This window comes from Ostrinia nubilalis, chromosome 12 (genome assembly GCF_963855985.1).
Source record: "Ostrinia nubilalis chromosome 12, ilOstNubi1.1, whole genome shotgun sequence".
NCBI classification, from domain to species: domain Eukaryota; kingdom Metazoa; phylum Arthropoda; class Insecta; order Lepidoptera; family Crambidae; genus Ostrinia; species Ostrinia nubilalis.
In genome coordinates, this window is record NC_087099.1 from 13,567,152 (window position 1) to 13,619,944 (window position 52,793).

The window sequence follows — 52,793 nt, forward strand, 5'->3', positions numbered from 1 at the left end:
TTTGGGGTCTGCTATTAACTGTTTACTAACTTGTGTTTGTGAAATAAATAGACTGCAGCAACGAACACTGTCGTATATTCTATTTTTTACATTGCAGTTTCGATAGTGTTCGATGCGGTAGTTTAATATACTTTTCATTTTCATTTTTACTGAACAAATGGCAAAATTATCCGGAATATGGTTAAAACTGAACAAATGGCAAAATTATCCGGAATATGGTTAAAACCGAAATTCATACGGGCAAAGTCACGGGCAAAAGCTATAATTGTTGTAGGTAGTATTTGCAATGGCTGTGGAGCTGTGTGGCCTCGAACGAAATAGGTTCCGGTTCAATTCCTGGTTAGATAACGCTGATTTAATTTTGATTCTAAAGTGACTAGTAGTTGGCGAGTACTCGTAGCAGACGCTTTATAATTCAGTGTCAGACATTTCTAAAAATTTTAGTACATACTACACCACCATTCATTTTAAACCGATTTTGCACTGCGTTATTGCTGCAAGAACTTTTTTAACTATTCGCTATGCCGGCACTCCTGTAGTTCATTTCAGCAAGCATATTTTGCACGTTTCTTTTTAAAAAGTAGAACTACTAAGTAGTTAATATAAGGCCTACTACATATTATAAGGCCTCCGAGACTCGTTGTTTATACCTCCAAGTAAGTCCGTAGTTGAAAAAGAATATACCTGCACAAACAAAACACAAGGAAAAGTTACGTCTATCAATAGGCTAAATCTAAAAAAAATCTATTAGGATGATGATTACGAAAATTTAATGTGACCGGGAATCGAGCCCGTGCTTGTTTGTGCTTGATTCGGTTCTTACGTAAGAGTAGGCGCACACCGTTGATTTTTAGTTGGCCGATTTTAATTTGTATGAAGAATCGGCCAAATCGAATCGGCATAGTGTGCGCACTCCCATACATGCCCATACTGATCAACTGCCCGACTAAACTATCGGCCGACGAAAAATCAACGGTGTGCGCCTACTCTAAATCTTATGTAAATTTAGGTGCCATAAAACTTACCCATGAGTATATCGACAATTGATACGCTCTTACTAATCTACCGGCCTTGGGGGTCAAAGTACAGTCGCGGTGCGGTCATGGTCATGGTCAACTTAGGGGTTCCCCGTATGTTCCAAATTAATGGTTAATGAAATACCCAAAAAACTTGTTGCTAGAGTTGTTGTTAGTAGGCAGGGCAGTTGTTATAATGACTAAATTATTGAATAGCGACTACAGATAAAATCGAGTGGTTTACTTAAAGGCCTCTTGGAATAGGTCAAACGGGTTTGTGACATCATGAACTATATTTTTTTAAGAATATTAGTAATTTGTAAAAACAGTTGTATGTGTCCGTTGTCATAGACAGAGAACAAGCATTGCTTGTTTTGGGAATAGATGGTGCCATAGAATAGTTTAAAAATATCAAAGGATATTTAAACATCATTGGACTAAAAATATAGGTAACATTAAAAATAATTTCATTGTTTAAGACCTTAAACCAAAAACAAAAAATTACATCCATGCGTACTTGGGCCGATAAGAAACGTTATCAACCAAGCGCGTGGCGCGTGAAGATAACAGTGTGATAACAGCCACGTAACTACGTCATAGATAACGGCTTACTTTGTCCTATCAAAGTCCGCAGGCTATTTCGAAGACGTGCAGCGCTGCAAGCGCAGCGTTGTGCTTACTACTTACTTCGTTCGTTTCAGCCAAATGACGTCCACCGCTGGACAAAGGCATCCTCCAAGGCTTTCCACAATGCACGGTCCTGCGTCGCCGGCATCCAGGCTCTTCCCGCGACCTTTACCAGATCGTCGGTCCACCTAGTAGGAGGTCTGACCACGCTACGTCTACTTAGGTACTTCAGCAAAGTCAGTCAAAAATCCTTTATTTGCATGGACTATTAAAGTGCTTACAAAGCGTCAAATATTAATAAAAAAAACTTTAAGGCTGAGTTGCACCATCTAACTTTAACGGTAACTATAACGATAACCGGTGTTTTTTGTATGGAGTTTGACAGATTTTTAACGTTTGTCAAAGTTAAAATAAGATGGTGCAACCCAGCCTTAAAGTTTTGCTCTTATGGAGCCTTCACATGTCTCAATGTTTTTGCGTTTAAGTCTGATCGCCATTGCCATCGTGCACGCCCGGCTGCCCGCGTTGGTTTGGCCGAATCTTAGTCTCACATGGAAAGTGATGATCAGGCAGAAGGTGGAAGCGAGTGAGACCAGCGTGGGGAGTACTAGGTCAAATCCTCGAGCTCAGCGTGGGGACTCAGTGGGGAGTCTAGACCAAATACTCCATTTGCCTCTGGTTAATTGGGGGAGACCTATGTTCATCAGTGGCTGAAATTATGAAGTTAGGGAGGGTCGTCTTCTTGCAGTGGACACTAAATGGCCCGATGCTGGTGATAATAAGCAGGTTACCTCCAGTTAATGTCGATGGTTGATCGATCCTACAAACAAATCTAATAACGAATCTAATCTACACCAATTGATTAAACTTAAGTTCCGTATAACATAACAATGCTCTACAATCAATTCAATCTCTATCAATGTCATAGATTCTGACCTTTTATTGGTTGAATGTTTTGAGTTTGACACCTAATATTAGCCTAGTATTACCCCGACGGATTAGCAAGCTGAAGTGGCAATGGGCAGGGCACATAGTACGCAGAACTGACGGCCGATGGGGCAGCAAGGTTCTGGAATGGAGGCCGCGTACCGGAAAACGCAGCGTGGGACGTCCACCTACAAGGTGGACGCAGGCCGCTACCAATCGATCAACGTGGAAAGCATTGGGGGAGGCCTATGTTCAGCAGTGGACGTCCTATGGCTGAATGATTAGCCTAAATAGTACTTACATCAGAATAGCACATGTACACAGACAGAAACTAGTGAAGGAACACGAAATGTTCTTAATTGATTTATCGTTTTGATTGATTGCTCGTTCATAGTTTAGTATATTTACATTACTCTATTATCATTTTCGTGAGTTCCTAGAGATATGATATTATGGATAAGATTGTTTATTATTTTAAATACAAATTATCTCTATTACTAAGCATTTTCAGGTAATAAGTATTTGCTAATATCAAAACGCTAATCCTCAACAACATTAAACCCATTTTCATGGGGGGCACCACCTGATTGGATAAACACTATAATCTACTTATGCATAGTTAGACCGCACATAACTACGATTATACATAAAAGGTTTTCGCTTAAACCATCATAAGCAACATCTACATCCGTCAGCTTTTGAACTATGATGTTGTCCAATGACAGTCAAACTTTCCTCTTCATTGGTTGAGTTTTTATTGGCGGTCAAGCTGTAGATCCTGGCTACACAGCAATCGCAGGCGATGCAGCAGTGGAAACAAGAGGTAGGTCATCCCCACCCGAGTATTTAGTCTAAATCCTACTTGATCAATCAGTATGTACCTAGTACCTACCTAATTTATGCAGCGTTTTGACGCATATTTAATTATTTACTAAAAAAAAATAGAAAGAAAAAGGTTATCAAAATCTAGTACGATACTGGTACGATAAGTTCACCGCTCTATAGGCGCTGACCTATGAAAAAACCGACTAACAAATTTTAAGATTAAACTGTTTTTATACAACAATAAAAACAAAGTTATATGTATCTGTTTAAAAACAATAAAATGTGCTTTGAACGATAACAACACCTCACCTCATTGTATTATCTGCTGTTTAGTATTACATTGCCCCGATAATTATTTTATGAAATAAGTATTATTAACTTATTAACCTACTACGAGTATACTTTTGTGACTAAAAGAAGTACCTACTAGTAATTCTGTAGGTACTTAAAGTGACGCGCGAAATAAAGTTTGCACGCAACTAACTACGTGAGAAAAACATTTTTCACCCGACTGCGCCAGAAGGACGGTTTAGTTTATAAACTTCTTTGCAGAAACTTACTTTTACAGCGTTTACATAATATATTATTATGGCTATTTCTCCCCCTCTCCATCGACTTTCCCTACCAAACGTTTTCATCAACAGTATCAACACGTTGATGACCAACAGATGTCACTTACCTACTTAGTGCTGAAAGAAACCCTATGTTTAGAGTTTAACTAACTTAGGACACCATAATGGCGCCACCGGTCGCACCTCCAATAATATGTAATACCAATTTAAAAAGGGTACCTACCTCACCTGGTTTGTTGGCTCATAACGTAGTAGGAAGGCGCTGGATGCAGGCCGCTACCAATCGGCCAATTTGGAAAACATTAGGGGAGGCTTATGTTCAGCAGTGGACATCCTGTGGCTGAAATTATGATGATGATGATGAACAGAAAATGTAGCTATATGGAAACTCAAAACACTGCCGTTAATGAGATAGGGCCTTTAGGGATGTTCGGTTTCCATGTGTTGTTGGTTCGATTTCCATGGTTACGGGACAACTGATGGACGCTTATGAATTCTTTAGTGCTCTAGTTAATTAAGTGCAAGAAAGGGTAATTAACGTCTGTAAAACAGGCACTTACAAGTTCCCTTTTCAATTAGTACAACTGAGCTAAGTAAAGGCTATTGAATAAGATACTTACTTACATTTCCTTTTTTTTTTTTTTTTTTTCATTTATTATCATTTTACAAAGGAAGTTCTTAAACATATTACAATTAAATGCATTGGCATAAACCACTGAGGTTTGTTTGCCATGCTTGATGCGGTCAGTCTATTAAATTAGTAATCAAACAGTTGCGTTCTACAAAGAAACAAAGAAAAAACATAATAAAAGTTACAATTTTCATAGATAGGCATCCCTGTCAAGCCGATTTACCAAGAGGTTACTATATAATTTGTTCGTATAAGTCGTACCCATACTAGGCAAATGCATTTCCGCTATGAAATATGTTCCAGAAAAAACGACCTTAGCTTGGACTTAATGTTATTTTCATTTAAATTATCTTTTAAAATAGCGGGTAGTTCGTTAATAAGTCGCGGAACCAAGTACCTACTGCGTCGTTCGCTCACCATACACATTCCGAGCTTGTGTTGTCTGTAAAACTTAAAATGTAGTAGTGTAATTATTATGCCATTACATGCACTTGTTAACGTGATTTAAAATCAATCAATACCTAGATCGATCGATATCATCATATTGTGTTGTGTTGTGATATTGATTTTAATAATATTATAAATTTTCATTAGACATTCTTAACGATCCTACCTTATCTACCTATCTAGGTATTTCATATTTAAATTTTCAAGCTAATTGATTAAATCTAGTTACGATTGTAACGTTGATAAATAAATACATTTGGTATTTTTCTAATCTTTAAGGACCACTAACGCCATCTCTTATGATCTATCAAAAAGTAAAAATCTATCAATTTATATTTTAACAAAAGGATCACAATAAATGTTATTTAATATATTTATTAGTAAAGTAATAATATTAATTAAATCCATGCGAGTAGATTTCAGTATTACTTTTAAAGGAATTTTATATAGACCTACCTACGTTAATAATTTTATTATTATTTATACGTATTGCTAAACAGTACACAGTAGTAAACACGCATCTGCACGATTTTCGTTTTCTTTATAATGCCACTAAACAGTTCAATTACAGTTACAGAACTATGCAATGCAAACATTTTAGGACTACTAGCGCCATCTCTTATTGCCCAGTCGTCAACTCCGCTAAGCATCGATTCAACCAGCCTATCAAACGGCCATAACCTAAGCTGCATAGTGATAAAAGTTTTTAATTGGGTATTTGGGTACTAACAGAAATAATTGCTTTCTATTAATTACAAGTTAAATGGCTACAAACAATTTTTTTTTTTAAAAGCTGTATATTCATCGATGCCTTTGCTACGTAGCTCGTTCAACGCAACGCAAAAAATAATGCCATACGTCATCATGACAGCTACGTTGCGTCACTGTCTTCAGAAATATTTATTTTCCCTTGCATTTATTTTTAGTTGAAACTAAAATGTATAATAGCGCATGTAAATAATAAATTAATTTCCAAACTATATGATTCTCTTACCAACTCGTGCATCCAAGTAATTGTAGACCATTCCAAAATTGTTATAGGTTGTTCCAACAAAACAATCAGAATTCATTTTCTGTTGTTTTTGTTGCGGATACAATAAGTTATTGTGGTCAGTGATTAATTTTATTAAGTGCATTTCAGGTGATGATTTTGTTCAGTGTGTGCCGACGAAAAAGGGTCATCAGATCCTGTACAAAGGATACACTTATGTTTTCAAGAGTAGGTTGCAATGTGGCGCGGAGCAGTGGTGCTGCTCGTTCCGCCAAAAAACAGGTTGTATATCCGTCATTAATATGCAGACTTTCGGTGTGGAGGTCGTGAGGGACTTCCACAACCACAAGAAACCTATGTTCAGTGATTAGGCCGTTAAATTTGTGTAAACAAACAATAATCTAATTGTTTCCAGCGTAAAGTTAAAACAGTCGTTCTAAATGTGGTAAATCGTGCTTCATTTGTGTGAATCAATATTAAAAGGATTTAAGTCTGTAATGTAGGAAAGACTTCAGCTTCAGAGTTGTTACATAAAAACACCAAAATAAAATTACAATCAGTATTACCCCAGTATTAAAATATATCCTATTTAATTCTTTCTCTTGTTTACACAGCTTTAAAAAGTATTTATTGCAGTTTATGTACAAAATAAAGTTTTTTACTGATATGGTGTATTATTTTATTATTAAGTTTCATGTGATATTAAAATTGTTGACTAAAATGTGTTTTATTTATCTCCTGTATTTATAATTTGGTTATATAGTGTAAGTAGTTAGTGTCTGTATCAAATTAGTAAGTAGATATAATTGTTCTCAAGTATTTACAACTTAGTTTGTGACAGCTAATATAAGTTAGCTGAAATATTAACCAATGCTATGTTCTTTGCGACAGAAACAGAGTTACCGGATTGGGTGTCTATTTATTTCTTGAAGAATGGAGATAACGAATATCGTTGCAACATATGCGAGACGGTTCTGCATACCGATGAAAAGTCAATGCAGTTATTGGAACATATCAAGGCTAATCACAAGGAAGTTCATGATCTTCATAAAGAAAACCCTGAAGCCACCGTAGGGTTTCGCATCGAGTTCCTTCATCTGAATGTATTGAAAGATGACGGTGACCCAAAAACGGAGCCTGTAATAATCGGTGAAATGTGTGAAGCAACCTCGGAGGAAATAGCTAAGCCCATAACAAAGTTTGATGAAACAATGGACTCTCATTTGGTTGTTATGCCAGCGGCTAAGAAAAAGACTCAGCGACGTGAAAGTGGTATGTACAGATATATTATTTGAACCTTTTTTTAAGTTCTTAACTTGTATGACTTATCAAAATTTGCAATAGGCCCATATCAGCAGTCAGTATTCTTGTAAATATAATGTTATTATCATGCCTCTAAAATAATAATCATAAACTTTCATAACTAAATGACCAATATTTTGAATAATATTTCTGTTGTAAAAAATACACTAAATCACAGCAGATAATCACCTAAAAATGTACTATTAATGTCTCATAGTGCAGTTGTAATTTGTAGCAAGCAAACTTTGTGGGTTCAATTCCCACCTAAAGAAATCCAGTGCTCAACTTAGAATATATTATTATTATGATTTGTATTTCTTATATTTTATCTCAGTTATGAATATTTCAGAACTGCACATACACATAAATAAATCATATTATCCTAATCGCATGTCTTCATAATATATTTCAGAAACCAGAAGGAAGAGTTGGGTGTGGAAATACTTCATTCGTATAAGCAACATCATTTACCGATGCAAAATCTGCGAAGCCGTACTCTCTATAAAGGGATGCAACACTAACAACATGAATCGCCACGTACGGACAAAACATCCGACCGTTTTCCAAATGGAAATGGATGAGAAAAAGGACAAACAATCGGACATTGAAACTTCTGTGGAACTTGAAACACAGAATATCGAAGATTTGAACTTGGAAAGGGATTATGCGATAACTCAAGGTAAGAATTTTGATTTGATTTGATTTTTCATTGTATAATTTTTGAAAGTAATATAGTAAGACACGGGTCTTAACGCGACGTTTATTAATGAGTTACAGCTGCAGCATAGCAGCCGAAACGTCAAGCCGTGAGTACATAATGTAACTCATTAATAAACGTCGCGTTAAGACCCGTGTCTTACTATTTTAGTTGAAATGGAATGCGAAAGTATAAAATCTTGTAATTTTTGAAACTCTTAAAACAATAACAGTATGGAAAACAAGATAATTCAAAACATACAAATTTTAATAGGCAACTCCTATTACCTTAAGGCTAGATAATTTAAGAGCATCGTCGTGGTCGTGGGTTCGATTCCCACCTGAGGCAATTCCATTTTTTCAAGTTATTTATAACATAATACTCGTTACAACTCTGCGTCTGCCGAAGACCAGCTTCGTGCCATGCCCTTTCGAAAATGTCACGATAAACAGGCACCCTGTTGGCACAGTACTAAATATATTTTTTTTGTCATGTACTTACCTAAATGTTTTGTGTCATTAAACTATTTTTATCTATCTATGTATTACAATAGCATATTGTATTTTATACTTTGGGTTCTTAGTACCAATTTATCCTTTATTAATCCACAGACGATACCCCGCAAACCCCCACGAAAACCGGTTTCAACCGGCGCAGTTGGATATGGATGTACTTCACCCGACTGACCAACACCCTAGCGCAGTGCAAACTGTGCAACAGGAACATTTGCCACGGGGGCAACGCTACAGGCAATATGAATAGGCACCTCAAGATGATACACAATAAAACTGGACGTAAGTGTTTTTATACTATAAAACAAGTACATATTGCGAATCGAAAGTAGTTAAAGTTCAAGCATAGAATCTTTCTTCTGATTTATAAGTACTAGCTTTCCGCCCGCGTGGAATATTATTTATTTAATCGCGCGCGTCCCTGTTTCAGAAACCGGGATAAAAACTATCCTAAGTCCTTTCCTGGGACTCAAAGTATCTCTATGCTATGGTTTAGGCGTGAAAGCGAGACAGACTGAGTTACTTTCACATTTATAATATTAGTACAGAAGTATAGATTATTGATATGTCACCAATCAAAAGGTTTTAACGGCTCACTTTTACGATGCCATGGGGCCCGCATTCGTGTAACTATTCTAACTTGTTGACTGCCGTATGCAAGAGAACGCCGAGCGTATGCGAGAGAATGCACACGTTCCCGCACTATGCGAACTATCAGCTATTTCGTTTCGTAAAATTAAATCCATACCTCTTCTAAACTAAGATAGTGTTCATCCAATTCTAAAATTATTCGATAGTATGTCCATCTGGACATACATATCTAAGTAGTTTGACTTCTTATTTAAAACTATGTACCTACTTATCTACCTTTTTTGGTTGGACTAAAGCTAGTCTTTGTGTACTCAAGTCTCAAATGCACCCACTACCAAAAAACGGTGCACCAACTCAATTCAATTTTACAGATGACCACAACTGGGTGTGGAAGGTGTTTGACAACACCGATATGGAGTCGTATGCGTGCAAGATATGTCAGTACCGCTGCGTCAGACACGATGACGTAGACCGAAGCATCTCAACCATTCTCAACCACCTGAAGTTGGCGCACGGAGTGGTCTCGGGTGAGCAAATAATCACCAGTGTGGAGTGTGAGGATTAGTATTAAATTTTGATTAGAATAAAGTATTGAAAATAATTAATATGAACCACTTAAGAAATATTTCAGGTTTTAAAAAGCATTCAATAGATGGCGCTAGTGTGACTTTTATCAATAAATAAATTGTTTGGTACTGATATTAAATCTAAGATTTTAATAATTTACGCTTGCATTTTGAAATGATACTTGATTATTTACACTCATTTCAGGATCCGACTTAAAACTACCATTTAACTAACCGTTCGAATCTCATTTTTGTGTTTATTGCATTGGTTTTTGATTGTGAGTTTTCAGAACTGCTGATTTTTTAAGCTGTAGATACAAATAAAACGCGACTGTCAAAATTACAATATGAACATTGTGCATCTTTATTTAGCAAGTATTTCGCCCCTATTCACAACATTACTATGAGGTCTCACAGTGCGCGTGGTCGCACAGGGTGACACACGAACCAATCAGACCTCTATTCAACGCTGTGCGTTCGATTTACTGCTTCAATTAAGCAAGCATCGTTTGTGAATACGGGCGTTCGATTCTTTAATCCTGAAACTAGCGCCATCTAGCTATAGTCCGGCTTTTTTACATCTTCATTAAAAAAGGCAAATTTCTACCATCGTGATTTCCAAGCTGATTTTTAGGGAACTAAAGATTTTGACCAATTGTAAATATGATTTTACGTTTATAGAAGTTATTTGAGTCGAAGCTCTGAAAATGTTTGTCAATATCAAGGCGGTTGGGTGATTTTTAAACAGCATCTTGAACTATACAAAAGTCGGATTCGTAATTCGCATCAATGTGAAAACGTACCGACAATGAAGAACCTTGCCAAGTATGTGTTCACATTGATGCGTCTTGGCCAATTTCCCGCAGTGTACTTCCAGCATTTGGGTGAAAATCAAGTTATCTACGGAGTAGTCGTAGTAGAAACTGCGCACATTATCGGGACAACGCAGCAAGGGATTTTTAGGTAACAAACAATAATGTACTACGTAGTTTTGACGCTACAGTTGAACTGGCAATGTAGGCCTTCTGCTTCAGTATTCCTACCTAAGCATGCCGTGGCCTCTCAAAACCATTAAAATTGCAATTTCAACCGTAGCGCTAAAACTGGAACATTATTATTCGTCACTTAAAAATCTATTGCTGTCCCGTCCCGGTAATGTGTACAGTCCCTTTACTTGACTTGCGCTAGAGAAATACTTTTCTTATTTTGATTTGATCCTTATGTGATTCAGTGAATTGCTAAATTATTAATTGGATTTTTGACTCCCGTGTGTCACGAGGGGTTTATATATGTGACTTTTCGTCATACAGTTTTTGTATTTTTGCGTAATTCAATTGCGCGGTATTTAAATATAATATTTGTTGTTACTTTTACTTTTATCTTTACTAGGTTATAGGAAACCATTGGTGATTAATAATTTAATACGGATTATGTCACAGTTATGGCGTTTCGAAAACGGTTAGAGACTGGCTTTATTTTTCATATAGATGGTGCTGTCACGTTATAATATGGTACAGGAAAAGGGCTCTTTCAAATAGACTTTATGAGATGTTAGTTGAACGTTTGCAAGACCGCACACTAAGGCTGGGTTGCACCATCATAATTTCACTTTAACAAACGTCAAAATCGTTATAGTTACCGTTAGGTAAAGTTAGGTGGTACAACAACGCAGCTTAACTGTTGGGAATATTTTTTATTCCAACGCAGTTCTCGTTTTCATCCAATTTTCCGTGTGTCGTCCTGCAAACATACGGCTCAGAACGTCTTATTTAGAGGAGTCTAAAGATTTAATTATTCAACAATTATTTTCTGTTATCATACAAAAGGACTTCTGCCTAGCTCGCTCCTACTTTTCTTTTCAATTATTTCTTGAAATATTTAAGGCTTAAGTTTCTTTCGCTATTTCTCAACACCAACCGATATTGTCCTGAAGTTGTGGTGCAAGATATTATTTGTGATGTTGATGATGAATAAGATTTTTAATTCCGTTTTTTTACAATTATAATTTGAGAAAAAAACGCCTAACCGTTCTCGAATACGTCCATTCTGTGTATTCAAATATGTGTATTAGTCTGTCGGAGTTTCATTTAACATATTAATATATTCTATAAACTGGAGTTTTATTACTTACTTTTATTTGATTTTCGTGTTATTAAAGTTAAACTAGGCTAATTTTTAAATCAAGTAAAGAAGCACCTTTATTCTTTTTATTGCATAATAAATAAGGTATTATTGTAAATACATTTTAAGTTAGTGGAATAAAGATGGGTAATTAAAAGTTTGTTTTACTTTTCACCTGAATTTAGTTATTTTTTTTTAGAAATTAATTTGTAGTTTAACATAGATTGATATTTTAACAATTCAGTTCGTGACTTTTCGATAGATGGCGATAGCTTTAGCAGCACTATTACAAAGGCCACAAATTTTCTAAGTAGGTACTGGAGACAAATTCGTAAGTTACGATAATCTTTGCAATTTGTAAGTATATTTATTATATCAGCATAATACTCATCACATCACTATTTACGTACTTGTATTAGGATGGGAAATATGAAGACGCAGATTGCAAAGCCTCAGACAAATTGTACCTATGTGTAGCTTAGATGGCGCCACTCCCGTTTGTAGAAAACAGTGGTAAAATTACCAATATCACAAAATTCGTTTAGAACATACTAAACTAATAGGTAAAGGGCAATGCATTTACAATAAATTTTGAAAGTTATAATTAAAGTAGATAGAAGCCATTATACCTTTGCGTGGGTTTAGGGTTTCAAACTGCGTTAACCCTTTACACACGAGAATAAAAAAGTGTCAATATTTTAATAAAACTTTACTTAGGGGTTATTTTAGAGTTAAAATAAGATTAGAAAAATACTCTAAAAAATTTTGCATTTTCAGTTTTCCTGAAAGTATGCCCTCACGATAGTGAGGCTTCGGTATAATTTGTAAGTCTCACGATAGTGAGTGTTATACTATTTAGTTAATTTATTTAATAAAAACTACTAATTTATAAGCACATAAGTATTCATTTGGTAAGAGACCCCTATAAGTTAAGAGTAAGCTATAATTTAACAAGCAATTAAACCTCTTTTAGCAAATTGTCTTACAAAAAACTAATTAATTAAAAAATATCCACCTTTTGACAAACTTGCAAAGTAAAAACCTTTATTAGTTTGGTTGGTACCAATATGAGGTCCGAGATGATTATTAAGAGATTGTAAAATAGAACAAAATTACTTTATAATTAATAATAAAGAAATAAATGTCATTTTTATGGCTTAAGATGATATGACTGGAAACAGCTTTTTTGCGAGAAAGGCACAGGTAAACATTTCACTTAGCACATTTAATTTTTGACCAGCTGGAACATCCTTCCAACATGTAACACCTCGGTGCTTTTTAGCCAGGTAATCGTTCTCATCTGTCTTATCATTTGCCTTCTGACCTTAAAAGTCTATATTATATTGTTTATGGATGTCGAGTCGTTTAGTAAATTTTCGACACGATGCTCTTTATTAGAATATCTGTTTAAAGCCTCAGCTATGCTGAAACGAAAATCTAGTAATGCTAAAATGTCTTTTTTTGAATAACCATTAGCTGTGCAATCAATTTTCTAAAGTCGCCGCGAATTAACAACCTCCAGCTCCAAAATTTAAACTAGAACTTTCAAACCCTATTATCTTGTAATAAAGGTTTGGTGGCATTCCATTTGTTAGTCCAGAATATCTACACCACTCATATCGTTCAACGATTGAATAATAAGATGGACCTCTTTGCAGGTATATTGATCCTTTATTTATCATGGGTTGCACCTTCCAAAGCGGTTGTCTTGTTCTGTTTCTGCTAGTTGGTCATGGTAAAATACATAAAGGGAATGTCGTGTGTGTACAAATCGGTTATGAACTATTTTGTTAGCAATAAGCCCCTATTTTTTATACTAGTGTGTCAGTACATATGCAAACATGGGTCCGGAAGGCATCTCATGAAAATATCTGCACCGAACACTATAGCAATTTCGGTTCTAATAGTTTTTAATTCTTTATCGATTTAACGCATGTAGTGCAAGTTTGTACACCTAGCCATCTCTTTGTAAAATGTGTCATCAAAATAATCAATTGAGATACTCAGTTGGAGTACGAATTCAATTTGTTTGAATTTTCTTCCAAATTGACCCTGTAATTTGTAGCGGACGTGGCTTTTGTTTCAGCTTTTGCTTGCCACATAGTATTTTTAAAATGTCTGACCAGCCTTGCTGATTCATGTTCAGGGTCTACTTTGTCTCCTGAGCTTTCATATTTGGTATTCTACTCTTCAAAGTCCGTAAAAACCCGAAATTGTGTTTCCTGGTCTTTTTAGTCATAAAAATCTTTAATTTCATAGTCGGTTGCGTTTCCAAATAATGCTACGACATATCCTTCATATTTAGGATGCACTAAAATAGAAAAACAACTAAACACTAATCCATAATATCAAATAACAAATAAAATAGTTTTCAATCAACTACTGGAGGTTTGACCGACCAGCTACGATCGTGTGACTTAATTTTGTGGTAGTAATTATTATTAATTTATGCAATGAAATAACAATAAAAGTATTCCATTCGGATAATCACTGTTTTCGTAATAAAATAAAACTATAACACTTATCCGAAAACAACAATAACCACATAAAATCTATATTTACATTGGCCGCCTCTCGTTCCAAAAAATGCAGTCAACTTTAAGTCCGAGTAAACGAGCACTGACAGGTCCCAACACTAAATGAGCGGCACTGTGTGCGAGTAAATATCTCTCACGAGCGATCGCTGCCGATTGCGGCCGCAAAAACAAGTTTACATGGGCATGAGATTTTTTCAAAGTTACTCTCACGTACGTGTATCGTCGTGTGTAAAGGGTTAAGCGGACGCCCGCGCGGTTTCAAGCCTAAAAAATATTAGTAAAACTAAATCACATTATCTTATCAATTTTAGCAGTTGTAATCCTTCAACTACTTCAGAATTTGGATAGTCATTATTTGACTCACCAGTTGGCGCCACTAGCGAGTACAAAATCGACGATACTGAAGTTTACGCATTCTCCTATGTGAAAAGGTTGGTATTGCAATAAAGATGACGCGTTTTCATTATTTCTGGTAAGAAAATTCAATTGAAAATTAACCTGTCAGTTAGTGACCAGTGGAGACAGTTTTCTACGAATTGCTACTATGACTAATAAAAACTATTTTGCATTTGTGTTATGTCTATTATTATTTCATTTACTATTATTATATTATTAATAAATACCTACCATTGTCTGTTACAGTAAAAGTACGTTCATCTGATATACAATTTGTGAATACAAGGAGAGGAGGAAAAGCTTTACTACTGGAAGGCCGCCGATATCACAAGAAGAAGGTTTATACCAATGGAGACGCTTATTACAAATGTTTTACGATACCCAACTGCCCTGGAAGTTTAACTTTGGATGCGCATAATCAAATAAAAAAGGTAAAAAGTCATAGCGACAACTGTAAAGAGGATTTTAGTCAAAATAATATGCTATTAAAAATTCATGGTCTGAGACAAGGTGGGGTCTGTTAATAAATTTTCGCTAAAGGTTCGGCCAAACTAACGCGTGCAGCCTCATGTCGTGTATGAATTTGTAGCGATGAGTTCGCATCAACGCCTCCTGTCATTGGTCGCGGCGATCTATGCACGTGCAGTGGTCGCCATCGCCGCGACGCGAGCACGCGTTGGTTTGGCCGAAGCTGTACCTGTTAAAAATGCGAGGTGCAGACCAAGAGCTAAGTTAGTTTATTTTGTCTCGCATAGCTGACGCAGATTCGCATAGTATAGTTTGCAAGAACTGTGTCAGCTGTGCGAGCTAAGCTAAACTTAGCCTAAGGCCCGGTTTCCACGAAGTAGAAGAGAAGCGGAGCGAAGAAATGTTTTGAATAACCAATTAGATTTGATTATGTCAACTTCATTAAATCTGAATGACATCTGATTGGCTGTTGAAAACATTTCTCCGCTCCGCTAGGCATTGTTGGAAACCGGGCCTTGGTCTTAATCTGCCATCGGCATAAGTTTTACATAATGAATAGGCATACATTGGCTGTATCTAAGTATGATACCTATTAATAGCAATAGGGATGATGACTGGGTAATGAAATCGAAATTCTATTTAGTCCGTCAGACAGATGATAAAAAAATTTTGGACACATATTTTTTAATTTTTTTCATAATCGAATAATTACAGAATTATATTGAGTTGAAATGTCGCGTGACGTCACTTTTGAGTAAAAAATCTACTCAAGCGTGATGTAACGCGCCATTTCAACTCGATGTAACACTGTTATTATTTAATTGTGAAAATAAATAAAAAATATAAGTCTAATATTTTCTAATTATCTGTCTGATGGACAAATAATTGAAATTTTGTCATCTAGCCTATTGTGAACCGCATGCCTCTGATTGTTATTTATTGTATGTATAATGTAAGGGATGAGCAAATAAAACAATTTTTGTAACAATATGACTAGTTTTATTTTTTTACAAACATCGAGTTACACATAAACTTCATTACTCTATTTTCTACTCATAATTTGGCTGTCACCTATCACTACAGTTTGATATATCTTTGCACCTATATTTATACATTAAAACACAACCAGATACTTAATTTATACATATGAGTATAATTTATGTATACAGAGTGCAAGGAGGTGTACAGTACAGTACCATTATTAAATATGTGCTAAGTAAAAATAAATACATAAATTGTGATGCACCAGAATAAAATAAAATTCACCAATTTAAAAAAATCGGGAAAGATTATTTAAAATATTAAAATTTCAGTGATCTCGCAGAATTATGTGGTTTCATTATTTATTAACTTTGCAGATACACTCTGTATAATTAAATTATGCCGAATCGAAACTTTATACATATCTACGTAAATCTCTGGCAGTAGCTTTATTTATTACAATATGTATTAATTTCTAATAATATGTTTTGAGTTTTAATGAATATGAAATAATTTAGTAATATCAAATCCTGTGCAATAAACTTCAATTAATTCTGTAGTTTAACTGTATATATAATTATTATATCTAGACCATCAAGGTTTTTTTTAAATTACAATAGAACATCTATTGATTACATTTATGAAATAATGGTAAAATAATTATATCCGGAATAATAATACAATTATCACTTATTACTAATGTTTACATATAGCTGTCACACATTACAGAGGTAGATATTTACAATACTACATATAAAATATGTTTTCAAGTCTCACTACAACTAGGTAAATAAAAGTATTCATTAAAACAATGATTTATTTAAAATATTGGCTTTCAATATCATTATTTCAGTGAATTTTCGAAATTACTTATAGATAAACACCCTGTATTTGATCCTAATTTTGAACGAGTCTGAGTCAGTCTGAATGATTGTTGTTTATTTTTAAGCTAAAGCAGATGAAATAAAATTAAACATTTTGGACATTTAATAACTTCACACCGGATTTTTTTTCCTACTAATTATATTAGTAAGTTGTACGTGTATATTTATATAAACGGGATTGACAGACTTTTTATTATTAATTATATAGTATTAATTATACGTGAACTTTGACCCAGACTCTTTATACGAGTATAACTTATTTGTGAACTCATTTCAATATATGTTGAACTTAATTTACTTTACCTAAATGGTGGCAAGGAAACTTTTGGCAACAGGTACTTGGCTAACCATTTTACGGTCGACATAGTAATATACATTCACTTTCAATCGTCCTTGTTACATATATTTTTAAAAATATACAATACTTATCAATTTGTTGGCATGAGGTATATCTTACTAACTCTAAAACAAAATGAGTAATGAATAATTCATTTTTTGTGCTACATTTAGGACGGTAACTAGATATTCAAAATATGTTTGTGAAAATATTGGATATATTCGTGTAATTCAATATTCATCTTTTGAGCTTACATTTGTATATTGATACAGAACTTATGAATAAAATATTTACAATAATATTTGCGTTTATAATAATTCTTATACTTATTCCGCCATATTCGACAGACAGGATCTACCTTTGTAACTACATGACAATATTATTATATTTTGTACTTTTTTCGTTATCATACATTTAAATAAGAGACCAAGATGCTCTTCATAATAGGATTTATATTATAAATACATAATCGTAATAAAAACCAATCCAAACGGTATTAATACCCTTAACCAATCACAATTTGTAAGTTAAATTTAGGAAAGAACGATAGAAATATTTGAAGACATGAAAAAACGCATATAAAATTTTAATTGATAGGAGGTTTCGGGCCGCAGTTGTGCGTGCTCTGAATGTAGACTATTCTTCCCCTGAAGGTGTGCAGGGCTGCCTTGCACCAGGGACCCCTGGAGCACCTCCATCTAATTTTTCCGTTCCTGGCACAGCCGTTGAACCTGAACCGGTACCCGCCGACGTTGATGCCCATCTTGCCTTGCTTACTGAGGCAGTAGGAAGCAAAGCAGTCCAGTCCAGTGCCTATGAGGCCCACTGTAACAAAACGAAGCGTCAGATCTGAACTGTAAATATATTTTTCTTGTGACATGCATCATACTATTAGCGACATGCACTTTTCGTACTACTGCTAGGTATACTTACGTACCTACCAAGTTTCTCTGCTCACATAGTGTTGATTAGGAACTGATCCTCTCCGAAGATGTTGGATAAGGCATGTGTCTGTTCTTGAAGGCTTGATCCAGACAACAGAATCAGGACCAGTGGCGAAGCGCAGCATAATCAATTGATTGCGAGGCGACAATAGCCCATCGGTGACAGTGTGAAACTGCCGATTCGAGAGCCGGTAGTTCGCTGGACTATTGTGGTGAATTCACTCCTAACAAGCATATTGCAAGTTTAGCTAGAGGGGTTAACGGAATCATTAGTAATTTATGCAATACAAAATGTCTAATTTTCTTTATTAGAAAAATGCCGAATGTTCAGATGCACAGTAAGTAACTAAAGTCAACCTAAATGTTACTGATATAGCCGATATACAAGACCTATACAATTCAAAGTGTGAGAACCGAGAAGGTAGGCCCTTTACAGATCATTCTATTAAGATTACTCACCCTACTTACATTCCCTATATCTTTATAGTTTACTCAAGTTTTCCTCTCAGCTTATATTAACCCTCAATTCTTTTTCAGTGAAGTTTGCGTATTCCAACCGGGGTCACCTGGTTGTGCACGTGGGCGGTCACAAGTTCACCAAGCACGAGGGCTACAAGAACAAGGTGAGGTGGACCTGCTGCAAGAGGATCAGACACGGCTGCAAAGCTAACATCAGCACTCTGAACTCCGTCGTTGTCAGAGCACAGCTCACGCACAACCATTCGTAGTGTATGGTAAATGGTAACTCGTAGATGAGGAACGAGCTTACGCGCAATCATTCGTACCGAATGGTAATTCGAAGATGAGGAACGTGAATATTGTTTCAAAATTTCATGGTCTTCAACAAATCGTTTGTCTATCTAACTATAACTATTGGTAATTGTTAGATGTATAATGTGGCTTATTTGTAGCAATAATAGTTCGTTCGTCTATCTATCGTTTATAGTAAAATCTATGTATAATGTGCTTGTGCATAATAATATACCTACATTTTGTACAGAATAAAGATGTATCTAGGTACATACTTTTGAAGGTAACCTTCATTAATTTAGTCATAAAGGTGTTGTTGATTGCTATGCCAATGAATAATAATATACCGAATATGTATATTTATAAAATCTCACTCGATTTAATGAATTTGATCACAAACAGAAGTATACTGTACACAGCACTAGTAAAATTTAAGAATATTTTACAAATTTTACAAGAAATTACAATAATTTTGTATACAACTTAAGTAAGACGTTAATTTATTACATTTTGAAAAAGTGTGCCTTGAAACAGTTGATATGAAGTTTTAATACATGGAAAGTGGAACAGTTATTATTAAGTATTAGGTATATATCAGTATAATTACGTTGCTTGTTGTTATTTTTATAGCACCTACATTATCATTCCATGATATAAAATTAGAACTATGTAGGTTAAATTGTGCCTCCGAGTAACTTTAAGTGCCTTTGTAAAAACCTAATGATGTCGACTAGAAGAGTTTTTTGAAGTAGCTTTAACTATAATTATTACTGTTCTCAAAGTACTTTTAGCCATACATTGTTTACACAATATAAAAAATATAATAATTATAGCAATAAATGATTATTCATTTGTAAATAAATCTTATTATATTGTGAATATGAATAAAGATGTTAAGATTTCATTGTTTTCTTATTTAAAAAAAAAACGCAAAGAAAATATTTATAGTTATAAACAATAAACGATCGATGAGTATTTACGTATTTATTTATTAATTATGTATTGAACATCACATATCTTAAATTGAAGAAGAAATCTTTGTCATGTTTCTGTTTTATTATATTCCATTCTACAAAACTATTGATTAATGTCGTGATAGTTAGGATGCACATGCACATTACTGGCATCCAGGATTTTTCCGTCTATAGTTTTCAGGAAGGCCGTACATTTGGTACTTTTTCTACGGACGCAATACCACAGCTGCACTTTTGTTTGCCGATGCGCGTTGTGGGGGCTATAGAGGAACCCACCATACATCAATTTTGGGTACTTGGCTGAGGTGTCTATCACTGAAATAATACCTTTAGGTATAAACTTGAAGGTTTTTTTTACCGAATCATTTTTACCTATGAAAACAACTTTCACTATGGGATCAACTCTGAAATCATAAAAAAAAACAGCTAAAATTTCAATACAGTTTGACCAAAATGTATGAAACAGCTTTTTTTGTGATTTCAAAGTTGGTCCTATATTGAAACTTGTTTATGTTCATGGGTAAAAATATCGATTCGGTAAAAAGGATTTTCCCTACCAAAGGTAAAAAATACTACTTTACATTTAAATCAACTATTATATTAGTAGCATTATCATCAGCTTAATTACTCGTATGTTACATAAATAAGTATCTAAATCTAGTTCTAATATACTAAAATATTGAATTGATACTAAAATTACTACATATTATGCTCAATTAAAATTTAAATAGAAGATCTATTCTAATTTAACCCACAAAGCCCACAATCACCTCAGATGTTTTTTAATAATGTTCTTTACTGACTAGAACCAACCATATGAAAAAAGATTCTTTAAATTCCCTTGAGTCTAGAAATAATTAAATTAAAACATTGTAAAATTCATTTTAGTGTAGTTGCTCTACGCACATAGCAGCTGGTTTTCCTAATAAACAATGCCGAAGAATACACCAAGTTGAATATAATATGAATCTAGTGATTTTAAAGTTAATTTTTTTTTGCAAGTTGACGCCCTGAGACTATATTATTCTGTGCTATTAAGTACCTACGTTAATTTATATGACAATATTTTTATATACGTTAATTTATTTGACAATATTTTTCTTAGCTCGAGGGGTTAACGGGACAATTACCCCCTTACTAATAAAACTTACACGCTCGTTGAACAGTGTTTTAAAGTGACGTTTTGTATGGAAATTTCATTTTAAAACAGTGTTCAACAACTGTGTAACTTTTTGTTATAAAGTAAGGGGGTTAGTATTTTGGGCAATACAAATTAGTCTCCTGCCGTGCTTCGATGCGCGCCGTGATATAAAATCTTATCCATGATTTTAGATGCGTATGAGCTTATCGCGTAAAATCGATACGCGACAAAGGTTTATGGCGGCACGCATCTGACTATTATAGGTACGTCGATTCATCATCATCATTTCAGCCACAGGATGTCCACTGCTGAACATAGCCTCCCCCAATGATTTCCACATCGTCCGGTTGGTAGCGGCCTGCATCCAGCGCCTTCCTGCAACCTTTATGAGGTCGTCGGTCCACCTTGACGTCGACTGGTAGTTTTCATCCGTTTCAGTGGTTATGGTTGTTGTTGAGTTTGACGATGTTCTGCATGCCATCCGTGATGGCGATGGCCAGACACCTGCTGTAGGACCTGAAGCAACGCCAGCGGGTGCGGCCGTTGTTGACGTAGTGCCTGTTGAACCGCTGGTTGCCGACCATCAGCACCTGTCGCCCTTTCAGCTCCTCGAACGCGACCACGGGCAGTTCCCCTGGATTTCCTGGAAATAGGCATAGTACAATGGAATACCTGTACTCTTCTATTAGTTTTTGAGTGCACATTTAGATGATACTTCTTGGATAATGTGTTCCGGAGGATTCAGTTGTTATCTAGGGGAGATAGGAGTTGTAACAGAGGAGAGTTGTGACTATAAGGTAATGAAAAAAGTCACAACTCTCCTCGGTCTCCTTTAAGGTTGACTTTATCCAAGATATTGGGAATAGAAGTACGAGTAAATAGTTTTGTTCAAGAAACAACGTGTGCAGTACTGCGCCTCAGCTTATTGAGCCGACTCAAATTGCATAGAAACTAAACACGTATACTGTCATAACCCTTTCATATTTACTTACTAGTATTGTGCATAGTAAATGGAGTTTATGTTGGTAAAATAAAAAATAATGAGCCTGAGATTTTTGAAATCTCGACCACTGGTCAAGTAAGGCGAATCCTCTTTACTACTGAATAGTATCTACGATAGCAATAATGACAGCGATTTAGTCACTAGTTTTCATCAGAATGTAACTGGATTCGAGGCCTCGTCTTTGATGCTCGAATAATAAAAGTTAGTATTTTTTTTAAACTAGATAGCGATGGCTTGCGTAAGCCCGCGGTACCAAAGTATGTACGTTTTGTAATTTGACTTGTTTTATTCCCTGACTGCACTTCAGATCAGCATACCATCGTATTGTAAGGTCTAGCTACCTATGTTAATTTCATATTATGTTATTATTGTTTTTAATGAAAATTATTGAAAATGAGGATAAATTCACTGCAATAAACATAATAATTTATTTATTGTTTTACATTCAAGAGACGTCTCTAAAACATAAACAATTGTTAAAAATATAATAAGTAAAAACGGACGTCTTATAAAATTACATATTATACTTACTTATTAATGTATCAAACACAAAATAAACTACAGAAAACACGGCTTATCAGTAAAAATAAAATAAGTACCAAAAGAAAATATCATTCCTACTCGCACTTAAACACGAATGATGAATGAATACACAACACCTACCTAGGTATTCAAATGTTTTATGATAATGGCTTAAAACTAAAACACTTAGGCTGAGTTGCACCACCTAACTTTGACTGTAACTCTAACGATAACCGGTGCTTTTTGTAAGGAGTTTGACAGATTTTTGACGTTTGTCAAAGTTAAAGTAATATGGTGCAACCCAGCCTTACAAATTATTGTAATGCAAGTAGGTAAATATTTTCTTTAAATTATCAATTCACATGACTATTTACAAGAAATTCGTATATAAGTTTACACTTTATCATACGTAGGGTAATTAGTACTACAAAGCCACTACCAAATACATACTGGCAATATTTTGCTACTTAACATAATAATATTATTAATATTACTCGTCATGCAATTGCAAACGGTATTTACAATTAAATAAATCTGTAAAAGCGCTATAATAAAAATGTTAAAATGTAACTTGAATCCAAAAATTCACAGAAACGTCACTGATATCTTTAAAATTAATCAATAACAAAAATAGTGTTATTGTTTAGTTCTATAATTATTGTTTTATACAGAGAGGCAGCTAGAGTCAAAAATATCTTGCCAGTTTTAATTCTATTATTACTAAAATTCACGGTCGCTTAATTTGAAAGTTACTATTTATATGTGGTTGTGCCTATCGTTGAGTTTGACGATATGCATGCCATCAGTAATGGCGATGGCGCGACATCTATTGAAGGACTTACAGCATCTCCATCGGATGCGTCCCCTGCTGTTCACGTAGTGCCTCATGAAGCGCTTGTCACCAACCATGAGAACTCTCCGCCCGTTCTCATCCTGGAAAGCCACTGTCTTGAGGTCCAGTCCTGGAAGGGAGGGATCGATTAGTATACCGCACCTGATTCATCCAGATAAAGGTGTATTGCCTCTTCCAATATTAGGGTTTGTAGATATGGGTAGAGCCGTCCAAAAATTCAGCTAGTATTAACAAGTGTCGTTTTTGTATGAGGCAACATTCATGTTTGAAGAAAAATGCGCAACATAATGCCTTTTCCCTGTAGATATGAAGGTTCCTATCACACATAGTGATCAAGTTCTAACACTAGACTACAGAAATAGTTCTGTTGGACAGTGTGATTATTTTCAGAATTCGGATCTACAGTTTCTCTTACTGATGACGAAATGCTGCTTTCCTGCTCCCAAAAAGCATTTAGATTGATGCGTGCACAAAATTATACAATAGGTCTAAGAAATTTCATAATTTATTAACACAAATTATTTTTCTAACGTATACTATAATGTCTTATCGCTAGTAAGGCAAATATATATATATATAATTTGTAAAATATACACCACACATGAATTAACTCTCATAAAATGATTTGGTTTATTCTTTGACCAATATGAACAACATTTACATTATATCATCGGCATCTTCTGGAGGGTGGGAATGCACCCCAGATAACTTGACTAGTTCATTCCCAACGGTGCCAACGGTCGCTTTGCACCCCCACTGTCTTCGGACACATCTCCACGACACTCTCTCGCCGTGCAAGTAATCTCTACGATATTTAAAACCATCGCAAACCAGAATCAATGCACCTCTTTTGCTCTTGTGCAATGTGAAGTCGATGCTTATTACTTGCGCTGAAACAAAAAAAATTCCCCAAACCAGAACATAAATAAAAACTGAAATTACAGCTACAATAAATAAGGTGATGTCAATATTCTCAAAGTTCAAACAGCAGTTCATTAATTGAATATTTTTATTAGATTAAGTAATCACAAAAAAGAAGATAATTATAAATAATTTCCATCATTGTTAATCAAATCAAAAATCAAATCAAAAAAATATTTATTCAGTTTAGACCACAAGTGGCACTTATGAACGTCAATAGAAAATAATAAAAAAAGAAAAACCGACTCCAAAAAACCCACACCAAAACGCTAACGCCAACGTTAGCACAGTAGATGTTAGTTTCTCTTTAGATCAAGTAATAATAACAAATAAAGAAGACAATTATAAACAATTTTAATCATTGTTAGCTTTCTCTTCTGAAGTCTTTTCAAGATCTTGAACCTCTTGTAATTGTTTTAATGATTTCTCTGACAATGGGTCAACTGATTGTTCACTATCCCGTTCAAAATTATCTTTATCATTATTAGAGTAAGTTAGATCCGCAGTATCTTTATTTCCATTGATGGTATTGTTAGTTGGTGTTTCGTCAACCATTGCATCGGATTTTATGGGCGATTTATCATGTGCTTCATGTTCTGAGCTTACAAAACCCGTGTTGCTAAGAAGAGGATCTACAGTAGTGTCTATACTTTGATCGTTTTGAGTTTCTAGAATAGTGGGTACTGATGTAAAATGAAAATCTTGTATATCAGTATCCTGGCTTTGATTATTTTTCTCACGTTCATTTTCTTCACCGTCTGATAGTATTTCAATGGGTGCTTCATCCCTTACAACTTCAATGACGTCGTCATCAGAAAAATTGTCGTTAGCTTGTGTGTGAACTTCGCTTATTATTAAGTTCATAGTAGTGTTTTCTTCTGCTGTAATAAGTTTACCGGTTGAGTCACAAACATCATTATTAAGTCCATTAATTAAGGATAAAATGTAAGCCTGTGCAATAACTTAAGACATATTGTACACATATCTTAAATCCATCTTAACTTTATTCTCTTTAAGCATACATTTGTAAAAAACAACAATAAGAAACGATTTAATTGCTCACACAAAGCAAAATGTAAAATATTAAAAAAGAAAAATAACAGAATCATAGTAAACAATGAAGCGCTACTTTTGAATATTGTAATAAACATAATGCTGCATTTTCTCTTGAGAAAAACGTACTTTAAAACAAATATTATGGAAAACATTCATTAGAAAAAAAATCTCATTCACATACACACACTAAATACAAGTTACTTATTTTTAGAAGATAATAACAATTCTTAACAATGTTGAAATAATATAATTACGTAAAGGAAAACATAGTACAAAAAACACAAAACCAAACCACAAACTACAATACTTATTGTAAATTAAAAATTAATCACATAAAATCACTGTATGTATGTAATTAATGTTGCTCTTATCTTTTAACAAAATGCATGTAATATCTGTGCGGAAAACGACATTTCAACAACAAAAATCGAATTCATTCACACTGCTTAGTACTAATGTAGAGAGAATTATTTGATATAAATATAACAGCCATCGTAAAATGCAACTTTTTTATTACTTACGCAGAAAAGATTATTGTCTTAAGAACATTACTCTACCTACACCTTTGTGGAAAACTAACAGTAGATAAAAAACGTGCTTACATAAAGAATTAATAAAATAATTTTTAATAAATAAGAAACATCGAAAAATACAATATTTTTTTCAAAAATTCTTACTCATAAGATAATTCACAACCTGATTTCAAGATCAATAAAGAATGTAATGTGTAATGTAATTGTAACACCCGTATTCACAAACGATGCTTGCTTAAGTGAAGCAGCAAATCGAACGCACAGCGTTGAATAGAGCTCTGTGATTGATTCGTATGTCACCCTGTACGCACACTGTGAGACCTCATAGTAATGTTTGTGAATACGGGCGTTAGCCTATTTATTATAGAGCGTGGTTATGTTTATTAAGAACATTGACTATCTGCTGATTTATAGTCAGGACCATGACGGGGCAACAGCTGGTCACCCTCTTAACACATCTCCAGATCCTACGGTAGCCCTTATTTCGATCTCCGATGTACTTATGGCCGTTCAAAAAGAGGATTATGTCTCCCCATGGCGTCTCACGAAATAAAGGTCCTGGAATGCAACTTGTAACACAGTTAACACGAAATTCCAATTTGAATCTTTTATTCATTATTAAATGACATTTAAAACTATAAAATCTATACACATTATTATTATTATAAAATCTCTCTGTAAAATAAAGGGGCGATTTGTAAATTGACGATTTGAACCTTAGTCGAATAATGACAGGGTAAAAAAGAATGATAAAAGCGTCACACCTCGTAATAATTCTCGTGAGAAATTCACGCGCTATTCAAGTTGTAACGAATCTATTTTCAACGAATGAAACTTACTATAGTGAAGAGAATCTCATAAAGATTTTAAAATAAGATTATTTTTATTATCAAATAAAAAACGGAATTATTATTTTAAGTAATTGAAATTTTTATTTGTTTTTACTTTAATAACATTTGGGCAATCAACTTCGTACATTACATGTAACATTAAATATTAAGTAGGTACGTAATTTATCAGTTTTCAGTTCCTGCTACTTATACTTTTTACGAGGCTTCAAGTAAGAGTTTACAATATCTCTATATTGGCGGACAGTGGCTGCTCTATCACGATATTTTTCTAAGCCCGGCCATTGATTATATAAGGCAAACATATGGGTAATAGTCTTTTCAAGTAATATGTTTTTTGAAGTTTGGCGGCAGAATTTAACATGAGCGCACACCGACTTAATAGTTTCATTGCTAATTTTCCTTTTTTTGGTATGTCGCCCCCTCATGTCTTTTTGTATGATTCCATTTTCATCGCACTTTTTCCACGCGGTTGTAACGGTTTTAGAAGCAACGTCAAGAGTACGTACAAACATTAAACTGCATACATTTACTGGAGTCTCACTAAGACCATCCGAGCTGGTTTTTGGTAAATAATATTTGTAAGTAAAAGATCTGTTACGTAAGGGCTCCCGTCGCAAAATTCTATTTTTAAGCAGTTTTTTTGAGTGGTTAACAATAAACAACCATTGTTTTTCCCTATCTCCCAATTCCCAAAACTTATTGAATATCTCAATTCTTTCATCTTCAGTAAATTTAGTTTCACATTTAAGTTTAGTGCAGTAGCAAGGGTCGCCCATTTTTTTCGCTGCAATAAGACGTCCCTTTCTTGAAATATGTTGTTTGCCATGATTGACAAGTACTTTTCTTTTATTATCCATCCAATTTTCATAATTTATTAGACGTTTATGCTTCTTGTCCTTAACCAAAGGAGAGGAGGAGAATTGATCAGACATCGAATCTGTCGACGAAGAAGCATCGGAGTCGCCAAATTGTTCGGAGCCATCACGTGATAATGAATAATTGAAATCTGTGAAACAAACACATAGCGTTAACCTAGTATTACAATATAATATTTTTGTAACTTATCTGAACTTCCAACAATTTCTCGTATTTCTACAATCCGTGAGTCCATACTCTGAAAAATAACACAGTAAACTAAAACAGCACGATTTAAATAAAAGTGTAAAAATAATTTAGGTAAATAAAATAAAAAAAGGAAATTAACTTTTTATTGTTTCCTTTAAGAACAATAAAATTGGGCAATGGCTAATTGTTACTCAAAAGATTGCAAAAAATAAAAAGGCTGGGTTGCACCATCTTACTTTAACTTTAAAATGTAAAAAATCTGTCAAACTCCATACAAAAAGCATCGGTTATCGTCATAGTTACCGTTAAAATTAAGTGGCGCAACTCAGCCTAGGCTTCAGTTTTGTGAGTCACTCGCTACTTATAATATGCTTCTTACAAGTACCTACGTTAATTAAAGTGAGAGGTTACAATATCTCTGTATTGGCTGACAGTAGCAGCTCTGTCATTATGTTATTTTAATGCTTCAACCACACCAACGCGTGCAGATCGCCATCGCCGGCTCGATCATAGGGAAATGACAGGTCGCGTGAATTGTCATAGGTCGCGCGACCTGTCATTGGCCTTAGGTCGCGCCGGCGATGGCGATCTGTGGGTCTAGACAAAGTGAAAATTATAATCGCAAACCAGTCGAAAAGTGGTCGAAAAGCCCCTTTTTTGTATGGAGTTTTGACGGATTCGATTTTCGATTCGATCAAAAAGTGCGTTTTGTCTAGGGGGCCTGCACACGTTGGTGTGGTTGAAGCTTTAGTCCGGCCATTGATTACCTGTAGGTTTATAAGTCAAACATGGGTGACACTAATTTCCCGTAATATGTATTTTGACATCATGTAAGTAGCATGAGCGCACACCGACCTATTAACTGCTACTTTTCCGATTTCTGGCATATCGCCCCGACATGTCTTTTTGTATAATTCCATTTTTTTCATCGTACTTTTGCCATGCTTTTACAACGGTTGTGTAACTAATGTCAAGAGTACGTGAAAACATTACTAGGCATACGGTTATTTGACTCTGACTAAGACCATCAGAATTAGTTTTTGGTAAATAATATTTGTAAGTAAACTGTCTCCGAGATTTACGAATGGATTCTTCCCTTCGCAATATTCTGTTTTTAAGCATTTTTTTTGAGTGATTAACAAGAAATAACCATCGCTTCTCCCTAGATCCCAATCCCCAAAAATTGTTGAATATCTCAATTCTTTCATCTTCTGTAAATTTAGTTTCACATTTAAGTTTAGTGCAGTAGCAAGGGTCGCCCATTTTTTTCGCTGCAATAAGACGTCCCTTTCTTGAAAGATGTTGTTTTCCATGATTGACAAGTATTTTCCTTTTGGTATCCTTCCAATTTTCATAATTTGTTTGAAGTTTACGCTTCTTGCCCTTAACCGATGGAGAGGATTCATCAGACATTGAATTTGTCGAGGAAGAAGCATCGGAGTCGCCAAATGGTTCGGAGCCATCACGTGACAATAAATCATTGAAATCTGTGAAACAAATTATTACGCAGCGTTAAATTACTCTTACATTTTGTAATTTCGTAATATAATTTGAACCTCCTACCACTTCATGCCTTTGCCTTTTCGTCTCTTAGCTAATTAGACATCGTATCTGTAAAAACCGTATCTGACCGCGAAGACGAACTGTACGATGACGTTGCAAAAAATAGGGACTTTAAAGAGACACAGTAAACTAAAATACCTGGTATGATTTAAATGAATATTATTTAAAAAATATTTTTACAAGGTGAATAAAAAATGAAAAGTAAAAAACGGAAATGTAAGAAAATTCACTTTTTATTTGTTTTTTCTTTAAGTATGGCAATTGGCAATGGCCAACTTGGACTCAAAATAGGATTCAGTTTTGTGAGTGAGATTATACAATATTGACGGACATAGGTGCTTTGTCACGATATTACCTACTGTAAGTCCGGCCATTGATTACATTATAAGTCAAACGTACAGGTGAAACTAATTTCGGCAGCAGAAATCGACACCGACTTATTCATTGGTAGTTTTCCGATTTTTGGCATGTCGCCCCCTCATGTCTTGTATTATAATTCCATTTTCATTACGATGAACGTCTTTTGCCATGCCCTTGTAACGATGTGATAACTAGTATCAAGAGTGCGCACAAACATTAATTGGATTTACGTAACACAATGCACATCACTTGTTGGCGATGGCGACAATGAATCTTTCTATTTTTAAATATCTATTGCAATCTATTGTTTTTAAAGTTCTATTTGACACTTTTGTAAAAAGCTGACGACCACTAGGTTCATTCCAATATTGCGCCAGTTGAACGTGCGGGACAAAATTGGTTTATTCCAATTTGTACTGCAAAACCAAAACTTAGTGCTTTCTTTATGGGAGTCTCTTGTTTATCTGAAATAGTAGGTATTGTTTGCTACTTTTATCTCTGTGAATATGACAAGGATGGAAAGTAACACCGTGTATAATTTAAACCTCCTACAACATCATGCTTAGCTAATTAGACATCATATCTGCTGTATAAACCGTATCTGACCGCGTAGACGAACTGTACGATGACGTGACGTTACAAAAAATAGGTAAGGAAAAAGACACAGTAAACTAAAATACCTGTATGATTTAAATGAATATTATATAAAAAATAAAAGTAAAAAACGGAAAAACAAGAACATTTTAACGAATATTATATAAAAATACGTAAATAAAAGAAAAAACGGAAAAACAAGAAAAGGACAGTGCCAATCCATGTATGGAAGTTGGACCAAGTGCTGCCCAGAATGAAACTATAGTACATTTTTGTTCCTCAGGCCAATACTAATTTGTAAACTGGAGCACACTGAAATCTATCCCTGGAGTTAAGAGAAAAAAAGAGTTTTGTTTGAATTATTTACATACAAAATATCATCGATGTATACCTACTACGCATAAGATTTAGCGATTTTGGCATTAAATAACACTCGCTATGTTGAACTTAACCATACTGCATCCGTACACCTTAATTTAGTACGACTTCGACATTATGTATAAGCGATCAAGCGCTGTTTCAGTAGTTTAGTGAGTTGACCGAAATTAATTATTTCTAAAATGGAGCAAGAAGTTTTAGCTTACAATAACTTCAATAATCGATTGTAATACACCAATCAATTGATTTTTCGCAAGGATAGAGAACTAAAACTTCTTGCTTCATTTTGAAAATAATGATTTCTGTCAACTAACCAAACTATTGCAACAGCGTTAGATCGCTTATAAAGAATGTCTAAGTCGCACTAAAGTAATGTGTACGGATGCAGTATGGTTAAGTTCAACATAGCGAGTGTTATTTAATGCCAAAATCATGAAATCTTATGCGTAGTACGTATATATCGATGATATTTTGTATGTAAATAATTCAAAACAAAACTCTTTTTTTCTCTTAACTCCAGGGATAGATTTCAGTGCGCTTCTGTTTACACATTAGTATTGGCCTGAGGAACAAAATGCACTATGGGTTGATTCTGGGCAGCACTTGGTCCAGACCCTGGCACTATCCTTTTACTTTTTATTTATTTTGCCTTCAAGAATGGCAATGACCAACTTGTACTCAAACGATTTCAAAGACCAGTTAATCATTTTAAATAATTTTGCCATGCCCTTGTAACGATGTAATAACTAGTATCAAGAGTACGCATAAACATTAATCGGCATACGGTTATTTGAGTCTGACTAATACCATCAGAGTTAGTTTTAGGTAAATAATATTTGTAAGTAAACTGTCGGTTACGTACGGGCTCACCCCGCTGCCTTGATCTATTTTTAAGCAATTTTTTTGAGTGGTTGACAAGAAATAACCATCGCTTTTCCTTAGATCGCAATCCCCAAAAATTGTGGAATATCTCAATTCTTTCAGCTTCTGTAAATTTAGTTTGGCATTGTTTAGTGCAGTAGCAAGAGTCACCCATTTTTTTTGCTCCAATAAGACGTCCCCACAGTGAATTGTGTTGTCTACTATGATAATTAAGTATTTTGTTTTCCTTTCTTGAAAGGTGTTTTTTGGTATCCTTCCAATTTTTATAATTTGTAAGACGTTTACGCTTCTTGCCCTTATCCGATGAAGAGGATTGATCTGACATCGAATCTGTCGACGAAGAAGCATCGGAGTCGTCAACTTCTGCTAACTCATGTGATAATGGATAATTGAAATCTGTGAAACAAATTATATACGTTGTTAACCTACTATTGCATTATACATTTTCGTAATACTATATGTAATTTGAACCTCCTACAACTACATGCTTAGCTAATTAGACATCGTATCTGTATAATCCGTATCTGACCGCGAAGACGAACTGAACGATGACGTTGCAAAAAATAGGGACTTTAAAAAGACAGTAAACTAAAATACCCAGTATGACTTAGATGAATATTATATAATAAATACTTTATTGAATAAATGTAAAAAAATAAATACGTAAATAAAAGTAAAAAACGGAAATACAAGAAAAATTCACTTTTATTTATTTTTCCTTCAAGAATGGCAATGGCAAACTTGTACTCAAACAATTGAAAAGAACAGTAAATTTATCGAAGTAGGCTTCATTTTTGTGATTGGGATTATACAATATCTCTGTATTGACGGACAGTAAGTAGCGGCTTTGTAACGATATTATTGTAAGTCCTGCCATGGATTACATTATCAGTCAAACGTACGACATGAGCGCACACCGACTTATTCATTGCTAACTTTCCGATTTTTAGCATGTCGCCCCCTCATGTCTTGTTGTATAATTCCATTTTCATCGTACTTTTGCCATGCTGTTTTAATGATTCTAGAACTAGTATTAAGAGTACGCACAAACATTACTAGGCATACAGCTATTTGAGTCTGACTAAAACCATCAGAGTTAGTTTTAGGTAAATAATATTCGTAAGTATACTTTCTGTTACGTACGGGCTCACCCCGCTGCTTTGATCTATTTTTAAGCATTTTATTTGAGTGGTTAACAATAAATAACCATCGCTTTTCATTAGATCCCAATCCCCAAAAATTGTTGAATATCTCAATTCTTTCAGCTTCTGTAAATTTAGTTTCGCATTGTTTAGTGCAGTAGCAAGAGTCGCCCATTTTTTTCGCTGCAATCAGACGTCCCTTTCGTGAAAGGTGTTGTCTACCATGATTAACAAGTATTTTGTTTTCCCTTCTTGATTTTCTGGTATCCTTCCAATTTTTATAATTTGTTAGACGTTTACGCTTCTTTCCCTTATCCGATGAAGAGGATTGATCTGACATCGAATCTGTCGACGAAGAAGCACCAGAGTCGCCATCTTCTGCTAACCCACCACGAGATGAATAATTAGAATCTGTGAAACAAATTATACACGTCATTAACCTACTATTACATTATACATTTTCTTAATAAAATTTGAACCTCCTACCACTTTATGCCTTTTTGTCTCTTAGCTAATTAGACATCGTATCTGTACAAACCGTATCTAACCGCGAATGCGGACTGTACGATGACGTTGCAAAAATAGGGATTTAAAAAGACACAGTAAGCTAAAATACATAGTATTATGATTTAAATTAATACTATAATATAAAAAATGCGTGAATAAGAGTAAAAAACGAAAATACAAGAAAAGTTTACTTTTTATTTGTTTTTTCTTTAAGAATGGCAATGGCCAACTTGTACTCAAATGATTGAAAAGAACAGTTTTATCGAAGTAGGCTTCATTTTTGTGATTAGGATTATACAATATCTCTGTATTGACGGACAGTAAGTATCGGCTTTGTAACGATATTATTGTAAGTCCTGCCATGGATTACATTATAAGTCAAACGTACGACATGAGCGCACACCGACTTATTCATTGCTAACTTTCCGATTTTTAGCATGTCGCCCCCTCATGTCTTGTTGTATAATTCCATTTTCATCGTACTTTTGCCATGCTGTTTTAATGATGTTAGAACTAGTATTAAGAGTACGCACAAACATTAATCGGCATACAGCTATTTGAGTCTGACTAAAACCATCAGAGTTAGTTTTAGATAAATAATATTTGTAAGTATACTTTCTGTTACGTACGGGCTCACCCCGCTGCTTTGATCTATTTTTAAGCATTTTTTTTGAGTGGTTAACAATAAATAACCATCGCTTTTCATTAGATCCCAATCCCCAAAAATTGTTGAATATCTCAATTCTTTCAGCTTCTGTAAATTTAGTTTCGCATTGTTTAGTGCAGTAGCAAGAGTCGCCCATTTTTTTCGCTGCAATCAGACGTCCCTTTCGTGAAAGGTGTTGTCTACCATGATTAACTTTTTTCGGCGGTAGGCGTTAAAAAAGTACGCAAGACTCTCTTAGCTCAAACTTATTTAAAATTAGTAAAAGTTAATATAATTACCTTTTTGCCTTGTCACAATACTTAAAAATCTACAACTTTGACCCACTATCGTTTGTCACCACTTTTATGGTGTGACACTAGCACTTCACTGCACTCCACTACCGGCTCTCCAACATATCATCCACCTTTCATCGCCATGGCTACGCTGTCTGACGTACAACAGATCCAGTGCTCTCTTGAGGCCTCACTGCACCAGCGCATGAGTGACTTCGAGTCGCAGCTCAAGACTTCTGCTGAGCCGTCATCACTTGCCCGACTGTACGACGAATTCCGGGCATTCAAGGAAACTGTCCACGGCATCCTGCAGCTGTTGCGTAAGCAGATAAGTGAGGTCTCCAAAGTTACTGACACATTGGAGATGAGGCATCGTAGAAAGTGCCTACTGTTCGGCGGTATCTCAGAGGATCCCAAGGAGCAGACTTCTGCCGTGATATGTGGCATTCTGAGTGATCGTTTTGATTTGAAGGACATAAGCTCCTCTACATTCACAGCATGTCATAGGCTTGGACCTGCAGCCAAGGGTCGTATACGACCTATTTTGGTCCGCTTTGTTGACCACTCGACAAAGACAGCGGTTTGGAGAAAGAAGACTGTCCTGAAGGGGACCTCTACTGTGCTCTCCGAGTTTCTCACACGCACTAGGCAACAACTTTTTACGGAAGCAAGGAAAAGATTTGGCATCACAAATTGCTGGACTTTTGATGGTAACATATTTGCTAAGTTGCCCAACGGGATGCGTCGCCAAATTCATAGTGAGCAAGATTTGGAGTGCCCCAAGCAGCCTGTTTCTGCTGGACCGGCGAGGGAGAGCCCAGCCACAGCGGACAAGAGGAGCAAGACCGCGTCCACCTCGGCCCCGCAGCGCTCCAAACGCACGGTCACCAAACAGGTTGCCGGGAAATAATTGTACCCTCCATAATATCTTCTGACTAGGCTGTTTCCTGAGGTACCTATACCCACATTTACATTTTAGAGCACTATCTATTATCTTTGTTTACCTTTTACGAACACTTTTTCTCAAATGTAAAATGTTTGAATTGACAATTGAGCTGTCAGAGTGACATATGACATTGTCAGGTTCGTCCAGAAATGTGTTAAACTTTTGTGTTACGTTTTTTTTTTATTATTTTTTTTTTTTTTATAGTGTTGTTCAGTTACTACGTTCCGTTTCACGTAAAAAATTTTTTTTTTTTAATTGTTGGGTACCTCAAGAGCTTTTACTTTTTAATCAATGTTTTAGTTTGTTTTATTCTTAATGTAAGCCGGCAGACCAGAGTGTAGTGTAGGTATATGTATATCGTAATTATCTTTTATTTATATTCGTAGTTTAATTTTTATTTTTGTCATATTTATATATTATTTTTATTTTTACAAATAGGCATGGATGACGAATCATTTTATTCTGCTCACGAGTCTTCTTCATTCGATGAAGACTCATTTCATGACACTCTATCCCTTAAAGATACGTTAAATCGTAACTTCTTGAACACAAAGCGGTTTCTCAATATTTGCCATATTAACGCTCAAAGTGTCCCCTCACATTATCCCGATCTCTTGGAAACTTTCACCGGTGAAAACCTTCATGCTGTCCTCGTATCGGAGAGCTGGCTCAAGCCATGCCTTGACTCCACATCCTACGCTCTCCCTGGTTTTATTTTAATTAGGAATGATCGGATTGGCAAGGGTGGTGGCGGTGTCGCCATTTACTTGCGCAGCGACATCCCTCATAGGGTGTTGTGCATGTCGCCAGCTCCCTACAGTGCGTCCGCCGAGTTTCTCTTCGTCGAGATCAACGTGAAGGGTATCAAGGCCGTCCTTGGAGTGGTGTATTGCCCTCCTGGTATCGATTACCTCTCCCAACTTGAATCCACCTTGGAACCCATTTGTACGGATTACACGCATCACGTGATCATGGGCGACTTCAACACCAATCTCCTTATCAAATCTTCTTCTTCTACTAAGTTGTCATCACTCTTCACTTCCTTAAATCTGTCTATTCTACCACTACAACCCACTCATCATAATATCGATTCCCCTGATACTTGGCTTGATCTAATTATCACCTCTTCCCCTGACAGTGTCATTGCGCATGGTCAATATGCTGCACCAGGCTTTTCACGCCATGACTTAGTTTTCGCGACCTATAGGCTCCACACCACCAAGCAAAAACCAACTACGGTGCTGATGCGTAACTTTGGCAAGGTGGATGCAGATGCGATTAAGCGCGATGCAGCATCGCTCGACTGGGGTCCGGTTCAATCCGCGAAAACTGTAGATGATAAGGTGGCCTTATTCAATTCTAACTTGCTGTCTCTCTACGATGTGCATGCTCCGCTGCGACCTGTTAAACTTAAACATCTTCCTGCTCCTTGGATCTCGAGAGAAGTGCGTGCGGCGATGAACCGCCGTGATAGGGCTTTCCTCAATTTCAAAAAAGATCGTTCTGACATAAACTGGTGTAAATATAAAGTTGCAAGAAACCGTTGCAATCAGATGGTGAGATCGGCCAGACGCGGTTATATCCATGATAACATTAACAACACCTCGTCTGCGGATGTGTGGAAGTTCCTCAAAACACTGGGTATTGGCAAACGCCCTACCACACTTTCTCACTCCTCTTTCTCTTCTGATGAGCTAAACACCCATTTCTCCTCTGCTTCCACTTTGGATCCGCTCATCAGATCACAAACTATCAACGAGATAACTTCCACAACTCTTCTACTTCCTGAGGTGTTTATGTTTTCTGCTGTGTCTGGTGATGAGGTCAGGAAAATTATCCTCTCCATCAAATCCAAAGCCGTAGGTTTTGATGATATTAGCCGTACCATGATCCTTATCCTCCTCGAATTCCTTCTCCCTTTCATTACCCATATCATTAACTTTTCCTTATCCTCTGGTGTGTTTCCTCGCAACTGGTGCAAAGCCTTTGTAATCCCTCTACCCAAAATACCTAATCCTTCCACCTTAAATAATTTTAGGCCCATATCCATATTACCATTCCTCTCAAAAACCCTAGAGGCGGTTGTTCACTCCCAACTGTCCAAACTCATATTCACAAACAACCTCCTCAGTCCTTTCCAATCCGGTTTCCGTCCTGGCCACAGCACCAGCACTGCACTGCTCAAGGTGACGGAAGACATCCGAATGGGAATGGAACATGGCCAACTTACATTGCTTGTACTCATTGATTTCTCCAATGCCTTTAATACAGTTGACCATGAAGTCCTCCTATCGTTGTTATCCAGATACAATATGTCACCAGTTGTCATGGATTGGTTCGCCTCATACCTCTGCGGACGCCAACAGGCCGTACGCATAGATAAAACTATTTCCCACTGGCGTGACCTCGTGACCGGTGTTCCGCAGGGTGGTATACTTTCCCCTCTCCTTTTCTCTATTTTTATCAATTCACTCACCTTCGGTATTGGCTCGTCTCACCATCTGTATGCCGATGATCTTCAACTTTACCGACATTGTCGTTTTGACGAAATTGACCAGGCTGTACATCGCTTAAACGATGACCTTGAACATATCAGGGAATGGTCAAATCGTTACGGCGTTGCTGTTAATCCCAACAAATGCCAGGCTATAATAATCGGGAGCCAGCGACAACTCTGTCGTTTAAATATGAATAGTGTCTCAACTGTCACTTTTAATAGTGTGGATATACCTTACTGTACTAGTGTTAAGAACCTTGGCCTATACCTTGACTCTACTCTTGGCTGGACGACTCAGGTCTCAGAGATTAGCCGGAAGGTCACTGCCACATTGCGTTCTCTTTGCAGATTAAAATATTTCCTTCCTGTCAAAACCAAGATTTTACTTGTCCACGCCTTAATTTTCCCGCTCATAGATTATGCTGATGTGTGTTATCCGGACCTTAATCAAGTTCTCCTTAACAAACTGGACCGCCTTCTCAACAGTTGCATCCGGTTCATATTTTGTCTACGTAAATATGATCACATCTCCTCCTACCGATCTGAGCTCAAATGGCTACCTGTTCCTCTACGGCGTAATGCCAGAATTCTCACTACACTTTTTACCATCTTAAACGACCCTAATGCTCCTTCCTATCTTAAATCTCAGTATACTCTTTTAAGTTCAACTCATGTAAGGCAACTTCGTTCCTCCAACAAACTTCTTCTTTCTACCCCATCCCACCGCACTGGTTTCCTCTCTAATTCATTCCTTCTCCAATCTATTCGCCTTTGGAACGCTCTTCCCGAGAACATTAGGCAGGCTCCCAGCAAGTTTGTGTTTAAATACTCTGTGCGCAAGCATTTCCTTGAACGTATCTCGTCGTCTTGATCTCTCTTAAACCTTCTCGTTATCCACCTTATATTATGTATATGTATGTATTTATGTAGGTATATATTTTGTATTAATATATTATAATATTTTATGTATTATATTAGTATAAGTTTTTTTTTTGTATTTGTACTATTTTGCACCGCCTACTTAAATTCTCTGTTTTGTCTAATTTTCTGGTTAGCTGGAAGAGAATGCCACATGGCATTAAGCTCGCCTGTTGTACCACTGTTTTTATGTGTGCAATAAAGATTAAAAAAAAAAAAAAATTAACAAGTATTTTGTTTTCCCTTCTTGATTTTCTGGTATCCTTCCAATTTTTATAATTTGTTAGACGTTTACGCTTCTTTCCCTTATCCGATGAAGAGGATTGATCTGACATCGAATCTGTCGACGAAGAAGCACCAGAGTCGCCATCTTCTGCTAACCCACCACGAGATGAATAATTAGAATCTGTGAAACAAATTATACACGTCATTAACCTACTAACATTATACATTTTCGTAATAAAATTTGAACCTCCTACCACTTTATGCCTTTTTGTCTCTTAGCTAATTAGACATCGTATCTGTACAAACCGTATCTAACCGCGAATACGGACTGTACGATGACGTTGAAAAAAATAGGGACTTTAAAAAGACAGTAAACTAAAATACCCAGTATGATTTAGATGAATATTATATAATAAATACTTTATTGAATAAATGTAAAAAAATAAATACGTAAATAAAAGTAAAAAACGGAAATACAAGAAAATTTCACTTTTATTTATTTTTCCTTCAAGAATGGCAATGGCCAACTTGTACTCAAATGATTGAAAAGAACAGTTTTATCGAAGTAGGCTTCAGTTTTGTGATTAGGATTATACAATATCTCTTTATTGACGGACAGTAAGTAGCGGCTTTGTCACGATATTATTGTAAGTCCGGCCATTGATTACATTATAAGTCAAACGTACGACATGAGCGCCCATTGACTTATTCATTGCTAACTTTCCGATTTTTAACGTGTCGCCCCCTCATGTCTTTTTGTATACTTCCATTTTTATCGCACTTTTGCCATGCTGTTTTAATGACATCATGACTCATGCCAAGAGTACGCACAAACATTATTTGGCATACGGCTATTTGAGTCTGACTAAGACCATCAGAGTTGAGTTTTGGTAAATAATATTTGTAAGTAAAATGTCTCTGACGTGCAGGCTGCCGCGCATTCCGTTTCGTTAACATTTTTTTTGTGTGGTTAACAATAAATAACCATCGCTTTTCAATAGATCCCAATTTCCAGAATTTATCGAATATCTCAATTCTTTCAGCTTCAGTAAATTTAGTTTTACATTTATGTTGAGTGCAGCAGCAAGGGTCGCCCATTTTTTTCGCTTCAATAAGACGTCCCTTTAGTGAAAGGTGTTGTCTACCATGATTAATAAGTATTTTGTTTTCCTTTCTTGTATCCTTCCAATTTTTATAATTTCTTAGACGTTTACGCTTCTTTCCCTTATCCGATGAAGAGGATTGATCTGACATCGAATCTGTCGACGAAGAAGCACCGGAGTCACCATCTTCTGCTAACCCACCACGAGATAATGAATAATCTTTTAAAGAAAAAATTACATGTAGAAATAACCCAGTGTTTTAATACTTAATTAAAACTCCTCAAAGTTCATACTAATGTGGGCAATATCAATAACTCCTGTTTTTTATTATTATTAAGATATCTTTATTATTAGTAAGTAAATAATTATTTGAACTAAATAACAATTTTTGTAACATGTCAAAGTAATGGATACTTTATTTTTGATACCAGGATTGAATATAATATTAAAAATACACACCATAGAGTTTGTAAAAGTAATAACGAAAACAATTATTAAAACCTAAGTAAACTTAAGTTACTATAAATTCTTATTCTACGTTATAACATTCTTCAATTTGGTTTAACAGAAAACAACAACATTATTTATTTTTCCTCAAAACATTCCTGATTTTTTTAGGAGTGTATTCCATAACATAAAATATACACCCGAATTAGGTATTTTAAATTAAAGTAATTTAATTAAAAATACTACTACAAGCTAGATTGGACATTACACTTTTGAATGTAAATAAGTACCTATTAATGTATACCATAAGATTAATGTCATGTGCGCTTGGTCCCAAATCTTTTTAACTCTAAATATACATGTGATATCACAATTCACAATATTTTTTCACAATATTCTTCAATAAGCTATCACGTTTTATTTTTTATAAACATTGGACAAATATATATACCGTGTTACTTTGCATTCTTGCCATATTCACAGAGATAAAAGTAGGGAACAATACCTATTATTTAAGATAAACAAGAGACTCCCATAAAGAAAGTACACTAAGATTTTAGTAAATTTGGTTTTTCAGTACAAATTGGAATAACTCGCACGTTCTACAGGTGCAAGTGGAATAAACCTAATGGACGTGGCCTAGTTCTTAATAATCTGTTGATTTATGGCTCTGGACCAGCCTTTTTATCCAGTCATAATAATTATTTTAAAATACTCTTCAGTTGATTTCAGATTTCCCTTTCTACTTTACGGGCTTAGGACCGTCAAAAATACGTAATAATTATTTGGGTTTTAATTATTTTATAACATTGTACCCTATTTTTACAAATTAATAAATTAAGTATGAAATGAAATCACCTTATTCACAATTAATTATTTATTAATAAGTTCCTACTTACAAAGTTTAGGTACTGCGAAGCAAGTGTTCAAAGTGGCCTCTCCGTTCTGATCATCTGATCAAGGCACAGTCTAGCACTGCGAAGCGTGGGTTTTTCGCTTTAGTTTTCGCAACACATAAATAAACGTTTTGTCTCACAGTTTCACTAAAACAATCCTTTCGTGTAACGCGTTTAACACTGTTTATCTCTTCTGCGCATACCAGTCGTTTCAAGTCACTCCAAAAATCCATTGGTGTCAGGTCCGAGGATCGTGGTGGCCAAGCTACTGGACCCCCTCGTCCAATCCACTGTTCACCAAACGTATTATTCGCGCACTTGACGTCCTTATTGTGGGGGAGCACCATCCTGCTGGTAGTAGAGCATTTGGTGTAACGCTAAGGGTACGTCATCAAGCATTTCGTCTAAGACGTCTTGCAGACACTCCAAGCACCATTTTGATTAAATTATTCGTTGTTTGAATACGCTTCAGACATTTTTGTATTATTTATAACGTGATTTGTGATTGATAGATTTCTCAGTTTTTTACAAGTGTCAAAAAGACATTTTAAAGACAATAGATTGCAATAGATATTTAAAAATACAATAAAAAGTAAAAAAGTCTCCATCGCCATCGCCAACAAGTGATGTGCATGCGTTACGATAATTAGTGGTGTGTTTAACCGATTGTCGATAGAATAAAATAATCAAGATTAAAAAAAAAAATTTCGGGCATTATTTTTTTACGGATTTGTGTTCAGTATCAGTAATATAGTAACCTTTAAGAAATTATATGGCAAGAATGCAAAGTAACACCCTGTATAAATCATTAGTATAGATGGCGCGGACAAGAAAGTAATTGAACAAGTATTTTAAAATCAAATAAGTGAAGTGTTGATTTAATTTGTGAATTTAATTTTGAGCCAACCAAATTATTGGCTGGAATTATTCTCGAATTACTACAGACACAGAATACATAATAGTAGCCTACAGAGTCGAATTGTCACAGGGAAATTCGTCACAAATTATATAATTCTATGACTTATTAACGTGTGCTAATTCACGTTTATTACGAATACACTTCTAATATAGTTATGAACCTAAGTAAATTTGTCACAAAATATAATATCTTATGTCTACTTATTCACATAATTTATGACGTGACAAATCCTTTAACCCTTTGTACCTATTAAGGTAAATATTCAAATGCTATTAGTGGGTTCACAATAGTTTCTTCGATTTCTAGAACGAACGAATTTCACCATTCGGTTATTTCCGTTTTTAAGGTTCAGCCAAACCAACGCGATCAGCCGGCGTGCAGCGATGGCGATCAGACTTAAGCCTTGTATCCACTTGAGCATGCTCAGGCGAATGAGCGGCTCATTTGGCCGAGTCCGAGCGTGCTCAGGCGTCTCCACTTGAGCGGCTTGGCCAAATGAGCCGCTCATTCGCCTGAGCATGCTCAAGTGGATACAAGGCTTTAAATACATTGATTGCCATCGCTGCACGCCGGCTGATCGCGTGTGATCGCGTTGGTTTGGCCAAACCTTTAATTATTTATAACATTTATGCATAACAAGGCAGGTATTTGACCCTCAGTGATGATTGTGCCCCTGGCCGACCAGTATCCTGCCATGTATGATCCTCACTTTGCTACGGCAAGCCATCGAGGCGCGCTTGGTGCAGCGCCAGTAGCTCCTCACCTCGTTGCCGTACTCTCTATGGTACCTGTGTCCAGCTAGAAGCAACACCTTACCCCCTTTCGATGTCGTGACTATCTCAGCTGGTGGAAAAATTAATGGATTAATAAAGCGGATAACTACCAAATTAAAATTCTTAATACAGCTTGCCCTACCACCACTTCTTCAGGACAACATAACGGCTGGTGAAGTGGCTGAAGAAACACAAGCCCGTTTTCACCATCAATGCCTATTTATGTGACCCCTTTGAAAAAAATCCTGTTATTTATTACCATAGGGGTCACTTAAAAATTACGGATTGATGGTGAAAATGGGCATCAGTCGCCTTTGTCGGCCTCTTATTTATTACAAGATAATGTTGTGGTAGCACTCTTCTGCCATGATGAAACTAATTAACACTTCAACAATCCGTGTTCAACCCTGGAACGTGGTGGGGAGAATCAATTAATACTTTCGTTATTAGGGTGTCTTTTTTTTTTTTTTTTTTTTTTTTTTTTACCCAGGAAAATGGCCTATCCATACCTACCGCCGGGGGACGGCAGGTTATGTGGGGCTCGAACCCACTAAAAACCTGGGGTGTTCCCTCTGCCGCATAGTGGTCGGCGCCTTGGGTACTAGAAACGACCAAGGCGCCTTCCGCGGACGTCCCGCCCTACACGGCGGGACCCAACACGCCCCCACCTAGTGGGGGTTATTAGGGTGTCTCAGTTAATCAGGTTTTAGTAGTTTTATGTTACAGTTAAATATTTAACGTTATCTACTTACTTGTATAAAAGTTTATAATATGTATTTTGAATAGAACATGAGCTGTAACTGTAAACTACATACACAGGAGAGGTATTACATAATATTTATTTTTGTATAATTATTTTACATCATTTTATTATAACAAAAATGTAATTTTATTGAAAACTTTTATTGAAAAAACAAAATTGTACTACATAATATATTAGGTACCTAAGCGTTAAATTATTCTAATCACAGAAAAATATAAATTATCACATGATGACCATTTTAAAATAATTTTTTTTTATCATCACCAAATTTTTTGGGTTAAAAATTGTAATCACTTTTATCTGAGCCATTATCAGAAATAACCTAAGGGTCTAACATGGTAATATTCATACAATATTGCTATTTTATTTAGATTTTTATACAGATATGTAATTAATGTACCTAGATAATTAATGTTTATTCAAGTATTCATAAACCAGAGTTTATGAATACTTGAATAAACATTAATTTATGAACCAGATATGAAACAAAACAGTCATCCATTCTAGACGACATTTCGATAATTTCGGTGTCCATTCAAGTGTAAAAGGTGGACGATATTTTTATCTTATAAAGTCAGATACAAATAAATCTCTAGCTGATTTTTAATGATTATGCTCTCCTCTCAAATCTATAATTTCACTTTCATTAGTTTTAAGCTTCACCGGGCACTGGATACTGTAGTACGAGGAACACACCCATGATGTTAACTTGCCCATTTTAGCTTGGTACCTCTTATTGAACGTGTACCCTCCAAAATGTAGCACGTGGCTGCTGCGTTGGGACTGCGTGCAGTAGTAACCACCTGGAAATACAGCACTAATTTTCATTCACGGGAAAAAAATCTGAGTGATGAGTTATTGATACTGATCCTATTTATGCAAAAAAATAATTAAATAACCGTAAATTAACATGTTTTAGAATATTTTTAAACAACAAAATCAGTAAAATAATCAATGTAATGTGGACCGACGATCTGGTAAGGGTCGCGGGAGGAGCCTGGATGCGGGCAGCGCAGGACCGTTCATTGTGGAAAACCTTGGGCATTGTGGAGGCCTTTGTCCAGCAGTGGACGTCATTTGGCTGAAACGAACGAACGAATATTTTTTTTAGGCATAACAAGGCAGGTATTTGACCACAATCGCACCTGATGTTAAGTGGGATGCAGTCTAGTCTAGTATAGTAGATATTGACAAGTAAAACAACAACATTATGTTTTATGGTTTTTATTGTAAACAATTTTCATCCACATGATTGTTTTCAACCGACTTCAAAAAAGGAGGAGGTTCTCAATTCGACCCGTATGTTTTTTTTTTAGAAGTTTCATATGGTTTTCATAAAAAAAAATTTTCTAACTAACATGTATGGCAGAAGTCGATCTTACCAATTTATTACCCTAAATAGTTTAAGTAAAACATAATAAAACACAGTTGTTGTTTCCTGGGTAAAAAAGCAAGAGTTTTAATTAGTCTGTCAGTTAGCCTATCAAAAACTACTCGACACATATTTTTCACTTTTTAATACTAATGAAAATGTAAACAGATAAAGCGTGCCAAAGTTCTAAAGAAAAGACCCGTGACGTCAGTGAGTGCGTAAAAGTGCAGCACTTTGTGACGTCGCGTGGAACTTCAACGCACTATAACTTTGTAATTATTTGTTTGATTGACAATTAAAAATATACGTGTCCAATATTTTTTTATATTTAAATTGTCGGACTAAAATTTTTTTTAGGAAACTAGCCTATTCTCTTCTACTTTGTACCTTAGTGGTTATGTTCGCCTTTCCAATATACTATTCTTAAGCCTATAGTCTTGAGTCTTACTGGGCATTGGTTACTGTAGTACGCAGTACAGATCCAGTTCTTCTTCTCAGTACTTGAGGGTTTGCCTTGATTGAAAGCGTATCGGCCCATGTTCAGAATGAGACCGCCCCGTTGGGATCTAGTGAAGTATAAATTGTACCCTGGAAATGGAAGTAGAAACCACAATAACTTCGAAAGAAAACAGTGTTAGTTAGAACTACAGTCGTTAAACCACACCAGTTTGACCGTAAGTTTCTATCTTTACTTTCGTATAAGTGACTACTTTTGCCCGCGTCTTCGCCCGCGTTTTCGCTTTGTCACAGAAAATCCTTATTGCGCGCGTGTCCCCTAAATAAAACTATCCAATGTAAATCCCAGGGTCTCAAACTATCTCTATATCAAATTAATGTACACACGACAGCACATCAGGTTACCCATTTTTGTTGCAAACGCGCCCCTATTACAACTGCACAAGAACCCACAGTGGTTACGTTGACGTGCCGTCGTCCGTACATCAGTTCAGTGCCCAAGCGTGAAAGAATAACAAACTTCCATCCATCCATTCTCCTAAACTTTCACATTTAAAATATTGTAGGATGGGTTGTAGGAAGGAAGGCGCTGGATGCAGGCCGCTGCCAACCGGCCAATTTGGAAATCATTGGGGGAGGTCTATGTTCAGCAGTGTACGTCTTATCGCTAAAATGACGATGATGATGTGGATAGGATATGAGTGAGACACACGTGATACATCTATTAAAGTGGTTTAATGATTATGTTCTCCCATAATATGCACTAATTCCTTTCCCATGGTTTTGACCTTTACAGGGCAGCTCACGTTGTAGTAACAGGTGCACATCCAAGTAGTGATGTTGTTATTTGAATGTTTCTTATTGAACGTCTGGTCTCCAACGTGTAGGATGGTACCGCCGCGCTGGGAATGTGTGAAGTATATCTGACGATCTGGAACTTCTGGAAGTCGAAGAAAAACACATGGAATGGAATGGATTACATGGATTTCACTTGCACTTTGTTATACTATCTTATGTAGCCGTGATGTGTATCCAGCAAAGGGCAGTGATGTGTATCCAGTTCAAAGAATTTGGACCTTAATCTTGGATTTTGATTACATTACATACCTACAGGTTTGCGAGCCTATAGTGCAATAACTACTGCTGGTCCTTGTAATGTACCTAGTTTTTCATGAAAATAAATATTTTACTTATTATTATTTGACTGATCTATTTACTTTGCGTCACATTACTCGTAATCTTTTATATGGTGAGGAGATTCAAAGGTGTATTTTAATGATTGGGTAAAACTCATTGGGACTGTAAATGAAATAAAAACGTATGTTACAGAAGATTTAATATAACTTTGGCTTCTTATGTTTAAAACAAATTCCCTTGATTTACAAGAATAAACCATTTAGTTTTAAAAGCTTTGTCAGTGAGCTTTTTATATGACTAAATACCGAAAATAGACAATATTTAAAAGTATTATTCTTTTAAGTTACATATAAATAGTTAGGACTTACATAACGTTTGTTGGAATTAATTGCGAATGTTTTATGTGAAATAAATATCGGATATCACAATTTAAAAAGACTAAAATAATAGATATTATTATACAAGACATGTCACAGAAAATAGAGATACTTAGAATAAAATTGTATAATCATAATAATTTGATACCTAAGTATCAGACATAAGTTCATCTGCTATTTTAATAAGACTGACGTTAAATTACTCTATTATCATACCCTATTTTAAATAATGATCAAGCGAGTTTTTGAGAAGAAAGAACAATGCATCTGTGTCTCCTGAATTTTGTTGCAAAATATGGTTTATTTACAATTATTCAAAATCTATTTACATAAATGTATATTATACTTTAATGTGAATAAATTTTGTATATCAGAAGTCGGTAAAATTAGAATCAGACTATCATTCTCATAAGTCATTTTCCAAGTACATGAGCGTGCAGTTCTTCAGGTTTTCCTTGGTTCTCTTCACCAGCCTGCCCAGTCTGGACTTGGAGATCCTGTGTGCCCTGGCTATTGTCCTGATGCTGCGGCCATCTTGGACCACCTGTCTGACCGCCTCCAGAACATCCATGTCGTCATTTCTGGGACGTTTCTGTCTCTCTCTAATCCTGTGTTTTATTTCTGTGAACAAAACGCCACTTAGTTTATGACCGTTATGAGACAAGACAATGAAGAATTTGAATTTTGATGAGTATGAAACAAAAATTACGTACAATTTAAATTAAATTACTAAGTTATTGCTATTGATCATCATTCTACAGTTGTTTTTTTCATACTTTACAAATAAGTTTTTAAAGATTGTACCTACGTATATTATTTTTATTGTACCATAAAAATACTAACGTAATGTAATTGAAGGTGTATTGAAAAAAGGGTTCAATTAAAAAAATATATTCAACTCAAAATAAATTCGAAATTCTTAAGTACCTAATTATTTCAAAATTGTAAACCGTCGATGAAAAACACGTTCAAAATCAATTGACTAGATCCATCCAGGGGTCCGTTCTCGCGAACTTCATCTTGATTCCTGGAGCAACTGGATGGTTGTGATCGTTGTTGAGCGTGACAATCTCGTCCTGGATGGTGTGCACCTTGGCTGTGCAGTCCGAGTTGGTGGCACACTTCCAAGTCTTCTTGATGTGGTGCTGGCAGTAGCTGCGGCAGATGAAGGAGTACCCTCCTATCACCAGTTGCCTGGTCCCCCTAACAGAGGTCCTATAAAATACTGGAAAGTAATGTTCTTAGATGAATCTTTTGAGGATCTTCTGTCAAAGAAAAAAAAGAAATTAAAGCTGTTCGGAGTACTGACCAAAGTATGTGAACTTTCATAGTCATTAGTCTACTTACTAATAAAAAGTTGAAGACGCGTTGAACAGTAGTTTAAAATATCATTTCCATACTAAATGTCATTTTAAACTATAATATAGTGTTCAACGCGCAAGTAATTTATATTAGTAAGGGGGTAAATATTTATTAAATTATGCAGGAAAAGTTAAACATTAAGATGATTTCTTGTATATGTATTTATTGATTAGGGCTACATAATTAAAATACTATTATTTAAATTATTAATGAACGAACACGGCTTAAATGACATAATAAATAATGCTAAAAGCTCCACATATCCAGGGAAAATAAACACTTACATAAAATTTTAGTTTTTAAGTCATTTTAAGTTAATGTATTATTATAAAATTTATTCTCGAATAAATATAAACCATTTCCATTTAAAAAATGCAACAAAATTATTTCACAGGCTTACAAAAAGCTACCACGAAAATATTTCTTCATACATTTTCGTACTGTAGGTTTATATTATTATTTAAATAATGCAAAAAATGTTTTCATACAATATAATATTAGTATGTACTAGTAATACTACAAAATGTAGAGTGTACCTAATTTGTATACAATAAGTTTTATAAGCGAATAATTTTTGGACTATTATTCAAATTCAAATTATTTTATTGCTGTCATATGACTTATTGATCCCACATTAAAAATAATTTGATTGATACAGCTACAACTGTTCTAAATAAAGTACACTCTTTTAATTCCAAACTAATCCACTTCGCAAGAAATAAGCGTCATATACGCTTTACGTCTTTGCGAGATCGAATCAGAAATGAGGAGATCCGTAAACGAACTAAAGTCGCTGACATAGCCCAACGGATTAGCAAGCTGAAGTGGCAATGGGCAGGGCACATAGTACGCAGAACTGACGGCCGATAGGGCAGAAAAGATCTGGAATGGAGGCCGCGTACCGAAAAAGCGTGAGACGTCCACCTACAAGGTGGACCGACGACATCGTAAAGGTAGCAGGGAAGCGCTGGACGCAGGCCGCTACCAATCGATCAACATGGAAAGCATTGGGGGAGGCCTATGTTCAGCAGTGGACGTCCTATGGCTGAAATGATGATTATGATGATGATGATGATGATGAGTATTCTTTCAAGCTTCACACCATAAAATACACCAAACATCAATCCTGTGGTAGATACAGTTCCGTTATCTTCGGTCGTCCTAGGCTCACGGCTTGCAAAGCCGGTCTGGACAACGGGAGAGCATTGATTTTGATGTTGTCAGTCAGACATATTGCCTCTCACCCAAGACCCATCACCCATCTGGTAATACGGGGGAGGTTCATGTATGTGACCAATGTCATGGAATATGATCCCTTCTAAAGGATTCTCGGTCTTGCTGATGATCCTCGACTTGCAGCCTTTGCGGACGCTGGAACACCTCCAAAGGATCTTCCCTCCAGTCAGCCTCGAGAACCGCTTGTACGTGTGTCCGTTGATCAAGAGGAGAGGGTACTTCCTCCCGAAGGGTATCAGGCGGATTACTGAAACAATTATCAGTCAGTAGATATTATTTAGTTTTTTTATTTTTACAATATATTACACAGTCCCACAGTTTGCCCTTACTGTTAAGGTTAGTCTAGGGTATCTGTCTATACAATATGTAACAAAAACACCGTCCGATCCAAAAGGGTCATAAAGTAGCTTTAACAACATTACCAAAACTAGTATCAAAATTACGTAATTAATAAAAACAATTTTTTTATCGATTTTTAAAGTCAATAAGTTTAGCAATGATTTACCCTACAACGGGGAAATTTTCAAAAAGCGTTAACACTCTGTCGCCGCGCGGCTTTCTTTAAGACGCTGGGGGTCATGACCTTATGACGTCGCTACGCGTGCCGGCGCATCTCTACCCCTCCCGCGTACCCTCTACACTGCTGTTCGGATTGCCATGTAAGCTTTTTTATTTTTGGAAATTTTGTATTTATTTTTCATGGGGTATTTTTTTAATAATATTTTATGAAAATTATTACACAAATGGAATCTTAACTCGATACCTATTAACACCTTAATGGATCGGACGGTGTTTCCGTTACATATTGTAGATCTAGCTTAAATTACAGTCTTATTTCTGTCAAAGAAAAAATAGAAATTAAAGCTGTTCGGAGTACTGACCAAAGTATGTGAACTGTCGTAGTCATTAGTCTACTTACTAATAAAAAGTTGAAGACGCGTTGAACAGTAGTTAAAATATCATTTCCATACTAAATGTCATTTTAAACTATAATATAGTGTTCAACGCGCGAGTAATTTATATTAGTAAGGGGGTAAATATTTATTAAATTATGCAGGAAAAGTTAAACATTAAGATGATTTCTTGTATATGTATTTATTGATCAGGACTACATAATTAAAATACTATTATTTAAATTATTAATGAACACGGCTTAAATGACATAATAAATAATGCTAAAAGCTCAACATATCCAGGGAAAATAAACACTTACATAAATTTTTACTTAAAAAAATGCAACATAATTATTTCACAGGCTTACAAAAAGCTACCACGAAAATATTTCTTCATACATTTTCGTACTGTAGGTTTGTATTATAATTTAAATTTAAATAATGCAAAAAATGTTTTCATACAATATAATATTAGTATGTACTAGTAATACTACAAAATGTAGAGTTGTTTACCTATTTTGTATACAATAAGTTTTATAAGCGAATAATTTTTGAACTATTATTCAAATTCAAATTATTTTATTGCTGTCATATAACTTATTGATCCCACATTAAAAATAATTTGATTGATACAGCTACAACTGTTCTAAATAAAGTACACTCTTTTAATTCCAAACTAATCCACTTCGCAAGAAATAAGCGTCATATACGCTTTACGTCTTTGCGAGATCGAATCAGAAATGAGGAGATCCGTAAACGAACTAAGGTCGCTGGCATAGCCCAACGGATTAGCAAGCTGAAGTGGCAATGGGCAGGGCACATAGTACGCAGAACTGATGGCCGATAGGGCAGAAAAGTACCGGAAAAATACTGGAGGCCGCGTACCGGAAAACATAGCGTGGGACGTCCACCTACAAGGTGGACCGACGACATCGTAAAGGTAGCAGGGAAGCGCTGGACGCAGGCTGCTACCAATCGATCAACATGGAAAGCATTGGGGGAGGCCTATGTTCAGCAGTGGACGTCGTATGGCTGAAATGATGATGATGATGATGAGTATTCTTTCAAGCTTCACACCATAAAATACACCAAACATCAATCCTGTGGTAGATACAGTTCCGTTATCTTCGGTCGTCCTAAACTCACGGCTTGCAAAGCCGGTCTGGACAACGGGAGAGCATTGATTTTGATGTTGTCAGACATATTGCCTCTCACCCAAGACCCATCATCCATCTGGTAATACGGGGGAGGCTCATGTATGTGCCCAATGTCATGGAATATGATCCCTTCTAAAGGATTCTCGGTCTTGCTGATGATCCTCGACTTGCAGCCTTTGAGGACGCTGGAACACCTCCAAAGGATCTTCCCTCCAGTCAGCCTCGAGAACCGCTTGTACGTGTGTCCGTTGATCAAGAGGAGAGGGTACTTCCTCCCGAAGGGTATCAGGCGGATTACTGAAACAATTAGTCAGTAGATATTATTTAGTTTTTTTCTTTTTAAAATATATTATACAACCCCACAGTTTACCTTTACTGTTTAGGCTAGTCTAGGGTATCTGTCTATAGATCTAGCTTAAATTACTGTCTTATTTTTGTTATTTAGACATCATGCAAAATTATGTAATAAAAAAAACAATTCTGTGAAAGGTTTTTAATAGAAAAGTCATATTCTGACGTAATAATTGTAATAAAGTCTTGTTGATTGAAAACAGTAAATCAGATTTGTAGTAGGTAATAATTCAAGTCCATGAAAGGAAGTTATCATTTTCTTCAATTTCTTTGGAGAATTCTCGGTTATGGGTAATAGGTTATAGTCTCTATGAATCAAAAGTTATATAAATGACATAAAATTGCGTAATATAAAACGAATCATTCATTTACAAGTAGACACATTTATAATTCCTTTACACTAGTACTTAGCCCATTATAATAAAATTAACCTTTGGCTGATACTTAAAAATAGTAAATAATATAAGTTTTGATCTGTACATAATATTTGGTAAATAGGTACAAATATAATTTACATTGAACGTTATGTTTCGATTTCAATAAACCCTATCTTTAAATA

The 52,793-nt window shown here is 35.5% G+C and overlaps 2 protein-coding genes and 1 long non-coding RNA gene across 3 annotated transcripts; 1 reads left to right on the forward strand and 2 right to left on the reverse strand.

Annotated features, from left to right (window-relative positions):
• The first annotated feature begins 6,691 nt into the window (after positions 1-6,691).
• On the forward strand, positions 6,692-11,982 carry LOC135076973 (uncharacterized). Its single transcript, XM_063971509.1, has 4 exons — positions 6,692-7,308; positions 7,751-8,017; positions 8,647-8,829; positions 9,510-11,982. The coding sequence occupies exons 1-4, from the start codon at positions 6,912-6,914 to the stop codon at positions 9,701-9,703; spliced, it is 1,041 nt and encodes a 346-aa protein (XP_063827579.1). The 5' UTR covers positions 6,692-6,911; the 3' UTR covers positions 9,704-11,982.
• A 10,662-nt stretch (positions 11,983-22,644) lies between these two features.
• Positions 22,645-24,520, reverse strand: LOC135076564 (uncharacterized). Its single transcript, XR_010258304.1, has 2 exons — positions 24,277-24,520; positions 22,645-23,724 (listed from the first exon to the last, which is right to left on the reverse strand). It is a non-coding gene; the product is annotated as an uncharacterized LOC135076564 (long non-coding RNA).
• A 370-nt stretch (positions 24,521-24,890) lies between these two features.
• On the reverse strand, positions 24,891-34,270 carry LOC135076714 (clumping factor A-like). The gene is made up of 4 exons (XM_063971134.1): positions 34,105-34,270; positions 33,261-33,371; positions 32,104-32,214; positions 24,891-25,417 (listed from the first exon to the last, which is right to left on the reverse strand). Exons 1-4 carry the CDS (start codon positions 34,268-34,270, stop codon positions 24,891-24,893), a joined length of 915 nt encoding a protein of 304 aa, XP_063827204.1.
• Between the last annotated feature and the right edge of the window lie 18,523 nt (positions 34,271-52,793).

Bases quoted from the DNA above. Each gene is read 5' to 3' on its own strand.
- LOC135076714 (XM_063971134.1), bottom strand. From the start codon at position 34,270: ATGGGCGACTCTTGCTACTGCACTAAACAATGCGAAACTAAATTTACA. The intron at 33,372-34,104 runs GTGAGCCCGTAC...TTTGTTTCACAG, and splicing joins AAATAGATCAAAGCAGCGGG to ATTCTAATTATTCATCTCGT. The intron at 25,418-32,103 runs GTAAACGTCTTA...AACTTATTACAG, and splicing joins ATCGGATAAGGGCAAGAAGC to CAGAAGAAAACACTACTATG.
- LOC135076973 (XM_063971509.1), top strand. From the start codon at position 6,912: ATGTTCTTTGCGACAGAAACAGAGTTACCGGATTGGGTGTCTATTTAT. The intron at 7,309-7,750 runs GTATGTACAGAT...AATATATTTCAG, and splicing joins GACTCAGCGACGTGAAAGTG to AAACCAGAAGGAAGAGTTGG. The intron at 8,830-9,509 runs GTAAGTGTTTTT...TCAATTTTACAG, and splicing joins GATACACAATAAAACTGGAC to ATGACCACAACTGGGTGTGG.